General features: G+C 45.1%; 2 protein-coding genes and 1 long non-coding RNA gene across 3 annotated transcripts; 2 read left to right on the plus strand and 1 right to left on the minus strand.

The window, feature by feature from the left end:
* Positions 1 to 26,130: 26,130 nt before the first annotated feature.
* Positions 26,131 to 29,281, minus strand: LOC145425375 (uncharacterized). The gene is made up of 2 exons (XR_013906052.1): positions 26,646 to 29,281; positions 26,131 to 26,450 (listed from the first exon to the last, which is right to left on the minus strand). It is a non-coding gene; the product is annotated as an uncharacterized LOC145425375 (long non-coding RNA).
* A 14,179-nt stretch (positions 29,282 to 43,460) lies between these two features.
* LOC113013048 (uncharacterized) lies at positions 43,461 to 51,236 on the plus strand. The gene is made up of 4 exons (XM_080295286.1): positions 43,461 to 43,469; positions 43,922 to 45,173; positions 50,590 to 50,651; positions 50,741 to 51,236. Exons 1-2 carry the CDS (start codon positions 43,461 to 43,463, stop codon positions 45,071 to 45,073), a joined length of 1,161 nt encoding a protein of 386 aa, XP_080151412.1. The 3' UTR covers positions 45,074 to 45,173; positions 50,590 to 50,651; positions 50,741 to 51,236.
* LOC145423116 (uncharacterized) lies at positions 48,206 to 57,351 on the plus strand. Its single transcript, XM_080295299.1, has 5 exons — positions 48,206 to 48,220; positions 50,590 to 50,651; positions 54,625 to 55,409; positions 56,877 to 56,938; positions 57,027 to 57,351. Exons 1-3 carry the CDS (start codon positions 48,206 to 48,208, stop codon positions 55,307 to 55,309), a joined length of 762 nt encoding a protein of 253 aa, XP_080151425.1. The 3' UTR covers positions 55,310 to 55,409; positions 56,877 to 56,938; positions 57,027 to 57,351.
* Positions 57,352 to 60,948: the final 3,597 nt, after the last annotated feature.

Raw genomic sequence — 60,948 nt, forward strand, 5'->3', positions numbered from 1 at the left:
ATTCATTATACAACCTTTTGGCTGTTGCATGGCTGCACCATTTTCTATCTAGCTGAAACATTTTTGTGTTTCCCAACAGGCAATAATAATAATAATAATAATAATAACTTTATTTATAAAGCGCTTTCAAACAAAGTGCTGAACAGCTATTTGCAGATACAAAAGATAAATAAATAAAAGCAATACAGAAAAAAAACCAATACAATTTAAAAACTAATAGGCATAGAATTAAGAAACAGTAAGGAGATTTCCGTTTTGGTTAAAATGCAAGCAGCTGCATTTTGTATCATCTGTAAACCTCTTAAACTTTTCTTCAGTAACCCAGAAAGAAGAGCGTTACAATAATCAATGCTCGAAGACACAAATGCATGGACAAGAACCTCTGCAGTTTCAACTGATAATTGACACTGTATTAAAATAATAACAACAGTTACTTAGTGATGATAATAATAATAATAATAATAATAATAATAATAATAATAATAATAATAATAATAATAATAACCCTCTGATGCATAGTGGTCACTGGAGTGGACAGCTACTAAAACGTACATATCTGTTTAATGCATTGGTTTCCATGGTGGAACTGGATATTAGCCTTTAGAGTGCTCTCTGCTACCATACTCCATTGAGGTCAATTCAGTGTTCAGTTAGTGCAACTGCAAGTAAATTTCCTCTGAATCAAAGATGGCAGACAAACTGCCACCCTTGCCGACCACTGCTTGCATATCCTGCCAGTCCTTCTATGCTAGAAGAGCCCAACAGGTAAAAAAAATATGACGATATGCAGTAACATCTAGGGAAGGATATTATCTGTTTGGAATAAGAAATTGTTATGTCTAATACTTAGAAAACTACAATTAACTACGTGTCCAATGAAGTGGATATCATGCATTACCCACTATATTTTTTTAACATAAGTCATAAGTTGCTTCACTGTTTCTTGGGACTGTTTGGTTATAAGTAAGGTTATAATTGTTACATTTAAAAGCTACTCATTTAAAATATATATTTTTGTGCAGATCAGCTGTAGTTTGAGTTACTATAATAATTATTTTATCATATTTTGTAGACTTCAAATGCAGCAAAGAATAATGCAGCGTACAGAATTGTCCAGGAAATTCCATCCAGCTCCATTGATGATGATTTCATTAATGAGTGCAATGATGATGAGTTTAGTGATAAGTCCAGTGATGATGAGTGGCTGCCAGAGAAGAACAGAGACATAGGAGCTAACTATAGACACAGACAGTCAGGGTACAGAAAGTGAGAATAATGAGGGCCAGGATGAAGAGGAAGGTCAGCATGATCAGGGAGCTGTGGGAGATGAGCACATGGCACCTGACCATACTCAAGCCTGCAAAAATGTTTGGAAAGTCCAAAACAATGACTTTGATGGAGAGTCAAAGGAGCTTGCAAAGAAAAGCGTCTGGACTTCTTTAAGTTGCTTGAAGACGTTTCACCTCTCATCCAAGAAGCTTCTTCAGTTCTAAGGTCAAATGGTGGAGAGTCCCAGATATAAACCTAGTGGGAGTTTCCCCCCACGGAGGGACAAAAGGACCCCCTGATGATCCTCTAATCGCCTGAGCCAAGGTGTGAAACTGGGTGTGGGTCCCAATCAGCCAGAGCTTCGGGTGTGTTCATTGTGAAACCTGGCCCCACCTTATCATGCGAATTCCTGAGGTCAGATGGCCCAGGATGTGAGTGGGCGTTAAGGCGTCTGGGAAGGGATCTCAAAACTGGATTATAGATGGCAGAGAGTTGGTGTCGTAAACCACCGCCTCTGTTCAAAGATGGTCGCTCACAGTGGACATAGATGGCTTCTTTCACTCCTCTTTCAAACCATCTCTCCTCTCTGTCCAAAATGTGAACGTTGGCATCCTCAAAAGAGTGTCCTTTATCCTTAAGATGCAGATGGACTGCTGAGTCTTGTCCTGTGGAGGTGGCTCTTCTGTGTTGTGCCATGCGCTTGTGAAGTGGCTGTTTGGTCTCTCCAATGTAGAGGTCTGGGCATTCCTCGCTGCACTGTACAGCATACACCACATTGTTAAGTTTGTGTTTTGGCGTTTTGTCTTTCGGGTGAACCAGTTTCTGTCTGAGCGTCTTGCTGGGTCTGAAATACACTGGGATGTCATGCTTGGAGAAAACTCTCCTGAGTTTCTCTGATACACCGGCTACATAGGGGATGACAATGTTGTTGCGTCTGTCCTTCTTATCCTCCCTCGCTGGTGTCTGATCTTCTTTTCTGTGCCTCTTTGCTGACTTTAAGAACGCCCATTTAGGATGGCCGCACGTTTTGAGTGCTTCCTTTACATGTGTGTGTTCCTTCTTTTTTCCTTCAGGCTTAGAGGGAACATGTTCTGCCCGGTGGTGTAGGGTCCTAATTACTCCAAGTTTGTGTTCCAGAGGGTGATGGGAGTCAAAGAGGAGGTACTGGTCCGTGTGTGTGGGCTTCCGGTAAACTTCGATGTTGAGTTTGCCGTTCTCTTCAATGTGCACAGCGCAGTCCAGGAAAGGCAAACAGTTGTCCTTTGTGTCTTCCCTGGTGAACTTGATGTTCTTATCCACAGCGTTAATGTGCGCAGTGAAGGATTCCACTTCTTGGGTCTTGATTTTGACCCAGGTGTCGTCCACATATCTGTACCAGTGGCTGGGTACTCTTCCTTTGAAAGAGCCAAGAGCCTTCCTTTCCACTTCCTCCATGTAAAGGTTGGCTACAATAGGTGACACGGGGGAGCCCATGGCACAGCCATGTTTTTGTCTGTAAAAGCCTTCGTTGTACTTGAAATATGTAGTGGTGAGGCAGAGGTCTAACAGTGTGCAGATCTGATCGGGTGTGAAGTTGGTCCTGTCCTCCAAGGAGCTGTCTTCTTGTAGTCGTTTTCTGACAGTCTCCACGGCCTCCGTGGTGGGTATGCAAGTGAAGAGAGAGACTACATCAAAGGACACCATGGTTTCATCTGGATCCAGGGTAAGTTTCTGGACCTTGTCTGTGAAGTCGGTGGAGTTCTGAAAGGGTGGCCTTTTGTTGTGGGCAGTCTGAGGTACACCCGTGCACTACTCATGATGTCAGATCAGCATCCTGATGTGGCACACCTGTGAGGTGGGATGGATTATCTCAAATAGCAGATGTGCCCACTACCACACATTTGGACTGATTTGTGACCACTGTTTGGGAGGGATGGTTATATTGTGTATCTGGAATGAATTTTAGGTGTCTACGTCCATCCCATGGGGAATGGGAGCAGTAACAAAGGTGTTGCGTTTATATTTTTGTTCAGTGTATAATGGTTATTTCTCGGAGGGCTGTGAAATGAACTGTGGTCTACCCCAAGGCAGCTGCCTCGGTCCACTTCTCTACTCAGTCTTTACAAATGATTTGCCATATGTCCTGGATAAATCTCATCTTGTAATTATGCTGATGATTCCACCATGTTTTATTCAGCCAGTAGCCACTCTGAATTGACAAGCGTATTACAACTAGATTTGCTGAACGTGTTTGATTGGATAAGTAAAAACAACATGATTTTAAACGTGTCTAAATCCATGTTAATAGGAAGTAGAGTACGCTTAGTCAACAGCCCTAAACTAAATCTTTCCATAGCTGAATTGGTATTAGAACAGGTCACCCAGATTAAATTACTTGGTGTTACCATAAACCACCACCTTTCATGGTCTCAGCACATCAACTCTGTTATTAAGAAAATGGGACAGGGCATAGCTATAGCTAGGAAATGCTCTTTTTATATCACTTCTTCAATTATGAAAGATGTCATTAATGCACTAGTATTATCTCATCCAGAGTACTGCTCAATCATTTGGTCAGCAGCTAATAAGACAGATCTGAACAGACTTCAGTTAGTCCAAAATAGGGCGGCCAGATTAGTGTTAAGGTGTTCATATTATACAAGTATTGATAAAATGCACGATAAACTTTCTTGGCTTTCTGTACAAGCTAAATGATACTATGGCTTACTTGTATTTTTAAGGAAAGCAATACTGGTAAACACACCACACTTTTTTTATGCTCAGTTGCAGTATCCAGATGAAATACATAATCATGCTACACGATTCTCAACTAACCACAATTTAGTAATTCCTCGAGTTAAAAGTAACTTTTTGAAAAACTCTGTTATATTTAGAGCATCTTTTCAGTGGAATAAGTTGCCTTATGCAATTAGAGAATTGGCTTCTATTCATAATTTTAAAAATCACCTAAAAGCCTATTTAGGCAGTTTTTAATTTATTTGTAAAAGTTGTAGAGGGTAATGTCACTTGTAATGGAAATTGTGTATTTTGTTTGAGTGTTTTGTTTTGGGGTTTTTTTTTTTGCTTTTTTATATAAATTTTAATATTCACATGTTTACATTTTCAGAATTGTAAAACCTTATTGTGGATCTAAGAGCCAAATTATGTGGACAATTTGCATCCAACTCATTGTGTAACATTTTATTTGGTGGTATTTGATGGTTTGGGCCCCAGGAAGACTAGCAACCACTGTTGTGGAAGCTAATGGGGTTCCTTATAAATAAGCAAATAAACAGGGCATCCGGCTTGACGTTGCGAGATCCTGGCCTGTAGGTGATGGAAAAGTGGAATCGTGTAAAAAACAGAGCCCACCTTGCTTGTCTGGCATTGAATCTCTTAGCGGATTGCAAATATCAGAATCAGAATCAGAATACTTTATTGATCCCTGGGGGAAATTATTTTTTGTTACAGTGCTCCATTCAGAGGTGTGGACTCGAGTCACATGACTTGGACTCGAGTCAGACTCGAGTCATTAATTTTATGACTTTAGACTTGACTTGAAAAAATGTTCTAAGACTTGTGACTTGACTTGGACTTTTACACCAATGACTTGGGACTTGAATTGGACTTGAACCGGTTTACTTGAAAAGACTTGATATTTTACCCCAAATATAAAATTTAACACGCATATTATATGGAGATTGAAAATGTGACGTCATTCACGGGTAGAACCGCAAAGGATTCTGGGAACTCGTGGCAAGCGGTACTAGCGCACGCAGGCTTTCAATTAAAATCAGTCACACAGCGATAAAAAGAAACACAAAAATGTCAAGAAGCTGTTGTATTATTAACTGCAATAGCCGGTCGCATGACAGCCACGGGAAGCCGACGGGTAAAGAGATCGGTTGTTATCGGATTACGTCGTGGAAGAGAAATTGTTCGAGCCATGTTTCCGAAGTAACAAAGACGTGACTGGATTGCAGCCATTCAAAGATCAAATATAACGTCCCAGAACACTCCAGCTCACAGGTTAGTCTGCTCCAAGCATTTACACAAAGGTCAGTCTGCTGTTGTAGTTAATGCGTCATTTTTCTTAACATAATTGGTGATATAGGTTACAAGCAAGTCTGGCGCTGAACAGAAATTGTCGCGCTATGCTCCTTTATTTATTGTGCATAAATAGTAAATTGTCCTGACACAATATTGCGTTTCGCTTCTGTTATTATGGTACACTGACAAAAACACATACTTTTATTCACAGGATAAAACAGGTTTTTTGTATCACTAATTGCCCAGTACGATTACAGCATACAATATTATTGTCACTGCTACATTTCTGTGATGGGTACCAGAAATTATTTCCACTACTAATTAATTACCGTTGAGCTCAAAGGTTATATTAATAAACGGTTAACGAATGTGTATTTATGAAGACGATTTGTGAGACTGGTAAACTTATGATACGTACGATGGTCTTTCGTTCTACACGGTGCATTTCAAGGTCCTGCACCCATCCGTCGGTAAACTGTACCTGGGCTTGTTGCAGTGACCGGAAGTTACTAAACTTCATGAGTGTATGCACTCACTCCAAGAACCGTATAATTATAAATATGCATATAAATATGCTAGGATGAGATAGCTGACTTCATCCAACTAGCAAATGTTGTCCAGGCTACGTTGGTGATACAGTTTTTTTTAATGTGTATGATATTTTTGTCATGCGATTTTAAAGCTGGTCCTACAACCGCATCCAAGAATAACATGCAGCGTATCTCAGAACTGTCAGTGAAAATTATTCTTGGAGCTAAGTTTAATTGAGCTGCATTTTAAAGAGGTGCAATTTCACAATTTGTGTATATTTTCTAAGTTCACTATTTTGTATGTGTTGAGAAAAACACAGATTTTAAAATTACATGGTCTAATATTTACATTTAGCATATAACTGCAACATTATTTTTTCGTTTGTTTTTTTTAAAGACTCGAAAGGACTTGAAATTCAAAGTTTCAGACTTGTGACTTGACTCGGACTTTTACACCAGTGACTTGAGACTCGACTCTGACTTGCCTGACATTACTTGAGACTTGAGGATAAAGACTTGAGACTTACTTGAGACTTGCAAAACAATGACTTGGTCCCACCTCTGGCTCCATTATAAACCAACATTAAGACAAGACAGACAATACGCTAACTAAGAATAGTACAATATATACATATATATACATACATACATAAGTCACTCATAAATAAATAGCTGGAAAAGAAACATGTGTAGTTGTAGCAGTAACCAGTGTGTTAAGTGGATGCGTTGTACAGGGAGATGGCCACAGGCAGGAAAGATTTCCTGTGTCGTTCAGTGGTGCTTTTCAGTAATCTCAGTCTCTCACTGAACGTGCTCCTGTGACTGACCAGCATGTCATGGAGTGGGTGGGAGGTGTTATCCAACATTGTCTTTATCTTGGACAGCATCCGCCTCTCCGACACCACCTTGAGGGAGTCCAGCTCCATCCCCACAACATTAGTTTATTAAGTCTGTTGACATCTGCGACCCTCAGCCTGCTCCCCCAGCATGCAACAGCATAGAGGATCGCACTGGCCACAACAGACTCATAGAAAATCCTCAGCATTTTCTGGCATATGTTGAAGGACCTCAGTCGCCTCAAAAAATAGAGACGACCCTGGCCCTTCCTGTAAAGTGCTGTGGTGTTTTTAGCCCAGTCCAGTTTATTGTCAATGTGTACTCCAAGGTATTTATAGTCCTCCACAATGTCAACACTGACCCCCTGGATTGAAACAGGGGTCAAGTGTTTCCTGGTCTTCCTGAAGTCCACGATCAGTTCCTTGGTCTTTGCCACGTTGAGCTGCAGATGATTCTGCTCACACCACGTGACAAAGGAGTCGACCACAGCCCGGTACTCTGTCTCATCATCCCTGCTGATGCATCCAACCACCGCAGAGAGTCATCAGAAAACTTCTGAAGATGGCAGGTCTCCGTGCAGTGGCTGAAGTGCAGTGCTGCTACTACTGCACATTCACCCAATGTACATACTATATATATATATATATATATATATAATGTCCTTCCTCTACACCCCCCCCCCCCCCCCCCCTTCAATTTTTTTGCACATGTCGAGGAGCGTGGCAGGCTACATTTCACTGTGTGTTATACTTGTATAACTATGCATGTGACAAATAAAGATCCTTGAACCTTGAACCTTGAAGTCTGTGGTGTAGAGGGTGAAGAGGAAGGGGGAGAGGACAGTCCCCTGTGGTGCCCCTGTGTTGCTGATCACCTTGTCAGACACACACTGTGGGAGACGTACATATTGTGGTCTTCCTTTCAGGTAATGAACAATCCAGGACACCAGAGAAGCATGACCCTCACAGTGCTCGCCGGCTGGTCCAGATGGGTGTAGACACGATTGAGCAGGTAGATGATGGCGTGCTCAGTTCCGAGACGGGGCTGATAAGCGAACTGAAGGGGATCCAGATGCGGTCTTACTATGGGTCGCAGCTGGTCCAGGATGAGCCTTTACAGGGTCTTCATGATGTGGGAGGCCAGTGCCACGGGCCTGATATGCTAGATTTCTATGGTCTGTCCAGACGATAAATGGTTGAACAGTGCCCTCCAGCCAGTGCCTCCACTCTTCCAAGGCGAGCTTGATAGCAAGAAGTTCTCGATCACCGACGTCGTAGTTGTGTTCTGCGGGGGTGAGACGACGGGAGAAAAAGGCACATGGGTGAAGCTTATCATCCCTCTGTTGTGAGAGGACTGCTCCTACTCCCGTTTCGGATGCGTCCACCTCCACCACGAACTGCAGTGTTAAATTGGGCTGGACCAGAATAGGTGCCGAGGCGAATCACTTCTTCAGCTCCTGGAAGGCTGATTGGGCAGCGTCGTTCCGCTGGAAAGGAACCTTGGGAGAGGTTAATTGTGTTAAAGGCAGGGCTACTTTGCTATAGTCCCGGATGAATCTCCTATAGAAGTTAGCAAAGCAGAGGAACCGCTGCAGCTGCCGGCGGTTGGGGGGTTCAGGCCAATCCATTACAGCTTTTACCTTAGCTGGGTCAGGGCGTAAGTTTCTCCGCTCGATGATGTAACCTAAGAAGGCAACTGTGGACATGTGGAATTCACATTTTTCACCTTTAACGAACAACCGATTCTCCAGCAGGCGTTGCAGGACCTGTCTGATGTGGGTTTCATGCTCAGACAGAGATTTGGAGAAGATCAGGATGTCGTCGAGGTAGACGAAGATGAACCTGCTGATGAAATCCCTCAAAACATCATTAACAAGTGATTGAAAAACTGCAGGAGCATTAGTGAGGCTGAATGGCATGACTAAGTACTCAAAGTGCCCAAGGTGAGTATTGAAAGCGGTCTTCCACTCGTCGCCCTCTCAGATCCCAGCCAAGTGATACGCATTCCTCAAGTCCAATTTGCTGAAAACGGTTGCCCCCTGGAGCAGCTCAAAAGCAGACGTAAGAAGTGGGAGTGGGTATTTGTTCTAGTCTATGCACGGGCAGAGAGACTTGTCTTTCTACTCGACAAAGAAAAACCCCGCTGCTACTGGTGAAGAGGACGCGCGGATTAAGCCGGCGGCGAGCGAGTCAGTAATGACTCCATAGCCTCCCGCACCGGTAGAGAGAGGCTGTAGAGACGGCTTGTGGGCAATGGCGCGCCAGGGAGCAGGTCGATAGTGCAATCGTAAGGCCGATGTGGAGGCAACGACTGGGCCCGATCCTTGCGAAACACCTCGGCGAGATCATGGTAAACAGGGGGTAGTTTGGACAAATCGGAGGGCGTGTGTGACTCTGTGGAGGAGGCCGGCGTGTGAGGTGGTGAGGCAGACTTAAGGCAGGTCATATGGCACTCCTCCCCCCACCCCGTAATGCATACCTTAAGCCAATTAATGCTCCGGTTGTGTTGACGAAGCCAAGGATGCCCAAGAATGAGCGGTGTCCGAGTGGCTTTGAACACAAAAAAACAAATTTCCTCGGAGTGGTTGCCAGACAGAGTGAGAATGACAGGCTCGGTGACATGAGTAATGTCGGGTAGGCGCTGGCCAGATAAGGCAGTGACGTGGAGAGTGTGGGGAAGAGGTTCCTGCTCTAGCTGAAGGCGGTGAGCTAACTCAGAGTCAATAAAACGGAGAGAATGTGACATTTGATGCTGACTGAGAGCTTGGCAGATAGCATTAACCGTGGAGGAGATTTGTCTTGGCTGAGACCACCCAGCAGCACTCCTACCGTCACTGGTGGGCGGTCTCAGGAGGCAACCACATGTCCCTTGTGACCGCAATAGAGGCACTCACCGGCAGTGATGCGGCGCTGGCGTTCCGCGGCAGAAAGATGTGATCCTCCTATCTGCATGGGTTGCTCTCCTGCGTCTGCGCTCTCTGCTTGCCAGGAAGAATCTAGCTCCGATGAGGAGCCAGCCCTCAACTTCAACGCGGCCTCCTGGAAACTGTAGTGTCGCGGCAGATGACGAGCTCGCAGTCGGTCATCCACCTTAATGCATAAAGCCATTAACTCGGTGAGAGAGTCAAGGAGATCTCGCATAATGAGTTCATCTTTCACCTCTTCACGAACATTGTTGAGCAGTGCACTCCTTAAGGCCTCCTGTCCCCAGCCTGTCTCTTCAGCCAGAATCCAAAAATCGATAGAATAGTCCGACATGCTCCGCTTACCTTGTTTGAAGTTTAGCAGACGAAATGCGGCAGCTTCAGCGCCAGAGCCCTTATTGAACACAGTCTGGAATTTTGACAGAAAATCAGCATAGGAAATCCCGGGGTCCGAGCTAAAGGTCAGTTTATTTACACAAACAACACCAGGTGATACTATTTACAACGTGCTGGAGGGAGGGGAGGGGGTCCAGGGTTCTGGGGCATGTGAGGGTAAAGATGGGAATCAGACACACTCCAAAGGCTCTCGCTTCACTCTCCACAACAGGGTTACATAAATCCTCTCACTCGTCCACACGGAAACAGGCAGGCAGGGAAAGGTCCGGGGTAGATCTGTACACAGGAACTGGGGTTAACGATGAACAGACGGAAACAACTTTACAGAGTTTGACTCACTAATGGTAGAGAGACTGACGCTGATAGCTCAACGATCCAGCGACGAGTGACACAGTGCTGCCGTCTTAAATAGGCCTTGCGATCACCCCGATCGGCAGCAGGTGCATCGGCCCACCCTGGCAGGTTAGAGAGAGAGAGAGAGAGAGAGAGAGAGAGAGAGCGTACGCAAAAAACAAACAAATGAACAAAATCTCTCCTTAATTTTCTGTCAAACAACGCTGTAGCTGCCGTCATAGGCAACTCTCACATTTTTATAAGATATTTAAGGTTGAAACAATAAGTAGTTGAAATATTAATAAATAAGAAATAAATAGTAATTCATGTTCCATTGATTAGACTTATCTGTTTTAAATGTGTTTTTGTGCTAATTGTGCAAATAGATAGAACTTTTTCTAAAGTTCTGTCTGTTGTTGCTAAGAGGGCATTTTTTTTGGCTGCCACACTCAGCAAGCTAATTTAGAGAAGAGCCACGAGGTTTGCACGTCTACAGAAAGTTATAAAAGAGTGCCTTTTTGGACCTCCCCATGATGTAAAGATGAAAGTTTTATTCCCTTTGAGTGAGGCCAATGAGGTAAATGTTTTATTTTGTTCCTTATCGTCGTATGTAAATACGCGAGTTTTGCGTGATACTCAAGTGCAATTACCGCAGTGTGAGGTGTAATGTGTACTTTATTGATCCTTTTGTTGGGATGTTTCGTTATATATAATGCTTAAGGACTTTATTAAGAATATTCGTTTAAGTTTTTATTTCTTTTTAGTTCTGACCGCATTGTATCGGCTGTGGTTGGACATCATTACATGTCAAGACATGTGGAAGAATCCTCCCGTCCGAAATAAATGTCAGTTAAAACGCAAAGAACAAGTTGAGCTTTATTAAGACTCGAGGGGAGTAACAGTCAGAACTCAGCCTGCTTCGTGCTGGAGGAGAGAGAATGAGAAAGAGGTCTGCCGCAGTGGAGCGGAGTCACAGCGGAGCCGAGTGGGAATGGAGCTGAGCCGACAGCGCGCTTGGTCACGTGATTAATCTCCCATCTCTCTCAAGCATCAAAGAAACCCAAACACACATAGATATCCCATAAGGCAACCAGAGTCCAGTGGTGCAGCTTGGTTAAGCTACAAAGAAGTAACACGTTTATACAAGTTAAATGTGGAGAGTAGATTTCGTTAGCTCATCTTAAAGGGACTAAAAGGGACTGAAGCAATGAAAGGGGAAGTGTGGTGGTTTTGGAGTAAAAGTTTAAGTTCATGTTATTAGTTGTTTATGCTAATTAACTGTAATTAAGGTACATTTAAGTTGATTATAAGGCTGCCCCGGACTCTGTGGGGCTGGGCGGTGCTGCTGCTGCGGGCCCCGGTCCGGATGGGCCTGGGCCCCCTTGCCCTGGTGGGTTCCAGAGTGTGGGGGTGCCTACTGGGGTCAGCGGGGGAGCTGGCCCCAGGGAGATGCCGCTTGCCCCTCCCTTTCTTCCCTCCCCATCCTCAGCTGCCTCCCTATTCCCGCTCTACCACACCCACCCACACACGCAGGGCTTGGGGTGCAGGTATGTCACCAGGGTGCAGGGGAGGCACTCCCCCTCTGTCCCCTTCTGGCCGTCTGTGCCTCAATTTTATTCTGCAACCTAGGCATCCACATTACTCACACTCTCACATAACACATACATATAGGGCCTTGGGGGTGGGCACATTTTACAGCATCCAGAGGATGGTCGGTGTATTCCAACCCACCTCTGGCGCTGGTGCTCTACCCTCAATTTTAAATGCATATAGACACTAAGGGTTTTCGGGAGGAGTCGTGCTGCTCTCTGAGAGGAAGCAAGTACCATGCTCTCCTGAGTTTTAAATGCACTTTAGAACAGCACACAGCAACACTACATATGAGCGGGCGTAGGGAGGTTTGAGGTCTTCACTCACCCCGGTTCTGTTAGCCGTCAGACTGGGGTCTGGGATGCGGGGCCTCCCTGCTACTACAGATAAGGAGGTGGTCCGCTTGCCTCCACCCCAGAGAGAAGGGTTACATCTCCTGGGTCTAGGTGCGGCTTGCCCCTCTGAGGGTGGGGGTACCTGGACCTGGGATATAGAGTATGTTTGGGGAGTGCGACTGTCTGTCTGTCTATTTGTGTCTGTCTACACGTTGGGCGAGTGCTGAGTATTTGGTTGTGCATATGGGGTGGGAATGCACGTCTGTGTCCGCGTGTGCCTGTTCGTCTGTGTCTATATGTCAGGTTGGGTCTTAGACTCAACCTCTCTGGGTACATCTCAGGCCCTCCAAAGTACGGAGGCCTATCTCCCCTCACCACACTCCCTGCCGGTGGCTGATGCCCTCAGACGTTGGTGTGTTGGTGGTCCTTGTCATCTGGGGCTGGGCGCTCATGTATGTACCGGCTCACTCCTGGTGGCCGATTGGCGGGGCCTGGCGTCTGTGGCCTGGCTGGGCTCCTTCTGGGGGTGGGATGCCCTCAGGCCTCTGGGCCTGAAGCTCGGTCCTCTCTGGCACAGCTGGCTGCCGGCAGAGCCCGCGGGCACGCCACTGCAACCCCCTCTGGCCTCTGCTCCGTAGCTGCTGGGTGACCTCTCGTTTGGGGCTCTACTCAGCTCTTCCCAGGAGGGTGGCACGATTCCCCCCCTTTTGGTGGTCCTCCTCGGGTCCTTGTACTCTGGGGCCTCTGGATATCTGGGGCCTGGATCTCCTCCATACCTGCTTCAGACCCTGGTGGATGGGGCTATGGCTCCCCACACTCCCTAGCAGATCGTTACATGGAGTATTTTTGAACAACTACCTGCTTACAGGGCCAGAGTTAACCAACTCTCTGGTTGGGGTCATGTGCTGATTTCGGAAAGGTCCATTTGCAGTGATGTGCGACATTGAGCGCATGTTTCATCAATTCAGAGTCAGAGAGGAAGATCAAGATTACTTTTGCTTCTTGTTTTGGGACAATGGAGACTTCAACTCTACTCCATCTGTCTATTACATGCACGTACACCAATTTGGAGCTGCTTCTTCCCCTGCCTGTGTGAACTTTGGTCTCAAATATATTGGTGCACAAGGTCAAGGCAAGTTCAGTGAAGCTACCATAAGGTTCATTGAGCGATATTTTTATGTGGACGATGGTCTTATCAGTTTCCACTCAGAAGAAGAGGCAATTCATTTGGTAAAGTAAGCTAAGGAACTTTTCAGCACAGGAGGCTTGCGACTTCACAAGTTCGTTTCAAACAGTAAGCAAGTACTTAATTTTCTGCCGGAAGAAGATTGTGCAGAAACAGTAAGAAAAGACTTGTCACTGGGCGAGCAACAAATTGAAAGAGCCCTAGATGTCAAATGGTGCATCAACTCAGATCATTTCCAGTTTCAAGTAGTTGTGAACGAGCATCCACTTTCCAGAAGAGGAGTGTTGTCCATGTTAGCCTCTATTTACGATCCACGTGGCTTTGTGGCATCTTTTCTTCTACTTGGGAAGCAGATACTACAGCAAATGTGTTGTGAGAAAGCAGATTGGGACAAACCACTCTCAAGCAATCTGAAGTCACGGTGGGAGTCCTGGTTGTTGGATCTAAAAAATCTAGCTGATGTCAAAATTGACAGATGTTACGTGCCAAGAGATTTTCAAACAGTTCAAAAGTACGAGCTTCACTATTTCTCAAATGCAAGTGTTTCAGGGTATGGTGTCTGTACATACCTGAGAGCTGTCAGTGAAGCAGGACAAGTCCACTGCTCTCTTGTCTTTGCCAAGTCCAGAGTAGCACCCACGAAGGTTACTACGGTGCCAAGATTGGAGCTGTCTGCAGCAGTTGTAGCAGTGCGGATTAGTGACATGCTCAAAGCAGAGTTGGAGCTAGAAGATGCTCAAGAATTCTTATGGACAGATTCTGTCACGGTTCTGGGTCGGTTCGACCCAGTATTTTGAGTTTATTATGTTTTGATTTATTTTTGAATGATCATTTTGTTACTCTTGTGCTTTGTTGATTATTATTATTATTATCATTGGAATTCTATGTGTCTGTTTATTCATGTGTTAGGAATTGTCCTTCGGTTGTGTCTGTATAGTATAGTTCAAGTTCCATGTGTCATTTTCTGTCTGTCTCTCAGTGTCGTGTCTGTGTCCTTGTGTAGTGTTTTCTTGTTTCCTGTTTTATTGTGAAGGTCGGCATCTCATGTGAGTGTGTTCAGTTTTACCTCCCTTGTCTCGTCTTGTTAATTACTCCCAGCTGTGTCCACCACCTGTGTGTAATCTCCCTGTGTTTCTCTGTGTGTATTTAAGTCGCGTCTTCTGTCATTGTAGTTGCTGGTCCGTCTGTGTATCCACCATGTCTCACTTGTGTGTTTTCCCTGCTGTCCGTCGTCATTCTCCGCTGCTCATCCTCCTTCATGTTCATGTTCTGGTTTGTGTTCACTAGTTTAGTTGTTCTCAGTTTAGATAGTCTTCTGTTCCTTTTGCCATTTGCCCATTTTTATTTTGTGTTTAATAAACCACCCTCACACCTTTACAAGTGCCTGCGTTTGGATCCTCCTTTATTTCTTCCACATGGCTCATCTCACTTGCCGTGACAGTACGGACCAGCCAGATATGGATCCAGTGGCATTCAGCCCACCCAAGGAGCTTCAGGAGGCCGTTATCGACTCTGCTTCAAGATTAATCAACCTGTGGGTAGAGCATGAGGGAGAAGCGTTTCTCTATACTGTGGAAGCCAGGCTACAACAGCTTATTTCCGGTTACCCTTGGTTATTGGACTCACTCCACCCGCTCGTACAGAATTTTGTTCTTCACGAGCTCCATCTTCACCCTCCCGCCGCTACCGCTCGCCTACTCGCTTCAATGGAGGACGTGCCATCCGACCCGCCGGACGAGGAATTACCCGGTCCATCGGAGCCGTCTCTGAAAAGGAAGCGACGGTCGCACCGCCGGCGCGGCACCCGGCGCGGCACAGCCAGATGTCGGGACAACCCATACGGTAAAAAAAATGTATTTTTTTACCGTATGGGTTATTTTCAAAAGTAATTAATTACTTAGTTACTTAGTTACTTTTTAAAAACACGATTCAGCTCAGCTGCAGACTCGCTGCTGTTTAAATGTTTGAAAAGGAAGATTAGATATAAACAAACGTCAAACATAGACTCAGTCTGCCTTCACATTTGATATGAGGCCAGCACGTATAGTGGCTGTGTCCTGTTTTAAGATCATACATGTAAAATTGTTGTCTGACCTCCATCGATCCAGCCGCTCAGAGTCCGTGGTTACCATGGTTACTGCATAAGCAGCTATAATGTTAACAGCTGGCACTGAGGTAACCTACCGGCAGCATGGGTGTTTATGTTTTTTATTGCAAAAGAACTGTCTGAATGGTTAACTGAAGTTAACTTGGATGAATTATAATTAAGGAGTATCACAGATAACGCCTACGTGAGCTGTGCGACTGTTCACCACTACACTGAAATCAGCAGGCTATTACTGAAATACACGTGCTATATCATAAACTATGATATAAATAGGGAGGTCCTATTAACATGTTTAGTTTTAAAGGACACCTTCCTGCCTTTAGTCTCCTTCATGAGCAGTATTAGTTTTCTTCTAACATCCAGAAGTCTGCACGATGTGTTTCATAGTTTTTAACAAGCCTTTGACAGATAAACATAACATGACCGAAAAAGCAAAAAAAAAAAAAAAAAAGAGAGAGAGATTGTTGACATAAGAAGAGAAAATGCTCTCAATTATGGAGACAGGCAAATGGTTCATTTATGTTTGATGTGTGTTTATTCCTCCCTAAATATCGTCGGTGAAGTTTGCCATGCACGTCAGATTTTCCTGCGCATTTTTATACCTCTGCCAACAGAGAGAGAAAAAAATCACATTTTAACAGACAGCTGGTGCTTAGAATACAGTTGAATAACTATTAAAAAAAAGGTGATATTTAGATGATAGTTCAGTCTAACACATGTGCCAGTGAACCATTAAACGTCTGTGAAACTATGCAGTTATGAAACGTAACTTTAACCTCAGCCAAACCGATTTGCTCAGTTGTAAATAAAACAGCGAAGTAAACGTGACCCGACAGACAGAACCTGAGTGAATGGAGTCCAGCGTTTAACCACTGAGAGCTAAAACTCAGCTGAGGTTTCAAAGCTGTGTGCCGGTGATTGGACATCAGCCGCTGATGAAGCTGGTTCGCCTATAAAGTGCTCTGTAAGGAAACAAGCTCCAGCAGCTCTGCGCTCGGGGAAAACACTATATTTACTTATCTTGTGCAGAAAAATGCGCTGACATTGCTTTATATCGAGCACCGGCTGCCCAGTTAAACTGTGACTATCACCAGGTAACTTAGGCGTGTTTCTTGAATTAGCAGCAGGTGTTAAACAGCTGACAGATGAGGAGGAGGATGCATGCAGGTAAACTGAGGGTCTGTTGAGCTGATCGCTGGTTTTGTGAGAAAAATGTCAGCTCGTTCTTTATGTTACAGAAGCACAGAGACACAAGACCAGGCGGAAAGAGACGATCGTTCGGTGAAAATGAGAATCTGCAAATGTAACATGTGGAACACGGAGAGTGGAATATGTAAACAAACCAGTTAACGTAACCCCCTGGGTGCACTCTGCATGCTAATTGTTAGCAGAGCTAGTGAAATCTCTGAAAACATCTGAGCACTTTTGCAAACATGTTCTATGTTGACAACCTGACCAGACATACGGCGCGACATTCACGGCTAAAACACTGTTAAAAGTGTAGCTGGTGACAGAAAAACGGGGTATTTTAAAACTACACCACCACCATTGCTGCCTGTGATTTGATCTGCATTCTGGGATACCTGGCTGCCCCAAGTCTACACAAGCAATTGATTATCTAGGATCGACCTGTTTTGACTTACTTTGCACGGCAACCAATCAAATGTTAGAGAAGCTGCATGGGCAGCGTTAACCCCGCCCCCTGAGTTTGATGGGTGAGGCTGACAGATAAAATTATTTCAAGATGAGAGCCAGGCGCCAGGACTGCCAAAATGAAATAAATAAATATATCATTAAATAATTAATTAAATGTGTCAATAATTAATTAAATGTGTCAATAATTAATTAAAATGTGAAATACATAAATAATTAATTAAATGTGTCAATAATTAATTAATTACATGTGTCATAACTATTTATTTAATTAATTAATTCCAATTTTAATTAATTATTGCCACATTTAGTTAATTATTTAATGGTGTATTTAATTAATTCATTATGGCAGTCCTGGCGCTCCATAATAGTCACCTTAAGGCACTTTACATAATAAGTTAAACCTTACAATAATACATACAGAGAAAAACCCAACAATCATATGACCCCCTATGAGCAAGCACTTTGGTGACAGTGGGAAGGAAAAACTCCCTTTTAACAGGAAGAAACCTCAGGCTCAGGGAGGGGCGGCCATCTGCCTCGACCGGTCAGGGTGAGAAATTACATTTCTCAGATTACTGATTTCTCATATTACACTACACAGTTTAGATATATTGTTATTCATTATCTGTCATCACACAAATCAACCCAAAAAATCAAAAAGGAAATACTTAAAGTACATCACATTTATATACAAATGAATGATAAAAGTCAAACAGAAAAAGAACATTCTGTGCTTTTCCATAAATCACATAGACACATATAAAACATATCACTGTTTTTAATGGTGTGTCAGAAAGCCCTGTGCTCTAGATTATGTTGCATGAAGTATCACAATTAATAACAAGTTCTTTTAAATCTACAAATGTTAACTGTCTCAAATGTTTCACTGCTTAAACACGGTCAGTGTTTTTTTTTATTTAAAATCAAAATCAAATCAAATCAAATCACTTTTATTGTCACATCACATGTGCAGGTACATTGGTACAGCACATGTGAGTGAAATTCTTGTGTGCGAGCTTCACAAGCAACAGAGTTGTGCAAAATACAATAATGTAAACAAGCAAAATACAAGAATGGCTACATCTGAAACTAATAAATATATGTACAATATATAATTGTATATGCATTTCTGGATGTGTATACTAAATATTTTTCTACGTGTGTGTGTGTGTACACATATTTTACAAATTAAATAGAGTAAACAATAAATAAAATATATAAAAATATACAGAGTTGAGACATGTGCAAAACAGTGGCATTACTGTACAGTATGGAGTGCATAATGTTGAAGTTCCAGTAGTGAAGCTGAGGTGTCTATGACGTGTTCAGCAGTCTGATGGCCTGGTGGAAGAAGCTGTCTCTCAGTCTGCTGGTACGGGACCGGATGCTGCAGAGCCTCCTTCCTGATGGAAGCAGTCTGAACAGTTTATGGCTGGGGTGACTGGAGTCCTTGATGATCCTCCCCGCTTTCCTCAGGCAGCGCTTCCTGTAGATGTCTTGGAGGGAGGGAAGCTCACCTCCAATTATCCGTTCAGAGCACCGCACTACTCGCTGGAGAGCTTTGCAGTTGTAGGCGGTGCTGTTGCCATACCAGGTGGTGATGCATCCAGTGAGGATGCTCTCAATGGCACAGTGATAGAAGGTCCTGAGGATGCGGGGGCTCATGCCAAATCTTTTCAGTCTCCTGAGAAAGAAGAGGCGCTGCTGCGCCTTCTTCACTGTTTTGTTTGTGTGTACTGACCACGTAAGATCCTCAGCCAGATGTACACCAAGGAACCGGAAGCTGCTCACTCTCTCCACAGCAGCGCCGTTGATGGTGATGGGGGTGTGTACTTCTCTGCACCTCCGGAAGTCCACTATCAGCTCCTTTGTCTTTGCGACGTTGAGGGTGAGATGGTTGTCTTGACACCAGTGGGTCAGGGCGCTGACCTCCTCCTTGTAGGCCGTCTCATCACCATTGGTGATAAGACCCACCACTGTAGTGTCGTCCGCAAACTTCACAATGATGTTGGAGTTGTTAGTGGCTGTGCAGTCGTAGGTGTAGAGTGAGTATAGGAGAGGGCTCAGTACACACCCCTGTGGAGCACCAGTGTTCAGTGTGATGGGGGATGAGGTGATGCTGCCCAGTCTGACCACTTGGCGTCTGTCAGACAGGAAGTTAAGGATCCAGCTGCAGAGGGAGCTGCTCAGTCCTAGATCCTGCAGTTTCCTGTCCAGCTTCGAGGGAACGATGGTATTGAATGCTGAGCTGTAATCTACAAACAGCATTCTCACATACGTGTCTCTCTTCTCCAGGTGTGACAGGGCAGTGTGTAGTGTCAGGGCTATGGCATCATCAGTGGACCTGTTGTGGCGGTATGCAAACTGTAGAGGGTCCAGTGAGTCGGGTAGTGCAGAGCGGATGAAGTCCCTGACCAGCTTCTCGAAGCATTTGCTCACGATGGGGGTCAGGGCTACAGGTCGCCAGTCGTTCAATGAGGAGATGGTGGAGGATTTGGATACAGGGACAATGGTGGCCATTTTGAAGCAGGCTGGGACTACAGACAGAGAGAGGGAAAGGTTGAAGATGTGCATGAACACTCCAGCCAGCTGAGCCGCGCATGACTTGAGGACGCGGCCGGGAATCCCGTCCGGACCAGTAGCTTTGCGTGCGTTCACCTTCCTGAAGCACTTCCGCACATCCTCCTCAGACACAGTGTGCGCATTGACGTCATCCGCGGTGCGCACACTGTCCGGTCTCATGGTGTTCGCTGTGTCGAATCTAGCGTAGAATACGTTTAGATCCTCACACAGAGAGGCCGTGGTCTGCGGTGTGCTGGGTTTCCCTCTAAAGTCTGCGATCGTGTTTAGTCCCTGCCACATACTCCGAGGGTTGTCAAACTGTTGCTCCACCCTGTCCCTGTACTCACGTTTGGCTGCTTTGATCGTCTTCCGGAGTTGGTAATGTGCGTGTTTGTAGTCCGATGTGTTCGTTATGTAACGAGTTAGCATCTGTCCTGCTGTTGGTGTACCATACAGGAACTGATATGACTGTGTATGAGTGCCTAGTCCCCTTAAAGAACTCTCTCCAACATTACATCCCAAGTAAACAGAGGAACTATGAGATAAAAACATGGGCAGTATGTGATGCCCAGTCCAGCTGTACAGAGAACATGCTAGTGTATGATTGCAAACTTGCTTGCCTGCAGTCAGGGCACGCGAGCTGTGCTTAATACAGTAGGTCTCCAAAAGACAATGATCGCCCTTGAAAGTTTGTTTAATTCATATGCCCTTGGCCTACAACTGCTAAAAACAAAGCTGTACATGGTGTGACCAGCAAAAAGCAAAAAACCTGAGCTTCCTCCTGCACTTATGTCAAATAGGACATGCATTTTTTGGCATTAAAGTGGGGGTTCACTAAGGCCCATGCCTAAGTTGAATACAATGTCAAAACACATAAAGATTTCAGGTAATCAGTTGGAATACAGTTTGATAAAACATTGAAACATGGAGATGGATGATAATTTATAATTCATGCTTTATAAATAGTCAAAGCAGACGCTTTACCCCAGAGGACAAAAAAAGTATGGCAATCGGGAGGACATCACAAGGTTTAAATATTGAAAATAATGGGAACATGATGACCATAGGTGAGGGTAGGGACGTAGATCGACCGGTAAATTGAGAGCTTCGCTTTTACACTCAGCTCCCTCTTCACCACGAGGGACCGGTGCAGCGTCTGCATTACTGCAGCCCCAATCCGTCTGTCGATCTCCGGCTCCCTTCTCCCATCACTCGCGAACAAGGCCCTGAGATACTTGAACTCCTCCACTTGGGGCAGGAACTCATCCCTGACCCGGAGTGGGCACTCCACCCTTTTCTGGCTAAGAACCATGGCCTCAGATTTGGAGGTGCTGATCCTCATTCCCGCTGCTTCACACTCGGCTGTGAACCGTTCCAGTGCGAGCTGGAGGCCCTCACCCGATGAAGCCAACAGAACCACATCATCTGCAAAAATCAGAGATGAGATTCTGAAGCCACCAAAGCGAAAGCCCTCCGCCACTTGGCTGCACCTAGAAATCCTGTCCATAAAAATTATGAACAGAACCGGAGACAACGTCTCCCACCCCATGCAGCAGACTGTGACAGCACTGAGCAGCTCCTTCAGTGGGAGACTGCGGCACCCACGGTGTGGGACGGAGAGATTTCGCAGGTCTTTCCTCCCCACTGCTGTCAGACTCCACAACAAAGACTTTAACTGAACAAACACACACATCCACACATGTGCAATAACACTAAGTGCAATAATCTTTTCTGGCATCGTTGTATTTTTACTCAGTTGTATATAGCATTCGTATTCTATTTTTATCTTATTGTATATTTTTATTCTATTTTATTCTACTGTATATAGTATATTATTTTATTCTATTCTGTACAGCTGTGTACTGTATTTATTCTTATTGTATTCTAATTTTTGCTTCATAACTTTTGCACTGTCCACTTCCTGCTGTGACAAAACAAATTTCCCACGTGTGGGACTAATAAAGGTTATCTTATCTTATCTTATCTTAAAGGGCAGCCCTGGCGGAGCCCATCAGCCACCGGGAACGAGTCCGACTTATTGCCAGCAATGCGAACCAAGCTCTTGCAATGGTCGTATAGGGATCGAATGGCCCGTAGCAATGGGCCAGACACCCCATACTCCCGCAACACCTCCCACAGGACACCCCGAGGGACACGGTCGAATGCCTTCTCCAAGTCCACAAAACACATGTAGACTGGTTGGGCAAACTCCCATGCACCCTCAAGTATCCTCGAAAGGATAAAGAGCTGGTCCAGTGTTCCGCGACCAGGACGAAAGCCGCATTGTTCCTCCTGTATCTGAGGTTCGACTCGCGGATGAACTCTCCTTTCCAGCACCCTGGCATAAACTTTCCCAGGGAGGCTGAGGAGTGTGATCCCCCTGTAGTTGGAACACACCCTCCGGTCCCCCTTCTTAAAGATGGGGACCACCACCCCGGTCTGCCAGTCCAGGGGTACTGCCCCTGATCTCCACACAACATTGCAGAGGTGTGTCAACCAGGACAGCCCTACATCGTCCAGAGCCTTCAGGAACTTGGGGCGGACCTCATCAACACCAGGAGCTCTGCCACCAAGGAGTTGTTTAACTGCCTCAGTGACCTCGCCCACGGCAGGCACCAACCACCTTGCGGCCGCAGCTCAATGCAGCAGCTTCGGCAATGGAGACGCTGAACATGGTCCATTCGGACTCAATGTCCCCAGTCTCCCTCAGAATGCTGTTGAAGCTCTGCCGGAGGTGTGCGTTGAAGATCTCGCGGACTGGGGCCTCTGCTAGACGTTCCCAGCACATCCTCACTATGCGTTTAGGTGCACCAGGTCTGTCCAGCGTCCTCCCCCGCCACCTGATCCAACTCACCACCAGGTGGTGATCAGTTGACAGCTCAGCCCCTCTCTTTACCCGAGTGTCCAGAACATATGGTCACAGGTCTGGTGATACGATTAGAAAATCGATCATTGGCCTACGGCCTAGAGCGTCCTGGTGCCACGTGCACTTATGGACACTCTTGTGTTCGACCAAGGTGTTCGTTATGGCCAAACTGTGATTTGCACAGAAGTCCAATAACAAAGCACCGCTTGGGTTCAGATCAGGGAGGCCGTTCCTCCCAATCACGCCCCTCCAGGTCTCGCTGTCGTTACCCACGTGAGCATTGGAGTCTCCCAGCAGGACAACAGAGTCTCCAGGTGGAGCACCTTCCAGCACCCCCCCGGACTCTAAGAAGCATAGGCGCAGATGACAGTCAGGACCCGTTCCCCGACCCTAAGGCGCAGGGAACAAGCCCTCTCATCCACCGGGAAAAACCCCAACGTACCGGGAGCAAGCCGAGGGGATATTAGAATACCCACTCCAGCCCGCCGCCCCTCACCAGGGGCAACTCCAGACTGAGACAGAGTCCAGCCCCTCTCCAGGAGACTGGTTCCAGAGCCCAAGCCATGCGTAGCGGTGAGCCCGGCTATATCTAGCCGGTACCTCTCAACCTCACGCACTAACTCAGGCTCCTTCCCCACCAGAGAGGTGACATTCCATGTCCCTATTGCCAGTCTTGGCAGCCGGGGGTCAGTCCGCCAGGGCCTCCGCTCCTGGCCGCCACCCGGCACACAATGCACCCGACCCCTATGGCGCCTCCTGCGGGTGGTGGGCCTGCGGGAGGATGGGCCCATGTCTCCTCTTCGGGCTGTGCCCGGCCGGGCCCCATGGACTAAGGCCCGGCCACCAGACGCTCGCCCTCGGGCACCCTCTCCGGGCCTGGCTCCAGGGCGGGGCCTTGTAGTTCCCCTGTAGTTCAGTCTCCTCCTGCCCTCCAGTCAGTTCTGTCTCCTCCTGCCCTCCAATCAGTTCAGTCTCCTCCTGCCCTCCAGTCTCCTCTAGTTCAGTCTCCTCCTGCCCTCCAGTCAGTTCTGTCTCCTCCTGCCCTCCAATCAGTTCAGTCTCCTCCTGTCCTCCAGTCTCCTCTAGTTCAGTCTCCTCCTGTCCTCCAGTCCCCTCTAGTTCAGTCAGTCCAGTCTGCTCCTGTCCAGTCAGTCCAGTCGCCTCCTGTCTCCCAGTCGCCCGTCCTCCAGTCTGTCCAGTCTTCTGTAGTCCCGTCAGTTCAGTCTGTCATCCAGTACCCTGTAGTTCAGTTGCCCGTTGCCCAATCTCCTGATCAGTCTCTGGTCCAGTCACTCATCCACCATCCTGTTCAGTTCCCGGACCTGCAGCCACAGCACCCAGAGCCAGCTGTGAGCTCTCCTACTCCTCAGCCAGGGGTTTCCGCGCCCGCTGGCCCGGCCGCTCTTCAGCCAGGGGTTTCCGAGCCCGCTGGCCCTGTCTGTCTCCAGCCCCGTCACCCCCAGCTCCCGTGCCGTCACCTGGTCCAGCCTCAGCCTCGGCTTCTGCTTCGCCCGGTCCAGGCTCAGCTTCGGCTTCTGCTTCGCCTGGCCCTGCGGCTGCCGTGCTGTCACCCCAGCTACGTTCTGGATGTCATCGCCGGCGTGGCCGCCCACCGGACCTGCTCAGTGGCCGCCGCTGCCTTCCTCGCGGCCGCCCTCCAGAACTGTCTCGTCTCGGACATGGGCCCCATGACCGCCCACCTGAACTGTCTCTGTGTGGACTCTGTCCCTCCGTCCTGGGCCCCCTCCGCCCGCCCTGTTCTGGTCTTTTTCTCTTTTGGCCGTCGGGTGCCGGCCTTTGAAAGGGGGGTACTGTCAGGGTTCCTGGGTCAGTGACCCAGTGTTTTCAGTTTTGTCACATTTAGGTTATGTTGCCACATCAATGTTCTCACTTCCTGCTTTTCCTGTGTCAGCTCATCTCTTGTGTTATTAACCAGATTATGTTCAGCTGTGTACTCACCGGTCTCTCATTATCATCCTCATCAGTCTGTGTATTTAAGTCCTCTGTTTCCACTCTTTCACTGTCGTGTCATTGATGTTATGTTGTCGTTTCCGCCTGCGTTCAGTCAGTCAGTCCTTCAGTCATTCAGTCAGTCGTCCAGCCAGCCAGCCATTTCCTACCTCTGTTCTGTTTGTTCACTCCATCGACAATAAACACCAACCTTCACCTACCTACCTGTGAGTGCAGCGTTTGGGTCCTCCTTCTCTCATCCACGACACAAATCCTGACAGATATGTATTTTCTATGACTAAATAATGTTCTATCGAACACATGGTAATAACAGCAGATGTGGCAATTTTGTAATTTGTTGTTTAAATTTTATACTATTTTAGGCAGTATATTTTCTTAGCCTTTGTCATACTCTGTTAACACAGCATTCTCAAAAACCGTACAGTAATTTTGGCTGTGGATCACAGGGTGCAGAGTGAAATATCTGTGCGTCACCTCTTACAGTTTTCCTGTAATCTGAGCTCAAAGATGATATTAAAAGTACAGTAGAGTATATTGGGTAAATTTTATTGTTAATTTTCTCTGAATCATACAGTAATTTGGGCTGTGGATCACAGGGGGAAAAGTGGAGATACACCAAAACTAGGAGTGGATTGTGAAGTAAAATAGTGTCAGGACACAAAAGACTGCGTTTCTAAGCCAGTCGGCACCCATACCGTAATATGCGTAAGAGTAGTGCAACAACATTTTAGGTGCGGCTGGCGGTGCGGCTAGCTTGACTGTGACTTCGTAAGTGACGGCTCACTTGACCGCAGTTTACATTTGATGCGGTACTTGGATTGTTTTGCCACGAGTTCCCGGCATGCAATGCGCGAAAGTCACGTGGTCTGTCAATCTCTATTGAGATTGACAGACCACGTACTTGATGATGTACTTGAACACCAGCGTACTTGATGATGTCACAGGTCTGGAGTTTTTACTGCCGTCCCCTCTTAATTTAACTGTGAGTATATGAAGGTTAACTTTAATCACAGCCAAACCGGTTTACTCAGGAACAAATAAAACACTGAAATAAACCAAACATTAACATTTAGAAGTGATCTAAGTGACTTATATATCATGTTTAACCTCAGTAGCGAAATCTCTATTAATAAAAATAGTGTACATGTACATACGTGTACATTAGTGATGGGCAGATGAAGCTTCATGAAGCACTGAAGCCTTTCATCCAATTGGTTCATCCCAGCGCAAAGCGTCTTGAAGCTCTAGTAGGACATCTACTGGACATAAAAATATTAGTTGGCATGAATTTGAAGAGTGTGGCATTTTGCACACAGCCTGTAAATGTCAACAACAAAAGGAGTGTGTAAAACATGTATATTGTAGTGATGGCAGCATACTGTGTATATTTATACTGGCAGTATGGAAAATGATTATTTGGAAATGCTTAAAATGGAAATGATCATTATCTGTGAGGTGAGGTGTGGTTGGGGTATGGACAGTGGTTGTGCTTTTGTAACGTTGAGGTATGGACAGTGATTAGTGTTTAGGGGACACATCATTGGTTTTTATTTAAAAACAACAGTTTCTCCACTGTGGCAGGTCGTAGGCGATTTCTTTTTTTGGACAATATTTCCCCTGCTTTTGAAAACACTCGCTCACAGGGCACAGATGAGGCAGGGGTACACAGGTATGTCAGTGCTAACTTATATAAGTGAGGATAGACATATTTTTGTCTCTCCCAGTATTTAAGGGGGTCCTCCAGCCTTCCAATATTTGGCTCCATCATGTACCGTTGGACCTCAATATTCGCGTCTGCTGTCACATTTTGTGTCTGTGTCTGCCTGACACTTTCATCCAGGCGACGCCACAGGTTGTTACCTAAACAATAAGGAGAGTTTTATGTGATACTAACAATTCAATTTTCAATCCAATGTTATTTATATAGCGCCAAATCACAACAACAGTCGCCTCAAGGCGCTTTATATTGTACAGTAGATCGTACAATAATAGATACAGAGGACATCCCAACAATCAGTTTATATAAATGCAACTCAAATGCAATAACAATAGTACCGTGGGAAACAGCCTCAACAGTTTTTGACGTTGATGGCTGTGGTGGTGGTGCGGAGGAAGAGGAGGTGGTGGAGGCCCTCATTACGGAAGCACATTCTGCTTTCAGTCTTTTTTCTGCTTCGCTAGCTTTTGCAGGGCTGAGTAACCCGAGTTTTCTGAACCTTGGGTCCAGCAGTGTCGCAAGGAACATAATGCTCATGGTTTGTATTTTATCCAGCTTCTCTCTCAATAGCATCCTTAGCTTCTGAGCCAGAGAAGACCCAATGGATGGTGATTTTTCCATTTGTTCATTGAGGCAATGATCCAGCATAGTGAGCAAAGGTATGACCTTTGACCCAGACACCCTTTTTTCCTGAGAGAGCTCAGTGGTTGCATCGCTAAATGGTGCTAGGACAACCAGACACTCTGAAATTATACTAAATTCCTCGGATGAAACAGGTGGGATGTCTGTTGTGAGACTTGCCAAAGCACCCACTGGCTCCCTTTGCTCTAACAGTCTTTGCAGCATATTATAAGTGCTGTTCCAGCAGGTTTCCACTTCCTGTATTAGTTTGAGTTGAGGCTTCCTTAGTTGTTCCTGCACCACTGAAAGCCTCTCCTTACAAAATACAATTAAAAAAGCATACATTAGATTGTCAAGGGAGCAGAACTACACACTTAAGTAGCATTAAAGAAACTGTAATTAATCATCTTACCTTTGCAGTGGTACTGCTCCTGAAATATCCCACGATCTTCCTGGACTTGGCTCAGATGGCAGAGAGCTCAGGTGTCTGGTCAAGGGCCTTCTTCACCACTAAGTTCAGGGTGTGAGCTATGCATATGGCATGTTTGAGTCGTAGCTCCCTTGCACAAGTCTCCATATTGGCAGCCCCATCTGTTACTAGGCATGTGACTTTGTCAGTAATTGCCCATTCTGTCATGAGTGAGCCTTTCACTTGTGCAATATTTTCTGTAGTGTGTGCATTAGGAAAATATTGCACTCCAAAAACAACGGTGTTTAATGTGCTGGACTCATCAACAAAATGGCAGGTGACTGCAAGATAGGCCTCTGTGTTGATGGAGGTCCACATATCTGATGTCAGACTCACAGCTGCTGCCTTCTCAATGCTGGCCTTAGCTTTCTCCTTCATCTCCTGGTACCTGGCCTCCACCATGACTGTCAGGGCCAAAAGGAAAGAAAAAACATTTTGTTTGAAAGTACGGCGTGGCTGCACTGAGGCTTTGAACCTCAGTCCTGCCTGTTCACATTTTATTCTGTAAAAACTAAATTTTCACTGCTTTTATAACCTTTAGTGGGGAGAACATAGCTAGGATTTAATGATTTAACAAATCTTTTAAATCCTTTGTCCTCCACAATGCTAAATGGCTGGGAGTCCTCGATCACCATGCTAACCAGGTCTTCATCTATTTGAGATTGTTCTCCTGAGGAAAGACAATAAAGACAAAGCACAGATATAACTAGAAAAATTTGCATTTCCTGCGAAAATGCTGTGTGGATGCCTTAACGCTGAAGATGTCTGCTGAAAAAAGCTGAAAAAGTTGAAAAAAAACAACAAAAAACATTGCCCTGAGCAGGATTTGAACCTGGCCCTTCTGGTCTAAAGGCGGCAATTCAACTCACTGCACCAAACTCATTCACACAAGGAAGAGGTGGAGAGAGTGACAATTGTGGTGAAATTAGCAGAAGCTGCTTAGAATTGTGCTGATAAGAGGTGAAAAAGCTAAACATTTGGCAGAAAAGAGGTGAATCAGAAGAATTTCTGCTGAAAAGAGGCAAAGAAGCAAAAAGATGAGCTGAAAAGAGGTATAGAAGCAGAAGTACTTGCTGAAGATGGCTGTATGTGTAATGACACACTGGAGAGCAGTGACACACAAGAAAGCAGGGCACATGTGTAGCAACTGTCACAGGTAGGATTCAAACCTCTGCCACCGGGTCTCACGGCAGATGCCCTACCCTCTGAGCCAAATGAGTTCTGGTCACAAGCAAAGATATGATGAGAGGGACAATGTGCACTGTGGAGCAGAAGCTCAAATTAGCAGAAAAGAGGTGAAGAGGAAGAACTTTGTTGTGAAATGAGGTAAAGAAACTGAAATTTGTGCTTAAAACAAGTGAAAAAGCTGAACTCTGAAATCCTGCTAAAACAGCAGAAGAGGCTGACATTTTTCAGCTACTCATTGAGCCAAACTGGTTCTCACGTAACTGAAAAAAGGTGGAAAAGCTTACAATTCTAATGAAAACAGCAGAAGAGGCTGAGATTTGTGCTGATAAGAGGTGAAAATGCTGAACCAATCAGAGGTACTGCTTCTGTCTGCTTCATCAGGCTGTGTACTTGTATGTATTTCTGCCATAGACTGTTAACAAGAATGTGAGGTCCATATTAGAAAAGCTGCTAAAATCATAAAACTTTGCAGAATTGTAATAAATTATCAATATGAATTACCGGTCTGTGATAGTGTATAAATTTGTACTCAAAAACTAGGTGGGATAGAAGCATAATTCTTGCACTGGGTGAATCAGCGGACTTTGGTGTACTTTGACTACGATTTACATAGCTCTTTGTATCTCCGTCGCGGAGACATGACGAGAGAAGAAATGGCTTAATTTTCGGAGTTTGAAAAATGAGAGGAGGACAGATTTCCACCCCTCAAACATGTTTTTGCAGAAACACTGTAATTCCGCTTAAATAGTATGAAATAGCAGTAATACTATGATTTGGCAGAAATACTACTTTTTAGCACAAATACTATTGTACAGAATGGTGTACGTCAGTTTAATGCTGGGTGGTGCTGCAATAGTAACTATCCTCGGTCAGAAGGAGAGGCTGACATCCAGAGATTAGATTACCACAGGTGGAGTTTATTGGCGGTCAGATGGATGGTACAGGGAGGCATGGCATACAGTAGGAGGATGTGGAGAGGTGATATGGTGTGGTTTCTATGATTAAGAACACTGGCAACAAATTCCTCCACTACAAATCAGTCTGATACCACTTCTTACAGGGTTCACGTTTACTAAGGCACTACCCAAAAGGCGCCACAAGAGGGCACTCCAACACAAGAGATGACCTATTTACACTGTAAACACCCCCTACTTAGCCACTACATACTACAGTGATATTACAGTATACAAATTCACACAAATACTATGATTTGGCAGAAATACTATGACTTAGTAGTAATACTATAACATAACAGTTCAATGTTCTTGCACAAATACCACAATATGGCAGAAATACTATGTTTTAGCATAAATACTGTGATTTGGTATAAATACTACGATTTGGCACACATACTATATTCCGCAGATACACTATAACATAACAGATATTCTACGACTTAGTAGTAATACTATAACATAACAGAATTATTAATTGGGCACAAATACCACAATTTGGCAAAAATACTATGATTGGGTACAAATACTATGATTTGGCAATAATACTGCATTTTAACACAACTACTGAGATTTGATTGAAATACTATGATTTTGAAGAAATACTATTACTCCATACAAATACGATGCTTTGGGACAAATACTATGTTTTGGTTCCAATACTATGATGTGCAACAAATACTATGATTTGGCACAAGTACTATGATTTAGTACAAATACTATGATTTGGCAGAAATACTATGCCTTAGTAGTAATACTATAACATAAGGGATATACTATGGTTTTGCAGACATACTATGTTTTTGCACAAATACCATGATTTGGCACAAATGCTATGATTTACTAGAAATACTATGAATGGGTACAAATACTATGATTTTGCAATAATACTGCGTTTTAACAACAACTACTGAGATTAGATTGAAATACTATGATTTAGAAGAAATACTATGACTCCATACAAATACGATGCTTTGGCACAAATACTATGATTTGGCACAAGTACTATCATTTAGTACAAATAATGTGATTGGGCAGAAGTACTATGTTTCAGTACAAATACTATGATTTGGCAGGAATACTCTGATTTAGCAGAAATACTATGTTTTAATAGAAATACTATCTTTTGGCAGAAATTCCTGCTAAAAAGGACTATTTCTGCTTTTTAGCAGAAATACTGTAATTTGGCATAAATACTATAATTTGGTATAAATACTGTGATTTGGCACATATAATATATTCAGCACATATACTATAACATAACAGAAATATTATGATTTGGCCCCAAAACCATGATTTTGCACAAATACCATGATTTGGCAAATATACTATGATTTTTCAAAAAATACTATGATTTAGCAGAAGTACTAAGATGTAGTAGAAGTACTTTGCTTTAGCAGAAATACTATGATTGAGGAGTAATACCTAAACATAGGAGAAATATTGATACACAGACACACATACACAGACAGTAAAGGGAACAGGAGCTGTTGAGAGTCTGGGCTTGGTATATGTAGGTCAGTTAAATTAGCTGCACCTGCTGTAGTCAGCCCTTACACACGCAGACACAGAGAGAGGTGTGAGTTTTCTTCAGTGTATTTCTGACATTCAGGATTCCCCTCGAACAAATGGCCATAATTTCCTAACCGTAGAGGCTAGAACGGTCATTCAGACATTGTTTTGTTCAGAAGAGATGGGGGAATCTTCAGGTCTTCATAATTCAGAGATAAAATATAAATTATTAAAGATATATGACTTGTAATACACTGTAACTGAGTAGAGGCGAAGCAAAAACTGCCTTGACTTGCTCTCAAACAACCTTTGGTAACTCTAAATCTATATGGAGCATCAAAATCATTCTTTCACCATAAGAAACAGCAGGCTTTGGTGAACAGTCATGGAAATTTTCAGGGCTCTGTGGAAATCCATCAAAAAGATATGATGAGAGAAAAAAGTGACTCATTTCCAGAATTTGAAATCTGATGAAATCTGAGCGAGGGACAAATTTCCTACCCTCAAACAAGTCTAACTCATCTCAGAACGGTAATAGGTGAGAAAATAATTCTTGAATTGTGAGCATCAGGAGTGTCTGAAGATATACCGGGACAAGCCTCATGTCTTAACTTCGCTTCGTTAAGAAGATATGACAATTTGAAAATGCCTCTCATTAGAGAAAACCAGCGGTGATTTTGAACAAACTCTCCATTGAGTTTATATGGAGAGTTTTCTGACTTTGTGTTACTCTGAGGAGATTTGCAAAATAACTATGAGTCCCACAACAATGATAGGGACATTTTCTGAAAGCCAGCAAAAATACCTACGTTTTGGTGTATAATCTGTGGGGCTTGAGTGGAAATTGAGCGAGTAGCAAGAAGTTGTTTGGACATGAAGAGAAAATTCAAACAGTTTCACTGTCCCCTCTGAGTTAATTGCATAGCAACCATAGCAACGCATGTATTTTCTGAAAAATCACAATTTTGCAACTGAAGACTTAAAGAGAGATAAGATGAAAACAGTAGAAGATCTGAAAAAGCTGAATCATACAGGAATAGCCCAATCATTTGAGAACGTTTTAAAGTTTGAATGGAGTTTCTAGGTGAAAGTATGAGGCAGTAGTTAAGTTTCAAAGACAAGAAAGTTTTAGCAGAATTGTGGAAGTTTCCCATTCATTTCAATGGGACAAATTAAAGGAAAAAAGTGTAATATTTTAAAAAGTATAATAGTAATAAACACCAAAAGTCATAGCCGGCATAAGCAGAAAGAGCAGAACAGTTTAGAGTTTGAACAGTGAAAATAGCACAAAAATTGTGGAAGTAGATCCACGGCGAAAAGTGTACGGAAACACCCGGAATAATAAAGAATAAAGAGAAACAGGAACTCAATAGTGTGGATGCCTATTAAGGCATCCACACAAATATCACACACGTAACGTATAACAGTTGTATAATATTGTTATATCATTTAGTAACATTACAGCATGCTATATTATCATGGCATTAGATGGCTCACCTGGTCTTGCTCCACAATCGGTGTTCCCCTTATTCTCAAGCAAAGCTCTGTAGTGCCTAAGCACCTGGATGAGGTGTTGTTGTTATATCCCAGCTCCCTGGCACATAGCAAACACTTCACCTTGTACAAAAGTAAAGACAGCTTAACATAAAATGTATTGCACAATCAGTATTATGAAAATACATCTTCTGTAGAAATTTACATACCTTGTTGGGAGATATAAGATCAAAATGTTCCCACACAGGGAATGACTTAGCTGGCTCCATTCTCTCCTGACTTTCTCTCCTCAATCTCCTAAACCTCCAAACTGTCTCCAAACTCTCACTAACCGCAACTCTCCATCAAACACCTACATTTTGAATGAAGTCTGAGGGGTTTATATCGCTGTCATAGCTCCCGTAAAGTTCGAACCACTTCCTGAACCAGTCACATGGTACAGCCGGGCAGCGAGGCTTCGGACATCATCATTTTCAGCTCCTTCCATAAATGAAGTAAGCCTCATTACGCGCATCGTGGAAACGCCCCCTCATTACTCGACACAAGCTTTGAAACCTCGATACAGAACGTCACATCACTAGTGTACATACCTTAATAAAAACAAGCAGGTGAGATGTTAGAACGCTTTTATTTTTATTTTAGTGGACACTCAATACAATAGACAGCTACTGGGGTTTGGGGTTTGTTTAACCTGAGTAGCAAAAAGACCGCGGGGGGGGTTGGAAACGATGTGCCGGGAGTCCGCTGTTCTTGCCGGCTCTAATGATCCTCGACCTCGCTGTCTGCTATGGAGCTGGCGGGTCACAGACGTCTCCAAAAGCACGTTTGGAAATATATGATATCTTGATAAATCGAGCAGATATTTGAAGTTTACAAAGCTACATTCTGGCTTGAAAATAACTTAAAAGTTTATTTTGTGACCCAGAAAGAGTAATATTCAAAAGTTTTTAGCCCCGCTTATCCACCATTGCTGCGTTTCAGTTTTGGACGAAATGCATTCTGGGATATGTAGCTGTACCAAGTCCACACAAGTCTCCACCGATGCATGCTCGATAAAATGGGCGGAGCGAGAACACATCTGGGACTTTTTCGCGTTCTCGGCTTGATGCGAACAGTACTTGATCTCCGACTGATGACGTATCATGAGAACACGAGAACGCAAGTACTCACAAGTACACATATTGAGACAGGGCCTCTATATTCTGAATATATGGTGGGTCAATTTAACTCTAATGCTTAGCCATATTCAGGCTAGGTCCTCAAGAAAAGGATTTAAAAAAAATATTAAATAAGCCACTATCTATAATTTATTGTCTGACTGACAAAATTTCCAAAGAAGAGGTGTGACCTATACATTCCCAAGGTGTTACTCTTTGGTGTTGCAACAGTTCATCACTGTTTTGTAGACTGCATTTGTTCTTAAAGAACTATGGTGAAAGAACTATGCTATTTGTATGATGCCCCTCTCCCTCGATCACATTTGCACTACAAGGCTTGTTCAACATGTTTCAAACCAAATTTTCTCTTAACCTGAAGGCGTGATGGAGAGGCATTTGCTGAAAATTCTGGTTTGACAAACTCACCTGCAAATATCAAATCTAATTACACTTTGCTTCTAAAATGTTTTCTCTCAAAAGCAGAATTTAAAAGAGGAACTGGAGATGATGAAAGTTCAACAAAAGATTCACAGTTTTTTTAGATGAGGAATTGTTGCTGTGTTTTATGAAGGTAATGCTAAAGCTGCAGCCAGCTTAATGACTCAATAAGTAAGCTGCGAGTTAAGTTGTTGTTATGATGGAGAAAATACATAAATAGCATGTTAAGCTGGACCAATATTCTTGAAATCTTGTTCTTGTTTCTTTGTTTGTTTATTCTTATTTTGAACTCTTCGGCAGAACTGTCATTTGAAAGTATGAGAAAGCATTTACATATGAATACATCGCCATTCCCCATTGTTGGGCATCTGCAGAAAGTGCATATTTAAAAACAACAGGAAAGACCTTGCTAAAATTATCAAATTGGAGCCTTGATGTAAAACACATAAGCAGCTATTTTCACTTTCAGTTCAGTAATTCTGTTGGTGCTCAATGCCAGATTCCTTTGCATTTCTTTGAACTCTCAGAAACCGCCTTGCAAAGTCTCCTTGTCTTGGCTTAGAAAAAATGTATGAACAAAATGAAACAAATAAGATCAAAGTGTTTAAACAATAATTCAAAGCATTTTATCCTTTCTATGCAGTAAACAGAGAGGGGATATTAAATGAATAAAATCAGTGTGATCGAAAATGTATTATTGAGCCACTTTTAAAACAAATTGTTCTAACAAAGTAGTAAAAGCACTTTTAGAATGTCAATATAAAGTACTTCCTACTGATACATGTCATGTTTCAATTATGAGATATTATAATTTCATATTAAATCATTTTGATTTAATGAGTTTGCAATCACTTGGAAAAATATCAGGAAATTTAGCTGTGATTCTGAGTTACAGTATATCACTATAAAGTTGTCGTGTCGTGTGGTAAATAACTCGAGAGGCTCACACTCTGTAAAGATGTCCATTTACTTTGATCATACATCTCTTTCATTTCTTACAACTTCTTCTCACCATACTAGAATTCTGTATTTGGTCTGTCATTATATCTTTGAGTCACTCTTATGAAACATAAAGAAGGGAGAGGCAATGTTATATTAGGCCAAGAAACGTGGCTTGACAAACTTGTGAATCCTGTGATGTGACATTCTAGAGGTGCCACAACCTCATCAATCATTTCTCACTTGCGTCATTAGCCCCAATTCTGCTGAAATATAAAAGGACGAAAGGTGTTTTGACAGGAACATAAGGTGAAAGATTTACCAAAGCAAAGAGGTGAACTGCACCATTTTAAAATAAAAAGAAATTGAAGACATCTACAGATAAAAAAACAGGAATTAAAACATTTCCATTTGATTCCAGTTTTGGTAAGTACAATGGAACATATTTTCTGTACTGTAAATCTGATTTTTTTTTTTTTTGTATTATGACTTATAAAACTAATGATGTTTGTACCAATATGATTTTTTAAATAGTCATGATTTATCATTTCATTTTAAAGCATAATAATATTAATTACACTTAAAATTCCACTTACTAAATTTTTTAACTTAGTAACATAATGGCAGATTTTGTGTGTGCGTGTTTGTGTATGTGGTGTAGATAGGGATGGGAATTGATAAGAATTTAGGAATTCCAATATTGATATCACTTCTTGAGGTTATTGTAATGTAAGTCTAAAAGGAACCTATAAGCAGAATAAATAGGCAAGCAATTCCAAGGAACTGAATTACTGGAAACCAGTTTGCTGCAAGAACCAGTCCTTCATCCCTAGTTGTGGAGATGAGGAACCAAGAGCACACTCACAGCCAGGCAGCATTGAGCAACAAATGAGCTGTTGATTAGGTTTATTGTGATGCAGCCAAAATGACAAAAATTATAAAATCCAGATAAAGTGACAACTAAAGGGGAAGACAGACACACTAATTAAGTTAATACAGACCTTCCCAAATTGTGGGGCCCACTCCCTGGGGGGTGGGGGTGCAGAGCCATGGCGGGGGGGGGGCGCATTAAGAAAAGGGAAAAAAACAAAAGGCTTGGACACTGCTAGCACGGGCGCCCACAGACATGCAAAGCAGGAGATGAAGTATCGCTGAATATGTTTCCAAACCAACTTCATTCTAAGCCAAAGACTAGAAAATATGGTGAAGCATGTCTGCCCTTTGGTTTCACCTGCACAAGTGCCGAGGTAGGTCTCCCCTGCAGAATTGGTTTTCCCTTTGTTGGGAGCAGCTGGGCTCTTCAAATCACGGACAAACAGGATCCCACATTCTTGATTTTTAGTTTACAAACACTTGTTGTAATGACTAACTACTCCTGACATTTTGGAGATGTTAGCTCTGTATACAGTAAAGTTACAGCGGGATACAAATAATATCGGGCTGATCCTGCCATGATTTGTTCTCCCTGTCTAAATCACGGACAAACAGTATCCCACAGCTGTTTATGTTTTTAAACCCATTTTGCACAGAGAGGCATTTTTTGAAAAAATTATTGATAGCAATGTTGAATATTATTACACAGGAAAATAATCACATGGTGACGCCTCTGCCTTTGTAAATGGAGGGACAGTAACTGCGTGTAAAACCTGAAGACAGTCAGATTAACAGTAACAGTATTTCCTCTCGATCTGCTATTCTGCAATTCATCTCATGTAAACAATAACGTGGCGCACAGCCTGACGTGAAAAGAGGCACATACCTTTGATGTTGCCAGACGACCTCTGTATTCCTTGTCTACAATAAAGGAGTTTTTAAAAAAAATCTCCGTTTTCGGTGATTCGAAACACCGTTTACGTGTGGACGAAACAGCTGCGTTTTCAAAAATACCCGGGTAGGTGTGGACGTAGCGTAAAAGAGTTAGTAGTTTATTTTATTACTACCTGTAATTTATTGCAGGTTACTTGTATTTGCTTAATTGTTTACTTAATGTTTGAGGTGTGAAATAAACCGCAATGGAGCAAAATATGTGTGTGTGTGGTTGGAGGATGTGTTAGTGCGTGTGTGTGCGTGCGCGTGTGTGTGCACGCGCGGGGGAAGGGGGGGGGGGGGGCACGAATGTTTTTCGTGTAAAACAAAGGGGGGCCCAGCAAAAAAAGTTTGGGAACCACTGAGTTAATACAGCAGACATGACACAGGAAGCAGGGGAACACACAGGGAAGAATTTGACTCTAAAGAGAGAGGGTTACATATTCTAAGAGAATGAATACAGGAAATAGTATATAGTAACAAAACCCTGGGCCCTCATATAAGAATTAAATAAACAACACAAGTCCAGAAACTCAAGTGCAGAGTAAAAAGAACCAGACCATAAAACAAGCCTTGACATATGTTTCTTTTACAGATTTAACTGGTTGAACAATGGGTGTTGCACTGATGATATCAGTTTCCTTGCTTCTAGCAGGTAAGCTAAGCGATGCTAAACTTACTGTTGATGCAAAATCAATAAACTGTTGTAGCACTGGAAAGTATAACCTCAAGAATAATTGCTATAGAGAATATGCAGACTGTATTAAAGTTGTGTGTCATAGTAGTTAATTAATGGTTAAGCATTTCTTTATTTTGAGTGTAGTAACTAAATCTAGTTGAGTTGTACCTAGTAATGCAAGGTGGAGCCAAATTTCCCAATTTTTTTAATACCTAAAAGTTGTGGGTTCAGTGAATACTCTGAGTGCATGTCTGGCAAAAGTTTTTCTTAAAAGAACCCCACAATTTCTCTCTGATTCTTCCCCTCTTGACTCAGCATTTGGTTATCCTCACAGTATATGGAATAGCACACTTGCATCATTCCATTTAAAATCATTCAGTTCTGAAAAAGGTCCTAAAAACATTAAGGCACATGATTGAGGCTAGATTTGTGACACTTTTAGCAATATCATTAAAAATGACTGTTAAAAAAATATTCACACAGAAGGAATAACAGGTAAAGGTTGCCATATATCAAAATGTGGCTAACGGTGATACTTTTATTTGCCATAATTAATTTTGGCAAACATTTATACAGCATGGTCATAAGTTTACCTAGGCTGCACCGTTAAAGTTTCACTACTTGAACTATGTCATATCTCATGACATTGCTTGTTATAGAAAAAATGTGCTAAACAACAATTATATTTCACTAGCTTGACCCACGTTCTCATTTTAGGCTTGACAGCGTTTTTAGTAGATAAAGGTGAATGGCTTAAACATGAATTGAGGTGTGGTTTGGGGAAGGGCTTGGAGAAGACTGGTGGCAGCTCCCAGGCCTGGGAAATCCCCATGTACTAATGAGAAGTGAAGAAGTGAAAAAAGTGAAAGAACTGAAAAAGGGGAAGGAGGGTGGGGCGCAAAAACAAGAACGAACAGCTTGTAGGACAGGGGAATCATATCTACAGATAAGAACGAGAAGGGATGTGTCTGGAGGCGTGGTCCTGCTCCTAAAATTCAGATAATTTAAACTCAAATTAACTTCAGACATTGACACTTGTTGTGAGTAATAAATGTAAAAATTCTAAATGCCTTTCATGTTCCACTATTCTAAACTTTCTTCTTCACCTATGAAACTGAGACAAACTGCTGTGTCCTGTGTATATTGAGGTAATAGTTATAGAATGAAAGTATATTGTTGTACAGTTCATTTAATATACAGAACTAAATTCTTATTCTTTAACATGCTATTCTATCAGCTTGTCAAGAATGAAAGACAGACACAATCTAGGCACATAAAGGATTCAGCGTCAAATATACACATAATCCATTTTTCAACCACTGAAACGCTTGTGCATTTAATCGCAATATAAGACAGAAGTATCACAAAAAAACAATTCAACAAAAAACAAACTTAACAGGAAAATAAACAAAAAATAGCACTAAAACTGACCAAAAAAGCAAGACAAAAAGAGGAGTATAAATACTGGTGGATAATATGATTTCAGAAACACAAAGAACGCAAACAATTAAATAACAAAAACAAATAACAAACAAATCCAATCCATTATCTACTTATTTTAACTTACAAAGTAATAAATCCAAAGCAATAAACTACCTAGGGCAGGGGTCAGCAACCTTTAAGACCCAAAGAGCCATATGGCCCCAGTTTCCACGCAAAAGAAAACACCGCAAGCCGCAAATACTTTTTGAGATCTAAAATGAAGATAACACTGTATATATTGGTTTTTACCTTTATGCTTTGTGTGAACAACTAAGGTGTGTTGCTTATGAAATCCATGAAGTGCTACAGAGAAAATTAAATTTTATTTATGTAATGAACACATTTTGAACTCTTAAAGAAATATAACAAAAGGAAAGACACCCAGCTGAACTGAAATGATCCATGTAGCAAACAAAAACTGTTGTGAGCCGCCTGACCTTTGGGCTTTTGGAGACTTGACCTGACTTTAAAAAATAATTGGAAAAAAAGGCACTATGCTGCTAAAATATGAAAAATAGATATTTGCAAAATTCTGCCTAAATATGTATTTTACCAGGTTAATGTGTGTGGTGGGGCGTGGTCTGCAGCACCGCTGCAGGGGAGGCAGACGCACCTGAGCGGCACCCGCTATCACGCCTCGCCGCCTTAACGTCTGTGCTATCTATGCTGTTGTGTTGGTATGTGTCGGGCTGTGAGCTGAAAAGCTACAGCTGGCTGCATGCGCACAGCGTCTGCAAATCGAGGCTGTACTTTCATCTTTACGCAGGTCTGTAAGCTGCCATCTGTGAGGCGTGAGCGGTGTTTCTTTTTAACATGGAGAATAGCTGTTGACAATGTGGATCCGAAGATTCATAACTGGCCTACCTGGGGTTGAAAGTCTCGATAAATGCACGGCATTTCGTCAGGCATACCGGCTTCCGCGAATGTGACACTTATTTTGAGCAAAGAAAAAATAATAAAATAGAATTTTATTTTTATATCTCAATGTTACAATAATCTTCCAATTTAGAACTACAAGTTTTTAAAAAAGTAACATAAATAAAATACACTTCAGCTAAATACTTCTAATTTATTTTCCCAAACCACGCGGAGCTGCACTATAAGGACTAAAGAGCCGCAGGTTGCCGACCCTGACCTAGGAGAACAAAAAAAAAAAGGAAAAAAAGAACATGTTTTATAAGAATAACTCCAGTCAACTACAGCATTATACAGAAACAATCCATATGTCCCAATCAGTGCAACTCGGAAGTCCCGTTGCATTCCAAAATACAACTTTGGTTCATAAGATCACAAAAGAAATCAAATGGCTCCTAATACTGACAACCTGATTAATAGAAAGTAGTTAAGAAAATGGAATTTACTGAACATAGAAAGGGAAATATATCTGTGTACAACAAACAGGAAGATATTATTTGGAAAAATGAAAAATTAATATATCAAACTTCTGAATAGCAAATAATGTTTTCGCAAATGGAGATTCAGGGATGCAAAAAATGTGTATCAAAACAACTAGAATAACTATCACATGTTGCAAAATCACAACAGCTGCACATACAACGATGATGGAAAATCCACCAACCACAACAGCCACACCAACATTCACGACTGCAGCTCCAACAACCACAACAAGGGCACCAACAACCACAACTGCAGCTCCAACAACCACAACAGCCGCTCCAACAACCACAACAGCAGCCCCAACAACCACGACAGCAATACCAACAACCACAACTGCAGCTCAAACAACCACAACTGAAGCTCAAACAACCACAACAGCTGCAACAACAACCACAACAGCAGCCCCAACAACCACGACAGCAATACCAACAACCACAACTGCAGCTCAAACAACCACAACTGCAGCTCAAACAACCACAACAGCTGCACCAACAACGACGACTGCAGCTCCAACAACCACAACAGCGGCTCCAACAACCACGACAGCAGTTCCACCAACCATAACAGCTGCAACAACAACCACGACTGCAGCTCCAACAACCACAACAGCGGCACCAACAATCACAACTGCAGCTCCAACAACCACAACAGCCCCACCAACAACCACGACTGCAGCGCCAACAACCACAACAAGCGCACCAACAACCACAACTGCAGCTCCAACAACCACAACAGCCGCTCCAACAACCACAACAGCAGACCCAACAACCACGACAGCAATACCAACAACCACAACTGCAGCTCAAACAACCACAACTGCAGCTCAAACAACCACAACAGCTGCACCAACAACGACGACTGCAGCTCCAACAACCACAACACCCGCTCCAACAACCACGACAGCAGTTCCACCAACCATAACAGCTGCAACAACAACCACGACTGCAGCTCCAACAACCACAACAGCGGCACCAACAATCACAACTGCAGCTCCAACAACCACGACTACATCTCCAACAACTGCAGCTCCAACAACCACGACTGCAGCACCAACAACTGCAGCTCCAACAACCACAACACCCGCTCCAACAACCACAACAGCCCCACCAACAACCACGACTGCAGCGCCAACAACCACAACAAGCGCACCAACAACCACAACTGCAGCTCCAACAACCACAACAGCCGCTCCAACAACCACAACAGCAGCCCCAACAACCACGACAGCAATACCAACAACCACAACTGCAGCTCCAACAACCACAACTGCAGCTCAAACAACCACAACAGCTGCAGCAACAACGACGACTGCAGCTCCAACAACCACAACACCCGCTCCAACAACCACGACAGCAGTTCCACCAACCATAACAGCTGCAACAACAACCACGACTGCAGCTCCAACAACCACAACAGCGGCACCAACAATCACAACTGCAGCTCCAACAACCACGACTACATCTCCAACAACTGCAGCTCCAACAACCACGACTGCAGCACCAACAACTGCAGCTCCAACAACCACAACACCTGCTCCAACAACCACGACTGCATCTCCAACGACCACAACGGCCGCACCAACAACCACGAATGCAGCTCCAACAACCACAACACCCGCTCCAACAAGCACAGCACCAGCTCCAACAACCACAACAGCCGCACCAACAACCACGACTGCAGCTCCAACAACCACAACATCCGCTCCAACAACCACGACTGCATCGCCAACAAGCACAAAATCCGAACCAACAATCACAACAGCAGTTCCAACAACGACAACAGCCGCACCAACAATCACAACTGCAGGTCCAACAACCACAACTACATATCCAACAACCACAACAGCCGCACCAACAACCACAACTGCAGCTCCAACAACCACAACAGCCGCACCAACAACCACGACTGCAGCTCCAACAACCACAACAGCCGCACCAACAAAAACGACTGCAGCTCCAACAACCACAACAAGCACACCAACAACCACGACTGCAGTTCCAACAACCACGACACCCGCACCAACCACCACGACTGCAGCTCCAAAAACCACGACTGCAGCTCCAACAACCACGACAGCCGCACCAACAACCACAACTGCAGCTCCAACAATCACAACTGCAGCTCCAACAATCACAACTGCAGCTCCAACAACCACAACACCCGCTCCAACAACCACAACTGCAGCTCCAACAACCACAACATCCCCACCAACAACCACGACTGCAGCTCCAACAACCACAACAGCCGCACCAAAAACCACGACTGCTCCAACAACAGCAGCTCCAACAACCACATCAGCCGCACCAACAACCACGACTACAGCTCCAACAACTGCAGCTCCAACAACCACGACTGCAGCTCCAACAACCACAACACCTGCTCCAACAACCACGACAGCAGTTTCAACAACCACAACAGCCGCAACAACAATCACAACTGCAGCTCCAACAACCACGACTACATCTCCAACAACCACAACAGCCGCACCAACAACCACGACTGCAGCTCCAACAACTGCAGCTCCAACAACCACACCACCCGCTCCAACAACCACGACTTCATCTCCAAAAACCACAACAGCCGCACCAACAACCACAACTGCAGCTCCAACAACCACAACTGCAGCTCCAACAACCACAACTGCAGTTCCAACAACCACAACTGCAGCTCCAACAACCACAACAGCCGCACCAACAACCACAACTGCAGCTCCAACAACCACGACAGCAGTTCCAACAACCACAACAGCTGCACCAACAACCACAACTGCAGCTCCAACAACCACGACTGCAGCTCCAACAACCACAACAGCTGCACCAACAACCACGACTGCAGCTCCAACAACTGCAGCTCCAACAACCACAACAGCCGCACCAACAACCACGACTGCAGCTCCAACAACTGCAGCTCCAACAACCACAACAGCCGCACCAACAACCACGACTGCAGCTCCAACAACTGCAGCTCCAACAACCACGACTGCAGCTCCAACAACCACATCACCCGCTCCAACAACCATGACAGCAGTACCAACAACCACAACTGCAGCTCCAACAACCACAACACCCGCTCCAACAACCACCACTGCATCGCCAACAACCACAACAGCCGCACCAACAACCACAACTGCAGCTCCAACAACCACGACAGCAGTTCCAACAACCACAACACCCGCTCCAACAACCACGACTGCATCTCCAACAATCACAACAGCTGCACCAACAACCACGACTGCAGCTCCAACAACTGCAGCTCCAACAACCACAACACCCGCTCCAACAACCACGACTGCATCGCCAACAACCACAACAGCCGCACCAACAACCACAACAGCCGCACCAACAACCACAACTGCAGCTGAAACAACCACAAGAGCAGTTCCAACAACCACAACACCCGCTCCAACAACCACGACTGCATCTCCAACAACCACAACAGCCGCACCAACAACCACAACTGCAGCTGAAACAACCACAAGAGCCGCACCAACAACCACGACTGCAGCTCCAACAACTGCAGCTCCAACAACCACGACACCCGCTCCAACAACCACGACTGCATTTTCAACAACCACAACAGGCGCACCAACAACCACGACTGCAGCTCCAACAACTGCAGCTCCAACAACCACAACACCCGCTCCAAAAAGCACAACAGCCACACTAACAACCACGACTGCAGCTCCAACAACCACAACACCCACTCCAACAACCACGACAGCAGTTCCTACAACCACAACAGCCGCACCAATAACCACAACTGCAGCTCCAACAACCACGACTGCAGCTCCAACAACCATAACATCGGCTCCATCAACCACGACAGCAGTTCCAACAACCACGACAGCAGTTCCAACAACCACAACAGCTGCACCAACAATCACAACTGCAGCTCCAACAACTGCAGTTCCAACAACCACAACAGCCGCACCAACAACCACGACTGCAGCTCCAACAACCACAACTACAGCTCCAATATCAACAACCACTGTACATACAACCACAGCAGCTGCACCAACAACCACAACAGGTGCACCAACAACCACGACTGTATCTCCAACAACTGCAGCTCCAATGACCACAACAGCCGCACCAACAACAACATCAGCCGCACCAACAACCACAAGTGCAGCTCCAACAACCACAATAGCCGCACCGACAACCACAACTACAGCTCCTACATCATCAACTACCATACCAACAACCACGACTGCAGCTCCAACAACCACAACAGCTGCACCAACAACCACAACTACAGCTCCAACAACTGCAGCTCCTACATCAACAACTACCGTACCAACAACCACGACTGCAGCTCCAACAACCACAACAGCTTCACCAACAAGCACAACTACAGCTCCAACAACCACAACAGCCGCACCAACAACTACGACTGTAGCTCCAACAACCACAACAAGTGCACCAACAACCACAACACCAGCTCCAACAACCACGACTGCAGCTCCAACAACCACAACAGCCGCTCCAACAACCACAACTACAGCTCCTACATCAACAACTACTGTACCAACAACCACGAACGCAGCTCCAACAACCACAACAGCCGCACCAACAACCACAACTACAGCTCCAACATCAACCACGACACCTGCACCAACCACAACGACTAAATATGTTGTTTTCCGATCCATAGCAAGCAGTTTTACAAGTGACCTGTCAGATTCGTCGTCTGAAGCTTTTAGAAAGCGATCTGCATCAATCAAGAATCAGGTAATTTTTCACTTTTGTCTAATGCAACACTGCTTGCCTACTTTGTGGAAAGCAAAAACACAAACACAAAATACTTTTTGAAATAACCAAAAACAAGTCAACTTCATAACCTTTGCTTCCAACCTTTTAAAACTTTAAAAGTTTTTTTTTTCTAAGCTTTATACATCGAGTGCTTTTAAGCTTTTTGGTCTGGAGTCTTTTTTTACTGGTGGCAAAGCAGTTTATATTTGAACAAAGATTTTCAGTGATGAAGTTTAACAAACGCAGATACATATTCTCTTTCACTCAACTGTCTACTGTCTTTTGCATCTCAAACTCATGCATTGAACCTCACTTTATTGCATTTATTCAACATTAAACACATTGCATTTCTCTCCCTGAGTTAGGAAGAAACACTTCAAAAATGCGTGCAGAATTTTAAGTACTATAATTTAAAAGGCTTTGAACCTCTGACACACAAAAAAATCCATATACATGGTTTATACAAAACGGTAGCACAGTGGACTCTTGGTAAGCGCTATTTCGTCCTTGCAAAATAAGTTTGACTCTGGGATCTTTCTGTGTGGAAATTGCATGTTCTCTTTATTTAAACATGGGTTCTTTCCAAGGACTCTGGCATACAACAGTCTAAAGACATTTTAGGGAGATTACTTGGTAATTCTAAATTACCCATACCATTGTATCTTGAAAGGTTTCACAGCTTTTGACTTGTTTCATATTTTGTCATTTTACAGCCTCATTTCATATGGATTATATATCATTTTCACTTCAAAGTTCTACAAACAATACCTGCTTATGTCAAAATGAAAGAGGTTTCTAAGTATTCACAGTCTTTCGCATGTGTCTATTTGAGTGTAAATGGTAGTCTTCCTCTTTGTGATAGCCATGTGACAAGCTGGCACGTGGCTAACACAGATCTGGTTGTTGTTGGGTATACCTTGCCTCTCATGCTATTGTAGCTGGAAAAAGTGCATGGATGGTTTCTGGAAATTCTGATCAAGTTTTCAAGATTGAGTTCAAAATGCAAGATTCTTTATTCGTCATATGCATAGTTATACAAGTATAACATGCAGTGAAAGTTAACCTCGGCTTTTGCAAAAGCGGGATGCGAGGAAGAAGATTGTATATTATATACATTAGGTGAATGTGCAGTAGAAGCATTGTATGCAGCATGCAGGTGAATTCTGTAAATTAAGTGAATTTAATAAGAATAGACAATATGAACATATTCAAAATTAAAAAAGAATTTTAAATGTACATTTGGCCGGTGTAGAAGCTTCTCTTGAGTCTCTCTGTCCTTGCCCGAATGATGCCGAACATTCTGCCGGATTTCGGAAGTTGGAACACTTTGTTGCCAGGATGGGATGGGTCCTTCAGTATCTGCACTGCTTTTGTCCGGCATCTCCTGGTGTAGGTCTCCTAAAGTGGAGGGAGAGCAATCCTGCAGCAGCGTTCTGCTGTACGGATCACTCTCTGAAGAGCTTTTTGGTCCTTAACACAGCTGTTCCCAAACCAGGACGTGATGTTCTGTGTGAGGATGTTCTCCACAGCACCTGCATAGAAAGTCCTGAGGATCTCTGGCGAGACCCTGAACTTCCTCAGTTGTCGGAGGTGATACAGGCGCTGCCTAGCCTTTTTGGTCTGGACCTGAATGTGGGCAGACCATGTCAGGTCTAAGCAGATGTGGACACAGAGACTGCATCCTTTCCACTGGAGCTCCACTGATGGTAATGGCTTGTAGTCTGTGCTGACTCCTTCCAAAATCCACCACCAGCTCCTTGGTCTTGCCAACGTTCAGCTGGAGATGGTTATCCTGGCACCATGATGCCAGATTCTTCACTTCATACATGTAGGCCACCTCATCGTTGCTGGAGATGGCGCCCAACTCCACTGTGTCATCAGCAAACTTCACAATGGTGTTGGAGCCATGGGTGGCCACGAGGACACGTTGCTGTGGTGCTCCTGTAGCGATGGTGATGCTGTTAGAGACGCATCTGCCCACCCTCACCACCTGAGTTCTGCCAGTGAGGAAGTCCAACACCTATGCACACAGACAGCTGTTGAGTCGTAGATCCCTCAGCTTTATGAACAGTCTGCTGGGCACTATTTTGTTAAACACTGAACTGTAATCAACAAACAGCATTCTCACATAGTTACCCTGTTTCTTGTCCACGTGGCTGAGCGTAGTGTGAAGGATGTTGCCGATGGCATCCTCTGTGGATCTGTTAGGACAGTAGGCAAACTGATGCGGATCTGTGGTGTCTGGGATGGAGGAGGAGATTGTGTTCTTCAGCAGCCTCTCGAACACCTTTATTACTTCATTACTGGCCGGTAATCCTTCAGGGATGAGGGTTTGCAGTTCTTGGGCACAGGGATGATGATGGATCTCTTGAAGCAAGGGGGGAACACAAATCTTGCCAGGGACTCGTTGAAGATGGAAGTGAACACATGTGCTAGCTGGTTAGCACAGCAGACGGCCAGTGATGATGTCTGGCCCCGCCGCTTTCCTTGTGTTCAGTCTCCTCAGCGCCGCTTGGACGTCGTGCTCCGCGATGTTGATCACCAATCTCTCGGTTGTCAGGGGGTAGTTAGCATTACCCACTTGCCTGACCTTGTTAAGGGTGTAGATCTGGTTCAGCTCGTTGGTGAATGCAGTCGGCATTGATCAGCGCAGTGTCCCTGGCTTTGTAGTTCGTAATGGTGCATAGTCCGTGCCACATACTCCGTGTGTCGCCCTGGTGGAAGCGAGACTCCACACGCTCCTGATACTGGCGTTTGGCATCTCTCATCGTATCAAGCCGCATTGTAGGCACTCATATCACCAGTGGTGATCCCCCCTCGTCGGACACGAGACATGCTGGTAGAAGTTCAGCATGACTTTTCCGAGATTCCCTTTATTAAAGTCTCCTGCTACAATGAGGGCTGTGCCCGGGTCCTTGTTTTGAAACGAACTCAGCACATCAGAACTCAGCACATCATGTAGTTCGGACAAAGCCATGCCGATGCCCGCTTGGGGTGGGATGTAGACCAACATGGCGGTGACCGAGGTGAACTCACGGGGCAGATAGAAAGGGCGTCACTTAATGTTCAAGAATTCCAGAAGTGTAGAGCAGCCGCTGGAGAGAGTAGAAATGCTCCTGGCATCACACCACTTTCTGTTTACCATGAAACACACTCCACCACCTTTGTTTTTGTTTGACTCAGCCGTTCTGTCCGCACAGAGCACAAAGAATGAATCTGACAGAGTTGTGGTCTAGTCCGGCACGGTGGGGGTCAGCCAATTCTCCGTCAGCACACAATGTTGCAGTACCTTATGTCATGTTGGAAGGTGACTCTTGCTCTTAGGTCATCGAGCTTGTTTTCCAGCGATTGTACGTTGGCCAGTAGGATGCTGGGCAGTGGTGCGTGATGCGCTGTTTTGAATGCCAGCGCGTTTCTCCCGGCGCTTATTTGTTCTACGCCTCGGGTGAGTGGCTCGTCCTTTGTTGTTGATTGCGCTGCGTAGTATCTCAGGCGGCCAGGATGGGTCGGGTTTAAAAGTGTCCAAGATCAAATGTGCAACCTTGTCATCGATGTTTACAAGTGATCTGCTATCGTAGATTATAAAACTAGAGGATTTTGGGATGTAAACCAGACCAAAAAATAATATAATATAATATAATATAATATAATATAATATAATATAATATAATATAATATAATATAATATAATATAATATAATAATAACGACTAAAAAGGTGCATAGTCTAAGCGGAGCGGTCAGGAAGGCATCTGGACGTGACCACGCCATCTTTGACTAAAAAATTGATAGAATATTGTTGTTTTTCATATGCCTATTTGATTTTCCTTTGCCTCACTGTAACAATGACTCTCACCATCAGCAAGAGACTTCATATTTACATTAAACACAACTGAATTGAGTTTCTTGGCATAGGGCTCCAAAAAATTAGTTTCTCAAGTGGCTCATTTAACAAAGAAAAAAAAAGAAATTGTATTGCTGATCTTAAAGGACAGATTAAGCCAGACCTTCCCAAAGTGTGGGGCCCGCCCCCTAGGGGGGACGCAGAGCCATTGCAGGGGGGGTGTGGTATGAAAAGGGAAAAAAACAAAAACAACATTTGGACACTGCTAGCACGGGGCGCCTACATAAACGCAAAACAGGAGATGAAGCATAGCTGAATATATTTCCAAACCAACTTCATTGTAAACCAAAGACTAGAAAATATGGTGAAGCATATGTTCCCTTTGGTTTCACCTGCACAAGTGGTAGGTCTCCCCTGCAGAATTGGTTTTCCCTTCGTCGGGAGCACGCACTGGGCTCTTCCAATCACGGACAAACAGTATCCCACATTCTTGATTTTTGGTTCACAAACACTTGTTGTAATGACTACATTTTGGAGATGTTAGCTCTTTATACAGTAAAGTTACAGTGGGATACAAATAATATCAGGCTGATCCTGCCACAATTTGTTCTCCCTGTCTAAATCATGGACAAACAGTATCCCACAGTTGTTTATGTTTTTAGACCCATTTTGCAAAGAGAGGCATTTTTTGAAAAATGAATTGATAGCAATGTTGAATATTATTATACAGGAAAAAAACAACTACATGTAAAATAATTACACCGTGACGCCTCTGCCTTTCTAAATAGAGGGACAGTAACTGCATGTGTATATGTAAGCGTGTAAAACCTGAAGATAGAGACAAAATACTGTTAATCTGACTGTCTGCCATTCTGCAATTCATCTCATGTAAACAATAACGTGGCACACAGCGTGACGTGAAAAAAGGCACCTTTAACGTTGGCGTTAAAGGCACATACCTTTGACGTTGCGTGACGAACTCTGTATTCCTTGTCAACACATAAACGCAAAAAAGGAGTTTTAAAAAATCTCAGTTTTCGGTGATTCGAAACGCTGTTTACGTGTGGACGAAACAGCTGCGTTTTCAAAAATCACCCTGTAGGTGTGGACGTATGGTAAAAAAGATAGTAGTTTATTTTCTTACTACCTGTAATGTATTGCAGATTGCTGGTATTTGCTTAATTGTTCACTAAATGTTTGAGGTGTGAAATAAGACACAATGGAGCAAAATATGGGTGTATGTGTGGTTGGAGGATGTGTTTGTGCGCACGGAGGGGGGGGGGGGGGGCGAACATTTTTCTTGTTAAACAAAGGGGGGGCTAGCAAAAAAAGTTTGGGAACCACTGGGTTAAGCCATGAGACATCACGAGGAAAAAAAACTTCATATAGCGAGTCCTGTTTTTGGAGTAAACCATCAAAACTACTCACTATAGAGGGAAAGTTCTTAGATTTGCTCTTTTAATATGTCTCCTTTTTTGATATTTTCCTGCACAATTTGTCACTTACACAAACAGATAAACATTATTTTAAGAAAATCGCTTTGTGACTGCAGATTGAACCTGCTTACAAAGAGGAATTTCGTTCGTTTCGCTCCTTGGCTGTTGTCAACTTCAGGTAATTTCATTATTTTGACATTTGATGTTAAGAGCACTGACCTAAAGCCCTAAATATTAAAAAAATAATAATTTTGGTCTCATTTAAAGGCAGGGATCAGTCATCAACACAATGGAGCTTGAATTTGAGTCACCGGCTCCAAATGACACTGGGATTAGCAATGTTTTGATCACTCAAGCCAAAAATGTGACAGATTTTGACATTGACCCAACCTCCATCACTGTCAGTGATACTCAAACAACCACAACCGCAGCTCCAACAACCACAACAGCCGCACCAACAACCACAACATCCGCACCAACAACCACGACTGCAGCTCCAACAACCATTACAGCTGCACCAACAACCACAACTGCAGCTCCAACAACCACAACAGCAGCATCAACAACCACAACATCCGCACCAACAACCACGACTGCAGTTCCAACAATCACAACAGCTGCACCAACAACCACGACTGCAGCTCCAACAACCACAACAGCAGCATCAACAACCACAACATCCGCACCAACAACAGCGACTGCAGCTCCAACAACCACAACAGCTGCACCAACAACCACGACTGCAGCTTCAACAACCACAACAGCAGCACCAACAACCATGACTGCAGCTCCAACAACCACTACACCCGCTCCAACTACCACAACATCCGCACCAACAACCACGACTGCAGCTCCAACAACCACAACAGATGCAACAACAACCACGACTGCATCTCCAACAACCACAACAGCCGCACCACCAACCACAACACCCGCTCCAACAACCACGACTGCAGCTCCAACAACCACAACACCTGCCTCAACAACCACTACACCTTCTCCAACATCAACAACCACCGCATCAACAACCACAACATCCGCACCAACAACCACAACATCCGCACCAACAACAGCGACTGCAGCTCCAACAACCACAACAGCTGCACCAACAACCACGACTGCAGCTTCAACAACCACAACAGCAGCACCAACAACCATGACTGCACCTCCAACAACCACTACACCCGCTCCAACTACCACAACATCCGCACCAACAGCCACGACTGCAGCTCCAACAACCACAACAGATGCAACAACAACCACGACTGCATCTCCAACAACCACAACAGCCGCACCACCAACCACAACACCCGCTCCAACAACCACGACTGCAGCTCCAACAACCACAACACCTGCCTCAACAACCACTACACCTTCTCCAACATCAACAAACACCGCATCAACAACCACAACATCCGCACCAACAACCACGACAGCAGCTCCAACAACAACAACAGGCGCAGCAACAACCACAGCTGAAGCACCAACAACCACGACTGCAGCTCCAACAACCACAACTGCATCTCCAACAACCACAACAGCCGCACCAACAACCACAGGACCCGCCCCAATAACCACGACTGCATCTCCAACAACCACAACAGCAGCACCAACAACCACAACACCCGCTCCAACATCAACAACCAACACACCAACAACCACAACATCCGCAACAACAACCACAACAGCTGCAACAACCACGACTGCAGCACCAACAACGACAACATCCGCACCAACAACCACGACTGCAGCTCCAACAACCACATCAGCTGCAACAACCACGACTGCAGCACCAACAACGACAACATCCGCACCAACAACCACGACTGCAGCTCCAACAACCACAACAGCAGCATCAACAACCACAACAACCGCACCAACAACAACGACTGCAGCTCCAACAACCACAACAGCAGCACCAACAACCACAACAGCAGCACCAACAACCATGACTGCAGCTCCAACAACCACTAAACCCGCTCCAACTACCACAACATCCGCACCAACGACCACGACTGCAGCTCCAACAACCACAACTGCAGCTCCAACAACAGCAGCATCAACAACCACAACAACCGCACCAACAACAACGACTGCAGCTCCAACAACCACGACTGCAGCACCAACAACGACAACATCCGCACCAACAACCACGACTGCAGCTCCAACAACCACAACAGCAGCATCAACAACCACAACATCCGCACCAACAACAACGACTGCAGCTCCAACAACCACAACAGCTGCACCAACAACCACGACTGCATCACCAACAACCACAACAGCAGCACCAACAACCACAACAGCAGCACCAACAACCACGACTGCAGCTCCAACAACCACAACAGCCGCACCAACAACCACAACACCCGCTCCAACATCAACAACCAACACACCAACAACGACAACATCCGCACCAACAACCACGACTGCAGCTCCAACAACCACGACTGCAGCTCCAACGACCATGACTGCAGCTCCAACAACAACAACAGCCACACCTACAACTACAACTGAAGCTCCAAAATCCACAACAGCAGCTCCAACAACCACAACACCCGCTCCAACAACCACAAATGCAGCAACAACAACAACAACAGCGGCACCAACAACCACGACTGCAGCTCCAACAACCACAACAACAGCCGCACCAACAACCACGACTACATCTCCAGCAACCACAACACCCGCTCCAACAACCACAACAGCAGCAACAACAACCACAACAGCCGCACCAACAACTACGACTGCAGCTCCAACAACCACAACAGCCACACCAACAACCACGACTGCAGCTCCAACAACCACTACACCCGCTCAAACAACCACAACGGCCGCACCAACAACCACAACTGCAGCTCCAACAACCACAACTGCAGCTCCAACGACCACGACTGCAGCTCCAACAACCACAACAGCCACACCAACAACCACAAGACCCGCCCCAATAACCACGACTGCATCTCCAACAACCACAACAGCAGCACCAACAACCACAACACCCGCTCCAACATCAACAACCAACACACCAACAACCACAACATCCGCAACAACAACCACAACAGCTGCAACAACCACGACTGCAGCACCAACAACGACAACATCCGCACCAACAACCACGACTGCAGCTCCAACAACCACATCAGCTGCAAAAACCACGACTGCAGCACCAACAACGACAACATCCGCACCAACAACCACGACTGCAGCTCCAACAACCACAACGGCAGCATCAACAACCACAACAACCGCACCAACAACAACGACTGCAGCTCCAACAACCACAACGGCTGCACCAACAACCACAACAGCAGCACCAACAACCATGACTGCAGCTCCAACAACCACTACACCCGCTCCAACTACCACAACATCCGCACCAACGACCACGACTGCAGCTCCAACAACCACAACTGCAGCTCCAACGACCATGACTGCAGCTCCAACAACAACAACAGCCACACCTACAACCACAACTGAAGCTCCAAAATCCACAACAGCAGCTCCAACAACCACAACACCCGCTCCAACAACCACAAATGCAGCAACAACAACCACAACAGCGGCACCAACAACCACGACTGCAGCTCCAACAACCACAACAACAGCCGCACCAACAACCACGACTACATCTCCAGCAACCACAACACCCGCTCCAACAACCACAACAGCAGCAACAACAACCACAACAGCCGCACCAACAACTACGACTGCAGCTCCAACAACCACAACAGCCACACCAACAACTACGACTGCAGCTCCAACAACCACTACACCCGCTCAAACAACCACAACGGCCGCACCAACAACCTCAACTGCAGCTCCAACAACCACAACTGCAGCTCCAACGACCACGACTGCAGCTCCAACAACCACAACAGCCACACCAACAACCACGACTGCATCTCCAACAACCACAACAGCAGCACCAACAACCACAACACCCGCTCCAACATCAACAACCAACACACCAACAACCACAACATCCGCAACAACAACCACAACAGATGCAACAACCACGACTGCAGCACCAACAACGACAACATCGGCACCAACAACCACGACTGCAGCTCCAACAACCACAAAAGCTGCAACAACCACGACTGCAGCACCAACAACGACAACATCCGCACCAACAACCACAGCTGAAGCTCCAACAACCACAACTGCAGCTCCAACAACCACAACACCCGCTCCAACAACCACAAAAGCAGCAACAACAACCACAACAGCCGCACCAACAACCACGACTGCAGCTCCAACAACCACAACTGCATCTCCAACAACCACAACAGCCGCACCAACAACCACAAGACCCGCCCCAATAACCACGACTGCATCTCCAACAACCACAACAGCAGCACCAACAACCACAACACCCGCTCCAACATCAACAACCAACACACCAACAACCACAACGTCCGCACCAACAACCACAACAGCTGCAACAACCACGACTGCAGCACCAACAACGACAACATCCGCACCAACAACCACGACTGCAGCTCCAACAACCACAACAGCTGCAACAACCACGACTGCAGCACCAACAACGACAACATCCGCACCAACAACCACTACTGCAGCTCCAACAACCACAACAGCTGCACCAACAACATCAACCGCAGCTCCAACAACCACAACAGCAGCAACAACAACCACAACAGCACCAACAACAACCACAACAGCCGCACCAACAACCACTACTGCAGCTCCAACAACCACTACTGCAGCTCCAACAACCACAACTGCAGCACCAACAACCACAACACCCGCTCCGACAACCACAACAGCTGCACCAACAACAACGACACCTGCACCAACCACAACGACTAGATATGTTGTTTTCCGATCCATAGCAGGCACTTTTACAAGTGACCTGTCAGAATCGTTGTCTGAAGCTTTTACAAACCGAGCTGCAACAATCAAGAATCAGGTAATTTTTCACTGCTGTCTAGACTGTTGTCTAACGCTGCTTGCCTACTCTGTGGAAAGCAATATCAAGGTTAATTCTTAGGAATACCCATTAAAACACAAAATACTTTTTAAAAAAAAACAAAAACAAGTCAGCTACTTAACCTTTGCTTCCAACCTTTTAAAGTTTTTTTTTCTAAGCTTTATACATCGAGTGTTTTTGAGCTTGTTTGTCTGGAGTCTGTTTTTACCGGTGGTATGTCTGTGAAGGTTCTCAGTCATCCAGGTCATCGTAGTCAAAGGAGCTTGCAAAGAAAAGCGTCTGGACTTCTTTAAGTTTTTTGAAGACGTTTTTACTGGTGGCAAAGCACTTTATATTTGAACAAAGATTTTCAGTGATGAAGTTTAACAAACGCAGATACATATTCTCTTTCACTCAACTGTCTACTGTCTTTTGCATCTCAAACTCATGCATTGAACCTCACTTTATTGCATTTATTCAACATTAAACACATTGCATTTCTCTCCCTGAGTTAGGAAGAAACACTTCAAAAATGCGTGCAGAATTTTAAGTACTATAATTTAAAAGGCTTTGAACCTCTGGCACACAAAAAAATCCACATACATGGTTTATACAAAACGGTAGCACAGTGGACTCTTGGTAAGCGCTATTTCGTCCTTGCAAAATAAGTTTGACTCTGGGATCTTTCTGTGTGGAAATTGCATGTTCTCTTTATTTAAACATGGGTTCTTTCCAAGGACTCTGGCATACAACAGTCTAAAGACATTTTAGGGAGATTACTTGGTAATTCTAAATTACCCATACCATTGTATCTTGAAAGGTTTCACAGCTTTTGACTTGTTTCATATTTTGTCATTTTACAGCCTCATTTCATATGGATTATATATCATTTTCACTTCAAAGTTCTACAAACAATACCTGCTTGTGTCAAAATGAAAGAGGTTTCTAAGTATTCACAGTCTTTCGCATGTGTCTATTTGAGTGTAAATGGTAGTCTTCCTCTTTGTGATAGCCATGTGACAAGCTGGCACGTGGCTAACACAGATCTGGTTGTTGTTGGGTATACCTTGCCTCTCATGCTATTGTAGCTGGAAAAAGTGCATGGATAGTTTCTGGATTAAAAAATTGACAAAATATTCTTGTTTTACATTAAACACAACTGAATTGAGCTTCTTGGCATAGGGCTACAAAAAATTTGTTTCTCAAGTGGCTCATTTAAAAAAAGGGAAAAAAAGGAATGATATTGCTGATCTTAACGGACAGGTTAAGTCATGATGTATCACAAGGATAAAAACTTCATATCGCAAGTCCTGTCTTTGGACTGAACCATCAAAACTACTCACTACAGAGGGAAAGTTCTTAGATTTCCTCTTTTAATATGTCTCCTTTTTTGATATTTTGCTGCACAATTTGTCACTTTTACAAACAGATAAACATTGTTTTAAGAAAATCGTTTTGTGACTGCAGATTGAACCTGCTTACAAAAAGGCATTTCGTTCGTTTCGCTCCTTGGCCGTTGTCAACTTCAGGTAATTTCATTATTTTGACATTTGATGTTAAGAGCACTGACCTAAAGCCCTAAATTTTCAAAAACTATAATTTTTGTTTCATTTAAAGGAAGGGATCAGTCATCAACACCATGGAGCTTCAATTTGTGTCACCGGTTCCAAATGACACTGAAATTAGAGATGTTTTGAGCAATCAAGCCTCAAATGTGACAGGTTTTGACATTGACACAACCTCCATCACTGTCAGTGATACTTATCCAACTATGACAACTACAGCTCCAACTACAGATATAACAGCGACGACTGTACCTCCAACGACCACGACTGCAGCTCCAACCATCACAACAGGCGCTCCAACAACCACAACAGCCGCTCCAACAACCACAACAGCCGCACCCACAACCACGAATGCAGCTCCAACAACCACAACAGCAGCACCAACAACCACAACAGCAGCACCAACAACCATGACTGCAGCTCCAACAACCACAACAGCCGCACCATCAACCACAACAGCCACACCAACAACCACAACTGAAGCTCCAACAACCACTACACCCGCGCCAACAACCACAACAGCCGCACCCACAACCACGAATGCAGCTCCAACAACTACAACAGCCGCACAAACAACCACTACTGAAGCTCCAACAACCACAACTTCAGCTCCAACAACCACGACTGCAGCTCCAACAACCACAACAGCCGCACACACAACCACGACTGCAGCTCCAACAACCACAACAGCCGCACCAACAACCACTACTGCAGCTCCAACAACAACAACAGCCGCACCCACAACCACAACTGCAGCTCCAACAACCACAACAGCCACACCAACAACCACAACTGCAGCTCCAACAACAACAACAGCCGCACCCACAACCACTACTGCAGCTCCAACAACCACAACAGCCGCACCCACAACCACAACTGCAGCTCCAACAACCACAACAGCCGCACCAACAACCACAACTGCAGCTCCAACAACCACAACTGCAACTCCAGAAACCACAACAGCAGCAACAACAACCACGACTGCAGCTCCAACAACCACTACACCCGCTCCAACAACCACAACAGCCGCACCAACAGCCGCACCCACAACAACGACTGCAGCTCCAACAACCACAACTGCGGCTCCAAAAACCACAACAGGCGCACCCACAACCACGACAGCAGCTCCAACAACCACAACAGCCGCACCCACAGCCACGACTGCAGCTCCAACAACCACAACTGCAGCTCCAACAACAACAGCCGCACCCACAACCACAACTGCAGCTCCAACAACCACAACAGCCGCACCAACAACCACAACAGCCGCACCCACAACCACGACTGCAGCTCCAACAACCACAACAGCCGCACCAACAACCACAACTGCAGCTCCAACAACCATGACAGCAGCTCCAACAACCACAACTGCAGCCACAACAACCACGACTGCAGCTCCAACAACAACTACACCCGCTCCAACAACCACAACAGCCGCACCCACAACCATGACTGCGGCTCCAACAACCACAACAGTCGCTCCAACAACTGCAGCTCCAACAACCACAACAGCAGCACCAACAACCACAACAGCAGCACCAACAACCACAACAGCCGCACCCACAACCACGAATGCAGCTCCAACAACCACAACAGCCGCACAAACAACCACTACTGAAGCTCCAACAACCACAACTGCAGCTCCAACAACCACAACAGCAGCACCAACAACCACAACAGCCGCACCCACAACCACGACTGCAGCTCCAACAACCGCAACAGCCGCACCAACAACCACAACAGCCGCACCCACAACCACGACTGCAGCTCCAACAACCACAACAGCCGCACCAACAACCGCTACAACCGCTCCAACAACCACAACAGTCGCACCAACAACCACAACTGCAGCTCCAACAACCACAACAGCCGCACCCACAACCACGACTGCAGCTCCAACAACCACTACAACCGCTCCAACAACCACAACAGCCGCACCAACAACCACAACTGCAGCTCCAACAACCATGACAGCAGCTCCAACAACCACAACTGCAGCCACAACAACCACGACTGCAGCTCCAACAACCACTACACCCGCTCCAACAACCACAACAGCCGCACCCGCAACCATGACTGCGGCTCCAACAACCACAACAGTCGCTCCAACAACTGCAGCTCCAACAACCACAACTGCAGCACCAACAACCACAACAGCAGCACCAACAACCACAACAGCCACACCAACAACCACTACTGCAGCTCCAACAACAACAACAGCCGCACCCACAACCACAACTGCAGCTCCAACAACCACAACAGCCGCACCAACAACCACAACAGCCGCACCCACAACCACGACTGCAGCTCCAACAACCACAACAGCCGCACCAACAACCACAACAGCAGCCACAACAACCACGACTGCAGCTCCAACAACCACTACACCCGCTCCAACAACCACAACAGCCGCACCCACAACCATGACTGCGGCTCCAACAACCACAACAGTCGCTCCAACAACTGCAGCTCCAACAACCACAACAGCAGCTCCAACAACCACAACAGCAGCACCAACAACCACAACAGCCACACCCACAACCACGACTGCAGCTCCAACAACCACAACAGCCGCACCCACAACCACGACTGCAGCTCCAACAACCACAACAGCCGCACCAACAACCACTACAACCGCTCCAACAACCACAACAGTCGCACCAACAACCACAACTGCAGCTCCAACAACCACAACAGCCGCACAAACAACCACTGCTGCAGCTCCAACAACAACAACAGCCGCACCCACAACCACAACTGCAGCTCCAACAACCACAACAGCCGCACCAACAACCACAACAGCCGCACCCACAACCACGACTGCAGCTCCAAAAACCACAACAGCCGCACCCACAACCATGACTGCGGCTCCAACAACCACAACAGTCGCTCCAACAACTGCAGCTCCAACAACCACAACTGCAGCACCAACAACCACAACAGCAGCACCAACAACCACAACAGCCACACCAACAACCACTACTGCAGCTCCAACAACAACAACAGCCGCACCCACAACCACAACTGCAGCTCCAACAACCATAACAGCCGCACCAACAACCACAACTGCAGCTCCAACAACCACAACTGCAACTCAAGCAACCACAACAGCAGCAACAACAACCACGACTGCAGCTCCAACAACCACTACACCCGCTCCAACAACCACAACAGCCGCACCAACAGCCGCACCCACAACAACGACTGCAGCTCCAACAACCACAACTGCGGCTCCAAAAACCACAACAGGCGCACCCACAACCACGACAGCAGCTCCAACAACCACAACTGCGGCTCCAACAACCACAACAGCCGCACCCACAGCCACGACTGCAGCTCCAACAACCACAACAGGTGCACCAACAACCACGACTGCAGCTCCGACAACCACTACAACCGCTCCAACAACCACAACAGCCGCACCAACAACCACAACTGCAGCTCCAACAACCACGACTGCAGCTCCAACAACCGCAACAGCCGCACCAACAACCACAACAGCCGCACCCACAACCACGACTGCAGCTCCAACAACCACAACAGCCGCACCAACAACCACTACAACCGCTCCAACAACCACAACAGCCGCACCAACAACCACGACTGCAGCTCCAACAACCACAACAGCAGCACCAACAACCACAACAGCCGCACCCACAACCACGACTGCAGCTCCAACAACAACAACAGCCGCACCAACAACCACGACTGAAGCCACAACAACCACGACTGCAGCTCCAACAACCACTACACCCACTCCAACAACCACAACAGCCGCACCAACAACCACAACTTCAGTTCCAACAACCACACCAGCAGCTCCAACAACCACAACAGCAGCAACAACAACCACGACTGCAGCTCCAACAACCACTACACCCGCTCCAACAACCACAACAGCCGCACCAACAACCGCAACTGTAGCTCCAACAACCACAACTGCAGCTCCAACCACCATGACTGCAGCTCCAACA

The sequence above is a fragment of the Astatotilapia calliptera genome, chromosome 3 (assembly GCF_964374335.1).
Source record: "Astatotilapia calliptera chromosome 3, fAstCal68.1, whole genome shotgun sequence".
In the NCBI taxonomy this organism is placed as follows: Eukaryota; Metazoa; Chordata; class Actinopteri; order Cichliformes; family Cichlidae; genus Astatotilapia; species Astatotilapia calliptera.

What these genes read in the sequence shown, in the direction of transcription:
- LOC145423116 (XM_080295299.1), top strand. An exon ending in TTGGCTGTTGTCAACTTCAG is followed by an intron (nt 50,652 to 54,624) that starts GTAATTTCATTA and finishes CCACAGCTGAAG; the next exon opens with CTCCAACAACCACAACTGCA.